Source organism: Vipera berus (assembly GCF_964194415.1).
Source record: "Vipera berus genome assembly, chromosome: 3".
In the NCBI taxonomy this organism is placed as follows: Eukaryota; Metazoa; Chordata; class Lepidosauria; order Squamata; family Viperidae; genus Vipera; species Vipera berus.
Window position 1 is genome coordinate 87808721 of NC_138204.1, and position 64338 is coordinate 87873058.

Genomic DNA, 64338 nt, shown 5'->3' on the forward strand with positions numbered 1-64338 from the left:
CTGCACTGCTTTCTCCTCATTGGAAAACAAATACTGTCATTTCTATCCCACTTCCTACAAAAGCAGTAAATGGCTCCTTCCTTCCGTTTAACCACCATTAGCACAATGGCACTGGTTGGAGCATGTCATTTCCTTCATCAATTCGATTTGTTCTAGTGGATTTAAGCAGCTGACTCCAGCTATTCTTAATTGGCTTGGTTCTACTCCTATTTTGCTAAATGTCTTAGCAGTAGATGGAGGATTACAGCCAGATTTACCTCAGCATTTTGCCTATAACCTGAAGATTGCATATTGGGAAAGATGATTCATTTGGGGGCAGATTCTCAGGCACATGGTAGGTCCATTTATTTATTTGCTGTTTATTATTTTATATCCCACTTTTCTGTTATTCCAAATGGCCAGCACCAATTTAAAATACAAATTATGAAAAAAAAACCAGGGGCATCATTTCAACTTCTTTGTCTCTCATTCATTACTGAACGTAAGGAACCGTCAAGGTTGCCAATTACCTTCCTTGGTAGTAGATGGTGGGATCAACTCTGATGATGATGAAACTTGGTGATTTGATGTAGATAATAGCACAGGCAACAATATGCAGGTCCATTTCTATCAAGAGAAGCTACTTTTTTTAATAGGAAACAATAGGGATTGAACCTGGAATTCTCTGAATACAAAGCATCTATCTATCTATCTATCTATCTATCTATCTATCTATCTATCTATCTATCTATCTATCTATCTATCTAATTTATATCCCAACTTTATTATTTTTATAAATAAGGCAGCAAACATATCCAATACACCTTCCTCCTCATGTTTTCCCCACAACAACCACCCTGTGAAGTGGGTTGGCCTGAGAGGGTGTGACTGGCCCAGTCACCCAGCTGGTTTTCATGCCTAAGGCTGGGCTAGAAGTCCCAGTCTAGTGGTTTTTAGCCTGGTTTCTTACCACTAGAGTCAGAGGTAAGCAACCTTGGCTCTTTTATGACTCAAGGACTTCAACTCCCAGAATTCCTGAGCCAGCCATGCTGAGGAGAAAGGAGAGGTTTCCATGCTGAGCCATGCTGGCTCAGGAATTCTGGGAGTTGAAGTCCTTGAGTCATAAAAGAGCCAAGGTTGCCTACCCCTGCAGTAGACCAAACTAGCTATATATGTTTGCAATCCTAAAAAGTGGGAGGAGGGAGGATCACAGAAGAAATCACCTTTGAATCTAACAGGACTTCACGCTAGTTTGCTTAAGATTTCATTCACAACTTCTTTAATTAAGATTTTAAAAATCATTACCACTCAGCTTAGAAATCAATTTTCAGGGTAATTTGGGGGGGGGGGAACAACACTAAATGCAACAAAGAGAATGGAGGTGTGTCCCAACTATTTACATGACTCCACTCGATAGAAATAGGAACTGCACATCGTTTCTTCAGACTAGTAAAAAGGAAAACTAATTCAAATTTTGATCAGTTTGCTACGCTCTCACCCACTCCCAGTCCAGACACACCAACTCTCATGAATATTAATAGTTGGTCTATTCTTAAAGTTCCAATCATTAAGGTAATGATTTTTATACTAATCAGTACAGGAGGCAAGAAAATTTAAATTTGGACAAAAAAAATCCAGAGTAATATTTTTATCTTGGTGTTTGATAGGAATGGAATGGATGGAACAACTGCTATTATTGTAAGAGCCGTGGTGGCACAGGGGTTAGTCATGGTGGCGTAGTGTAAGAGCTGTGGTGACGCTGTAGCTACTTCTGCTGACTGACGACTGCCAGCAGTTTGATTCTCTAATATCCCATGTGAACCAATGTTTGCATTCAATTATGCTCAAGAACTACAAATAAGACAAAGGCAAAAATGAAAGCTTTATTCTTTTCTTATTATCTTAAGGTTAAGCTTAATGAATATATAACTTCCACACACAAAAGAATATTATTCTTACATTATTCAAAGAATATCATAATTTAATATCCAATACTGCTTTTTAAAAAGAAATAATTTCTTTCTCTTTATTTTTTTCTCTTTCTTCAAAAAGGAGTAATATGAACTGAAATAAAAGTCCTTTATTAGAAGCTATGACCATGAACAAGGCTAGACAAGCAACATATTGATTCAAAAGCGCATAACTCACAAAAGAACAATAACTTTAAAATGTAATTACCATATTTTTATTTAAAGTTCAATTTATGTCTGTAAATCCTGTAATTAAATTAAATAATAGGTATTTCTTGCAGAAGATAACATAGAATTAAGCATAAACTCCAAGAAGGCAAGAATGCTATTCACACAAAACATTAAAAAGACATAAAATCCATTGTAATTCTATCAAATATATGAGATTATTCCAATCATTACAGTTTATTGTCATGAAATCAATTACTGGTCTAAATTCACAAACAGTCTTCCAATCAATCTTGGAAACAAAATCTTTGTACTATTTTAACTTTGAAAGCAATATTAATCTCATTTCAGATTAAGTAGTATGGCTGTATTTTGAGCCAGATTTTGGTTTGTTTGGGGGGTTTCTTTGGTTTTTGCACTTTCTACAATTTTTTTTTTCTGTAAACCTGCATATGCATAGCTTCCAAATGTGACTTCTCAAGGATTAGAGAACCCAAGGAATATTTGCCTAATAATAATAATAGTAACAGTAATAGTAATAATATTAATAATAATGATGATGATCATCATGGTAGTGGTGGAAGGGATTGTTGTTGTTGTTGTTATGATTATTATTATTATGCAAGAATTCCTTGGGTTTTCTAATCCTTTGAGAAGTCACATTTGGAAGCTATGCATATGCAGGTTTGGGGGGGGGGGAGGGAATTGAAGAAGAAAGTACAAAGACCAAACAAAAAAAAATCTGACCCCAAATACAGCCATACTACTTAATCTGGAATGAGATTAATGTTGCTTTCAAAATTAAAATAGTACAAAGATGTGGTCAGATTTAATTTAAAATTTAAAATCTAAATTTAAAATCAACTTTAAAATTTTTCAGATTTTAATATAGAAAATAATCTCAGAGCAATCGTTTGCTTTGACTATTTTCTTCTACTAAAAATATTTGGGTTGAAATGGCCCACTAAACAATGGAGAAGACTATATAGATTCTTATATAGTCAATTAAAAACAAAAACAAACTAGCTTTTACAGGCAGTCCTAAACTTATGACCACAATTGAGCCCAAAATTTCTGTTGCTAAGTGAAACATGTGTTAAGTGAGTTTTGCCCCATGTTACCACCTTTCTTGCTACAGTTGTTAAGTGAATCACTGCAGTTGTTAAGATAGTAATACGGTTGTTAAATGAATGTGACTTCATCAACTTTGCTTGTCAGAAGGTCGCAAAAGGTGATCACATGACTCCGGGATCCTGCAACTGTCGTAAATATGAGTCAGTTGCCAAGCCTCCGAAATTTGATCACGTGACCATGGGGATGCTGCAAAAGTCGTGTGAAAAACTTTTGTTCAGTACCGTTGTAACTTTGAATGGTCACTAAATGAACCATTGTAAGACGAGGACTACCTGTATTGTGCTTTTGAATCTATTATTATGCTTTGGGGGTTTAAGAAATCTGTCATATTTTTCTTTGCACTTTTCTACGTAAAATGGCTTTTCTTTTGCATGCTTGGTAGGGTGTAATTGTTCCGTTGTATCTCTTACACAAGACAGCCGTAACTTTTCCTCCATATAGTGGTCATTTTCTCATACATTTTTGCTCAAAAATGCCATCCCTTTCTTCTTTGCCAAGGCCAGATGCCTTGCTTCAAGGGCCAGACAGTGAGCTGGTACTGACAACTATTAGGCAAGAAGTATAAATTATACATGTAAATAATTAGAAGAAAGAGTAATTTCAACAAAATACAAGGTTTCAGAAACTTATCTGAAGTGTCCATAATCTACATTGGTAGCTACAAGACAGTGCAATTTCGTCATGTACTTGCACTCTTCTATTTAAAATTGCCATGTCTTTTATTGTCTTGTCTAAGGATACCTCCCATCTAGATTATGTTTTGCATAAATTATTTAACTATTATTTTGCTTAATAGACCCTTTCACCTTTTATCTATGTGCTAATTGCTTTCAAATCCACCAAACCTCTGCCCACATTTTAATGTAGCAAATCAGTTTCTGCTGCATTTTTTTAAAAGTTCTGGTAAAATCCTTCTATGTTGGTGATACTATCACTACAGGTCCACATTTTAGCACTAAATCTGCATGGAATCATGTTTGACTCTTGATGGCTTCATTCTTGAGTTCCCAGACATCATCATCATCATCATAAGTAGTAGTAGTAGTAGTAGTAGTAGTAGTAGTAGTAGTAGTAGTAGTTTGAAGGGACCTTGGAGGTCATCTAGTCCAGGGCTTTTCAACCTTTTCACCCATTGTACCACTTTTAGGATATGGCAATATCCAAGTACCACCAATCGCCTAGCAAGGTGTCAAAAACCTGATGACCAAAAAAAAGGAAAAAAGTGATGTACAAGTAGTCCTCGACTTACAACAGTTCGCTTAGTGACTGTTTGAAGTTACAATGGCACTGAAAAAAGTGCCCCCCAAGCCACAGCCAAGCAAGACACCTGCCTGACTGCCTGGCGGCGCTCTTCCTCCTAGCCGAGGTTTTCATTGTTATGAGCATTTCTGTTGAGGATTGGCAGCGGGGGGGGGGGGGTGTTTGGTTTTTATTCCCCCCCTCCTCTGCTGGGTGGTTGCAGCAGGTTTTGGTCACTTCACATGACCCTGGGACACTGTGACCATCATAAATATGAATCAGTTGCCAAGCATCTGAATGTAAATCACAAAAATCTGGAGATGCTGCAACATTCCAGCTGATTGGCGCTTCTTCTGGGCTCAGAAGTGCCAGGATCAGTGCCGAGCTCCAGCTGGAGCCTGGCACTGATCCTAGTGCTTCCACTGAGCCCTGACAGCCCTGCAGCTCCAGCCATCTGTCGCTCAGGCTTGTGCGGTGCTGCCACCGGTTCAGCTCATTCCCCTCCCTCGCTACTTTTCTAGGATGGTCACGTACCGCCTGCCAGGTGCCAATGTACCACAGGTGGTACCCGTACCACTGGTTGAAAAGCCCTGATCTAGTCCAACCCTCTGCTCAGGCAGGAAACCCTATACCACGGGTCGGCAACCCGCAGCTCCGGAGCCGCATGTAGCTCTTTCAGCCGTCTCCTGTGGCTCCCAGTCCTCTGCCATGTGCAGTCCAAAAAAAAAAGTGGGACTAAAAAAGCTCAACCAATCAATTAAAACTTCTCATGGGAAAAAAAACTGCCCACAAACCTCTTTTCTTCCTCGGACTGCACATGGTGGCAGCGGAGGAAGAGACAGAAAGACTGCTGGAAAGGTGAGTGGGTCGGTCAGATGGGGCGTGCCGGGGAGGGGGAGTTCTGTGTGTGTGTGTGCGTGCGTGCATGCACGCGCGCCTCCAAATACGTTCATTGCCAAGGTTTCTTCCCAGTGAGGAGGGTCCGCTAGAAAGAGGGGATTTAGCAGCTTAGTTGGTCAGCCCACAAGCTTTCTCTTACCAGTTTTACTGGATGAGGAAAGACGCCATCCCCCTTCCCAGTCTGTAACCTCCCTAATACCCATTGGGCACCACTCTGTCCGTTAGAAGGAAAGAAACCAAAAGCCACCCCTTTCAAGTTCCTCCTTCCAAGCAGGAAACCTTTTGGGGGAGGAAAGGGTGAAGCAAACGCGCCCCTCCCCCAACCATTCCTTGCAGAAGAAACTAAGACTGATCAGCTGCATTTATTAGGAAGCGGCCCCTCTATTCTGGAGAGCCAGCAGGGCCCCTGCTTCGTTTTTCCTACATCAGCAGGGCAGGCACTCACTTAGGCTGGAAAAAGAAGAGTAAAAAACTCAAAAAGATTGTGCTTGCTAGCGGCAGGGAGCTGTGAAGGTTGGTGACTCGGGAGAAACGGCCGGGGGGAAGGTGGTGTCAGAAGAAAGGGATAAAAGGAAAGCTTTTATCTCACTCTCATTCACTCACATGTTCCTCGCAAAAACTTCTCTTGCTCTCATTCACTAACATTTTGCTCTAAAAAGCCTCTTTCACACTCTCATTCACTCACACTTTGCTCGAAAATGCTTCTCTCTCGCTCTCACTCACTCACCAACTCGAAAGGCCAGCCGTGGCGCCTCCACTGACTTCCATGGGGACGCTTGGCAATAAAGGGGCTTCCACTAGGGCTGCTACTGCTAACTTTTTCACTTGCTGCTTGGTTCCGATGAAACCGGAGAATCCCTGGATGCCACTGCTGGGGGTGGAGGAGGCTGCCCGGGTTCGGCCATAGCAGAAGCCAACGACAGTAGTGGTGGAGGCAGAGGCGAGAAAGACGCTGGAGGTCTGCCACATCTCCGTCAGCCTCCACCTCCCCTGCAGAAACAAATCCCTGTGCCAGCCCCCATGGCAGCAGCGAGCCCCAAGGACCGGGCAATCGCTCCGGCGGCGGTGGCTGCTGTTGGGGTGGCCTAGTGTGCTCGCCGAGATGCTGGAGAATCTTTGGCGGCAGGAGTAGCAACGCCTGCCTTCCGGGCAGAAAAAACAGGAAGGTTGGCAGTGGCAGCGGCGGCTGCTGTTGAGACAACTTAGTGCCCTTGCAGAGATCCTGGAGTTGCTCCAGGCCCGGCAGAGCCCATGCCCGCTTGCCGAGTACAGCCTGCCAGGCACCCCACCGCCACCACCTTCCTGTTTCTTCTGCCCAGCAGGCAGGCGTTGCTACCACTCCACCAAACCCGCGCTGGGTTGTCTTCAGTAAGGAACACACGAGACAGCTGGCTCAAGTAACAACCTTTAATGATGGCATGGAACCAGGCGCTGACAGACTGCCTGCGCTGATATTTATACTCCAGCTGGCACGCTGGTGACCAATCAGGAACTTGCCGGTTTCCCGCGGTCAGTGGGGGCCAATCCGCGGCGGCTGGCTTTGACAGCCGGAGCTGTTACATTCTGCCGCGTCTGCGCTGTCTCCGCAGCTTGACAGCTGAGAGCTGTCAAGCCAATGCGGCTGCACATAAGCCTTCGGCAGCTTTTGACAGCTGTCAAAAGCTGCCATGTGTTCCGGCCGGTTTACCTCATACCCCCTTTCGTATAATACATAATCATAACACAAAATTAATACATAACACCCCTTACCCTTACCCTGAACTGGTGGGTTACCCTTTCCCCCTCGTAATTTATCTTGTGCCCCATTCGTAGTCTCTTAAGTTGGCCGGGGGTTTCTTGGCTCTCTCGGAACGGCGGAGGGGTGTTGCTGCGTTCGGTTCCTCTACCCTTGGTTCTGGATGCGCGGTTACTTGTGTGGGGTCTGGTTCTGGGTTTCTGTTGTTGGTCGTGCTTGGGGGTGTTGCGCTGGGGGTGTTATTTATTCCGGGGGTGGTGCTAGGTCTTGAAAATGACCTGCTGTCCCTTCCCCCTATGTTTTGCGCACAGCGTTGCCGCAATTGGTCGATGTGGCGACGCCAGTGGTAATTATTGCCAGTGTCAATAGTGTATGACAAGGGTCCAGTTTGTTCTATTATAACCCCCAGAATCCATTTGTTCCCTTCCCCATAGTTTCTTGCCCAAACGAGTTGTCCCTTTTGTAAGGTTCTTTGTGGAAGGGGTTGTTCAGGTTCTGTCGACGCCCTGTCGGGGTGCAGTCTGTCGAGTCTCGTTACCAGGCATCTCCCCCAACGCAGTTCTGCTGGTGACTTCCCTGTAGTCGTGCAGGGGGTGGTGTGCTGGGCTAGTAGGAATTGAGCCAATCTGCGGTGCCAGTTCCCTGAGATGATTTTCCATAGCGCATCTTTCGTAGATTTTACCATAACCTCAGCCAAGCCATTCGTCGAGGGTTGGAACGGGGCTGAAGTGACATGTCTAATAGAGTTCTCCATTGTGGAAATCTGGAATTCACGAGAAGTAAATTGGGGTCCATTATCCGAAACCACTACATCCGGAAGGCCATGAGTGGCAAAAAGCCCCCTAAGTACCTGTACTGTGGCAGCCGTGGTTGTGCTGCTGACAGGCACGACCTCCAGCCACTTGGAATAGCTCTCCACTGCTATTAGAAATACCTGTCCCTGGAAAGGTCCCGCGAAATCTAAGTGCACCCGGGACCAAGGATTTTTGGTTGCCTCCCACTTATGAACTGGGGCGTGCGGCTGTGCTGGTCTGATCAATTGGCAGGGGTAGCATCCTGCCACATGTGCCTCGATATCCTTGTCAATGCCTGGCCACCAGACGTAGCTTCTGGCTAATGCCTTCATTTTCACTGTCCCTGGATGTCCCTCGTGCAGAGTGCGCAGAACCTTGGGTCTGTGTTTGTCACGGACAACGACCCTATTTCCCCATAGTACGCACCCCATATGGGAGGACAGTTCCTGTCTCCTAGAGAAATATGTCTGGAATTCTGGACCAGGGGATTTAGTTTGCCATCCGGAGGTGACCCAGTTCAGTATTCTGCTAATGGTCTTGGCCGTGGCAGTGGCAATCTCTTTTGTGGATAATGGACATTCAGGCAATTCTAGAATTGCTAGGATGTTGCCCGCTGGGGCAGGGGCAGGATCATTTTTAGGAAGGGGAAGTCTACTTAGCCCATCGGCATGCCCCATCTCTTTCCCTGGCTTGTGGATCAATTTGAAAGAATAAGCAGATAAAAAGGTAGACCACCTTAATATTCAGGGAGACAGAATTTGGGGTGTCAGCTTGTCCGATGTAAAAATACCTAATAGAGGTTTGTGGTCCGTGAAGATTGTAAATTGCCGTCTATACAGGTAGTCGTGAAACTTTTTCACGCCGGCAACGATTGCTAAAGCCTCCCTATCTATTTGCGCGTAATTGCGCTCAGGTTTAGACAGTGTTCTAGAGTAAAATGCAATTGGCTTTTGAGTTCCATTCTCAGTCAAATGACTTAGAACTGCCCTGAGTCCATATGGGGAAGCATCGCATGCGATGCACAGGGGAAGGTCTTCCCTGAATAGAGTTACCGTGGCATTGTTTGTGAGTAGGTTTTTTAGGTGCAGGAAACTGGTGTCATGCTGGGGGGACCAGGAACAGGGGTTTCCCTTGTCCATCAGCCTACAAAGGGGTTCTGCTATAGTTGCCTTTTGGGGCAAAAATGTATGATAAAAGTTTAGCAACCCCCAAAAGGCTTTTAATTCCTGTTTGTTTTGGGGGGTGGGGGCGGATTTAATGGCTTTGATTTTGGTATCTGTGGGGTGAATTCCCTGGGAGTCTATCTTATATCCCAGGAATTCTGTAGAGGGTACTCCTATAGAGCATTTATCTTTTTTCAGTTTGAGCCCGGCTGCTCTGAATCTACTTAGGACTTCCCGCAGTCTGTCTGCTAGATCTGCTTCTGATTCGCCTGCTATTAATATGTCGTTGAAGTAAGGGCAGACCCCGGGAATTCCTTTGAGGGTTTTTTCCATAATTTCTTGGAAGATTCCCGGGGCTGCAGAAATACCGAACTGCAGGCGCTTCACTTTGAATGCCCCGCGGTGGGTAACTATAGTCTGCGCATCTGCGGTTTCCTGGGTGACGGGTAGTTGCAAATACGCTTGCGCCAAGTCCAGCTTGGCAAAGATGGCGCCGGATCGTATAGCCGTGAGGACGTCTTTTACTGCTGGGACCGGGTAAGCGTGTGGATTCAACGCTCGGTTTAGGGTGGCCTTATAGTCAGCACAAATTCTTATTTGGCCATTGGGTTTAATTGGGGTTACGATAGGGGTTTCCCAAGTGCCGCCCTCCACCGGTTCTAGGACCCCGAGTCTAACAAAACAGTCCAGTTTGCTCTCAATTTTACTTTTGAGCGCGAACGGGACTCTTCTAGCCTTTATTCTTACCGGTAATATTTCGGGATTTAGTTTTAGGGATACTGGGGGCCCTGTATACTTTCCGAGCAAGCTGTCGAAGATGTCTGCAAATTGATTGCAGACGGCCTCAAGGCTTGTGGCCTGGGTTGCGTTAACTCCTGTTAAGGCTATTCCTAAGGCCTCGAACCAGTCGAGGCCTATTAGGTTAGTACGGTTTCCGTGGGTTACTAGAACTGTTAAAAATCCCTTGAATTGCTTGCACTCCACCCGAATTTTGGCCCTCCCCTTAAGTGAGATGGGTGCTTTTTGGAAATCGGCTAGGTGTATTTGGGTGGGAAGTAAGGAAATTTGCTGCTTGCTACAGCAGCAAATTTCTCGGAAGGTTTTTAACGAAAAGAGGGAAACCGAAGACCCCGAGTCGACCTCCATTTCGCAAGGGACCCCCTGAAGCTGTACTATAAATTCTGATTTTAGATTTAAGTATTTGATGGACCGCCCGTGACTCCTTATTTCTGACTAAGGTGTGTACTAGCGACCCAGGGGGCTTTTTTCTATTGGCCGTCTTGGGTCTCATACCTGCAGACGTCACTTCTAGCTCGTGCAGATTCTCCCGATTCTGGCTTCGGCATACGGCTTTGAGGTGCCCGGTTTTGCCACAGCCATGGCATTTGGCACTACGGAAATGGCAGGTGGCCCTGGGGTGGCTTCCCCCGCAGCTGGAGCAGCTGGGCAGGGTTCCTTGGGGATTGCCCCGTGGGTAGTTGGTGTTTCTGCTGGAAGTTTTGTTGCTTGGCAGGCCCCCGCGGCTGTCGCAGCGGGTCTGGAGTTTTTCGAACTTTCGTTGGATGGCATCCACATCCGTCGTATTCCCTGCAGTCGCTGGGGGCTAAATCTTCCTGGTGTACGGACCCAAATGGTCCGTTCCTCGGTTGTCCGGTTGTTTCACGGTGGCTCTCTTCATAAGCCATGATTTCCCTGGGGGCCTTGGCCAGACTCAAGGTGGGCTTCGCGACTAGCTTCCTTTGAAGTCATTCGTCCTTCAGCCCGATGATGATCTGGTCGCGGATGCGGTCCTCCAGGTCTGGAAACCGGCATCTCGTTGGCAACGCCGCGCAAAGTTTACGCACCAGAAAATTTCGGATTTAGTGGGCATGAAATGCTTACTGAGTCCTTCCATGAGTTCCGCGTAGGATACTGAGGCGATGGGTTCAGGGCTGAAGAGCCCGACGGCCACGTCATACATGGCTGGTCCGCTTAGGCAGAGGAGTGCCACCGCCTTGGACCGATCGTCCGTGATTTTGTTGACCAGTAGGAACCCTTCGACCTGGCCCCAATGCGACTCCCAACATTCTGGGTGACGGATATCAAACTCGCGGATATGCCCTAGGTTAGCCATGCTGTCTCGGTTCAGGGTACTGCTACGCAAGCATTTTTTAGGAAGTTGAACTTCCCGCTCAGTGATTCCAGCTGTGACTAGCTCTGAGCCGCAGAAGAGATTCTCTTTCCGCGGCTAGTGACTTCAGCTTAGCGTAGCAGAGTATCCCACCTTCGTCGCCAGTGGGTTGTCTTCAGTAAGGAACACACGAGACAGCTGGCTCAAGTAACAACCTTTAATGATGGCATGGAACCGGGCGCTGACAGACTGCCTGCGCCGATATTTATACTCCAGCTGGCACGCTGGTGACCAATCAGGAACTTGCCGGTTTCCCGCGGTCAGTGGGGGCCAATCCGCGGCGGCTGGCTTTGACAGCCGGAGCTGTTACATTCCGCCGCGTCTGCGCTGTCTCTGCGGCTTGACAGCTGAGAGCTGTCAAGCCGATGCGGCTGCGCATAAGCCTTCGGCAGTTTTTGACAGCTGTCAAAAGCTGCCATGTGTTCCGGCCAGTTTACCTCATACCCCCTTTCGTATAATACATAATCATAACACAACATTAATACATAACACGAGCAGTGCAGCGGCTCCACCGGGCCTGGAGCACCTCCAGGATCTCTGCAAGGGCACTAAGCTGCCTCAACAGCAGCTGCCGTTGCCACCGCCAACCTTCCTGTTTCTTCCGCCCGGCAGGCAGGCGTTGCTACCCCTGCCACCAAAGACGCTCCAGTGTCTCGGCAAGCACACTAGGCTGCCCTAATAGCAGCCGCCGCCGGTGGAGCAATTGCCCGGTCCTTGGGGCTCACTGCTGCCATGGGGGTTGGCACGGGGATTTGTGTCTGCGGGGGAAGCGGAGGCTGATGGAGATGCGGCAGGCCTCCAGCGTCTCTCTTGCAGCCGCCTCCACCGCTACTGTCATTGGCTTCTGCTACAGCCGAACCCGGGCAGCCTCCTCCACCCCCAGCAGTGGCATCCAGGGATTCTCTGGTTTCATCAGGAGCAAGCAGCAAGTGAAAAAGTTAGCAGTAGCAGCAGTAGCAGGAGCAATTTTAATCAGCCCCTTCATTGCCAAGTGTCCCCATGGAAGTCAATGGAGGCGCTGCGGCTGGCCTTTCGAGTTGGTGAGTGAGTGAGAGTGAGAGAGAAGCATTTTCGAGCAAAGTGTGAGTGAATGAGAGTGTGAAAGGGGCTTTTTAGATCAAAATGTGAGTGAATGAGAGCGAGAGAGAAGCTTTTCCAAGCAAAGGCGAGTGAATGAGAGTGGAAGGGGCAGGGTGGCTGCATGTCTCGCCTTAGGCTCCACTTTTCTGTCAAGTCTCTTGTTCTGCGCATGCGCGCACATGCACACCCATTGTTTGCAACTCCCAGTTTTTACTTTTGTGAGGGAACCAGTTCCGAGTGGCTCTTTCACTGTTTCAGGTTGCCAACCCCTGCCCTATACCATTTACCATTTCAGACAAATTGTTGTCCAGTCTCTTCTTAAAAACTTCCAGTGTTGGAGCATTCACAACTTTGGGAGGCAGGTTGTTCCACCAATTAATTGTTCTGACTGTCAGGAAATTTCTCCTTAGTTCTAGGTTGCTTCTCTCTTTGATTAGTTTCCATCCATTGCTTCTTGTCCTGCCTTTAGGTGCTTTTAATAATCCAAATACTAAGCAGCCCCAAGCTTGGATATAATTGGCCGCTACTGCTATTTGCTGTTAGTTTTTACTTGGCCTGTATAAAAACTTAAATTGCCCAACTTATCTCCTAGGTCTTACTGGACCATTCAGAAAAAAAGAGAGAGATTAACATTCAGATGCTTATTTGCTTAGAAGGGATGGCTTTCTTTTTATCTTTCACTTTTTGTATGAATTTTTAGTGATATATCTTCAAAAAGTATTGCTTTTTTAATAAAATCATAGATTCCCTAAATCAGGGGTCCCCAACCGCAGGTCCGTGGACTGGCACCAGTCCACAGCATGCCAGCAACCGGTCCACACAAACAAGCAAAGCCCCATGTGTGGGATGTAGGCAGAATGCAAAACCAAGCTTCTTCCACTCTGTGGAAAAATCTTTCTCCATGGAACCAATCCCTGGTGCCCAAAAGGTTGGGGGCCTCTCTGCCCTAAATCCAACATTTAATCTGCATAAATCAAATGGTAAGAAATGCTGTCCCTACTAAGTAGCCTCCATAATCAAATAGATCAGTAGAATAAGAGCCCAAGAAACATAACTGAGAAATGACAGTTGCATTAAAACATCACGTATTCAGATTTGGCCATCCTGGCTACAAAACAGAAAAGGATGTTACCTCTAAGAGTTACTATGGCTTGTGTAAAAAACAGGCATTTACTTTCTTTTTAATGTTGACAGATGATAAATGGAAAGCAAGAACATTTGCTAGGATAAAACTGGGTTGACCTCTACTTTGATGTTTCCCTACAGATGTCTCAGCAACATCATGTACCCTTAAAGTATTTCAAATTAAGCAGAAAAACTCAAGTCAATTCTTATGCTGAATGGTTATGTCGATTTAGGCTATTTAAGAATAGTGAGTAACAAATTAAGCAGGTGATAGATCAATGGACAAAGCATTATTATCATCTTTGGGCTTGACAGATAATCAGACTTCTTGCCTAGTGAGTAGAAAGATGTTTTATGGTGGTTGCAACAAGTCCCAGCCTTTTTGCATCGTGGTTCATTTATAAATGCCGCATCCCATATACTAATAATCTTTCATTGGTTTTCTGGCTTCAGCCAGGAGACAAGGGCAAGTTGACCTGAATGCCGTCAACATCGGCTACTGCTATTTATACAGCAGGATGTGAACAGGAATGAGATTTCAAAGTGATCTGTGTGACTCACATAAGATTAGTTTTCCAAATGATGGTTGTATTTAAATTTGCAGCCTTAATTCAAAGCTGTCATGACTTGACCTCAGTTACCTTTTCAGAGAAGAGTAGACTCTTCTGAGGATCACATCGAACAGTTAGGGTAGGATACAGAGTTATTTCCTGTCTAGCATTGTTATTCTGAACAGTAGTCACCAGTGCTTTTTTTGTAAAAGAAAAAGGTGCCGGAACTCACACGTCATACAACCCGCCTTGCCTACCCTACAAGATTCCATCCAAAAAAGGTGCCGGAACTCCGTTCTGAGCGTTCTATGAGGAAAAAAAGCCCTGGTAGTCACCATGAACTCTTTCTTCTTGTGATACAATCTCAGTTGAGACTGGAGGAAGGTGTTAAGAGACAGCCAAACTTAGAGTCCTTCCACTGCAGAAAGTGACACAGGCCTGACTGCCCCCAGAATCCCTGAAGCCTTATCTGACGATTCCCAATGCAGTCAGTCTGGGAATGCAATCAGGGTGCGATTCTTGTAACATAGGTGACTAACAATAAAGCTTATGTTTGAGAGTATTTGTGAGTGGTTCTGGTTGCTTTGCACCTGACATTCTTGATGTGTACAGAGATAATTTGTAGTGCAGATGGTTCTGAAATGGAAAAGTGCAGCATGTACATGCACATGTCCTCCAATATCAATGTATGTCAAGAAGCTTTTCGCCAGTTAAGTCCTAAGAGATTGTATTTAAGATGCATATTTTGGTTTTCCAAAACAATTCCCTGCCTGAGCAGGGGTTTGGACTAGATGACCTACAAGGTCCTTTCCAACTTTTATTATTATTATTATTATTATTGTTATTATTATTATTATTATTATTATTATTATTATTATTATTATTATTATCATCATCATCATCATCATCATCATCATCATCATCATCATCATCATCACAATGGGACACCTGCCACTCAAGACAACAGTACCATTCTGGGAAAAGCAAAGGCATCAATCAGAAGTTGGGGAAAATGTATGAATCGCCCTTATATTTCTTTAAACTGGTTGGCATGTGAATAATTGTGCATGACAAAATGAACAGAGAGGTAGTGAGAAACCTTAGGGCACACCTGAGCTCATATGGATAGGTACAAAGTTCTGACACTTCGCATCAACAAGTCTACTCACAGGAACTGAGGATATGTATCTGTCCTCAGTCAAAATTCACAGGTGCTCTTAAGTTTGAGAACAAAATTAGAGAGACCTCCAAGTGGGTGATTTTAACTATCCATACATAGAATTAAGAAGTAGTTATTTTAGTCACAATGAAAAGCACAAAATGGAATAACATACCTAGTAACATTTATTATGGAACCAATCAGAAGAGAGATGACTTCGTTCTTAATTCTGAATGATGATCAAGATCTACTGCAAAATCTATTGGAGGTTTTAATATATTTAAAGGGCATTCTCTGTGGGCGCGCCAGACCTGTGGAACCGCTTGCCGGTTGAGCTCCGGATAGCCCCCGACCTTCGCTCCTTCCGGCGCGATCTAAAAACGTATTTATTTGAGCAATCTGACCTGGTCTGATGGGTTAGGGTTGGGGTTTTAATATGTTTTTAATTATTGTTTTAAATTTTAAATTTGGGCATTATATTTAATGGTTTTTTAACTTTTGTATTCTGTTTTTTATATTTATTGCCCTGTACACCGCCCTGAGTCCTTCGGGAGAAAGGCGGTATAAAAATATAATAAATAATAAATAATAATAATAATATTTGTACGTTAAATTTTCCTGACATGAGCCAACCACGTCACATTTATCTTTTAACAAAAAACAAATTTTCAAAGGACAATACTGTATGAAAAACAAACTGATCTTAACCATCTCTTAATTGTACCATGCCCTAAAGGTCAACATGTATCGGAAGATTGGAAAATGGATAATGTACAGGCCAATTGGAAAAAAAAAGAATCCAGGGGAATTCAGGATATTATAGTCTAGTTGATTTAGCAGCTCTTCCACCCAAATTGGTGGAAAATGTTTATTAAAGATTAATTGATAAGCACATATAGGATGACAAGCGTTGCTGAAGAGCCAGCAATATTCCTTTAAAGATAAGACTTCTTTTTAAGCGTTCTTGAGTATTAACAAGGTTGTGGACAGGGGTTTGTTTAGATTTTTTTAAGCAGCTTTGATGACATCTCTCTGGAAACAAATTTAGCAGAATGAGATAAAAGGTGAGGCGCTCTTATATTTTTAATAACTAAAGATCAGAATCCTATTCTCACAATGTAGAAACACTGTAATAGATCTACACCACTTCTTTATAAATGAGTTCTGAAGCACCAACAGTTAGCAGAAATTTAGCTAGGTGGCTGGCAAACTAAATTATTTTGTGTGTGTATATATACTGTATATACAAGGACAAAAAGAACTGCTCTTAAGAGACATTCTAGGAAGAATGTCAAGCAAGCACATAACAACAGGGCAGGAATCTTAATCTCATATGCACACTGTTGGGATCTGAATTGACAATAGCTAAGCAAGAAAGGAGTCTTGAGGTTAGTGGTAAGTTGCTCAGTAAAAAAAAAGGATGTATGTATGTATGCCAACCTAGCAGTTCGAAAGCATGTAAAAATGCAAGTAGAAAAATAGGGAACACTACAGTGGGAAGGTAACAGCGTTCCATGCGTCTTTGGCGTCTAGTCATGCCAGCCACATGACCACGGAGTCGTCCTCGGACAAGCGCTGGCTCTTCGGCTTTGAAACGGAGATGAGCACCGGCCCCTAGAGTTGGAAACGACTAGCACGCATGTGCGGGGGAACCTTTACCTTTTATGTATGTATGCATTGCTGTTAAAAAAAGAAATTCCATGTTGGACATCAGTAGAACAAGGGTTTCTCAAAAAATAAAAAAGAGAAGTAATTTTTTTTGTACACAAATCCATGGAGAAGTGGTCATATTTGGAAGACCGTCCACACTCCTGAAAAAAATAAAATAAAATTTGGCGGCATTTAAAAATGGTTCACATTTGGTCATCCTTATCTTTAAAAAGGCAAATGGAAAACTTTCACCGAGATATATAAAGCTATGCATGAGGAGCTAAGCCTTTTTCACAAAGCCAAAATCTGGGTATTCCAATAAAACTAAGCGGTGGTGAACTAAGACAGACAAAATCTAGGTAACTAAGGTGGATAGTTAATCATGATCGCACAGGCACCTACAGTATTGCTGAGTGACAGTAAAAATTCGGTAATGCTCAGGAACTGTTTGAAAACTTCCCTGAAGCATCCAATTAAGCATTTAACAAGCACTTGGTATATTAATATAAGATTCTCTTGATGTTCTTATATCCTTTTTTCTGAAGACTCTACCATATATTCACGTATTGGATTGACACTGAGCTGTCAATGTTGTGTACAAGCTGACCACTAGTTGCTACTCCCAGTAGGTATTAAGAGACAGTAACAATAACTGGATAAATCATACTGATCATATTAATTTATAAAACTTTATGCTGTCATCTCCCCTATAATGCAACTCTGGGCAGATGATAAAAGATGAGTGGGAAAATAATTAAAATGTTAAAACTAATAAATTAGTTAATTATTATTAATAAGGATTCATATCAACACCTATTATCAGAGATTACAGGATTTAGGGATATGTTTCCACAAAGAGTATATCATGAAAAGCATAATGTTTTCCATGATAATTTTTTCTTGTTTTGCTTAAGGGTGTCCATCCACAATGCACACAGGGACCCAAAATCCTTATCTAGCAAGCTTGAAGCGAAGCAGTTGCCTGAAGATATAATCTCACATACCACAGGGCACTGTCCATGCTCTTCCCGTAGTATTTTTGTACACAATGGAGACACAGTGCTGTTTTCAGCCATGGCGCTATTGGATATGTTCATCTTATACAGGGTTTTGACAATGTGCTCTAGATTAGGTAACAACGATGACATTCTGGGATATCTTCTGAAGTCTAATATGACCATGTCAATTATTTGAAGTGACATAATTTGCCCCTTATGGCAAATGTTTTGAAGAAACTATCACACCTTGATTTGACTGATATATCCTCATTTACAATAACAAGCATGAACTCTTCTCTTAACAGATTTTTTTTTGCAACTGTTTCTTCTTAGATGACATAAAGGCAGATGTTGCCTTCAAAACTATACAAGATACAAATTGGATGCAGAAAGTAGTTTTTTTTTATATATATATATATATATATATATATATATATATATATATATATATATATATATATATATATATATATATATATATATATATATATATATATATATATATGCATATATACATATCATACACTTCAGTTGACAAAATGCCAAAGCGCACAAAGTTTACTGTCACCTCATTGTATTACCAAGTGTGTATCGAAACGACAGCTATGGTATGTTTTTAATGGGAAAGTATAAAAAAGAGCCCATTAAAACTGGATGTACTCCCCATAAGTTTAATTATGCTTTGCACTACAGGAGAGAATGGGTCCTCTAATTTGGGAATGGCCACTGACAAAATGAAAGACTTCCATGCACAAACTGGTGCTCAGGACTGTATCCCAGGGATCGTCTCTCCTGCCTGTCCTACTAAGTCAGATTGGGGGAGTGTCCTTCAGGTTGCTACCTGATGGGACCTCAAGAGGCCTGTTTTCCTGGAGACCAATCCAGTCCTTTTGAACAACCTTCCACCTGACATCTGAGGGATCCCTACCCTTTTAGCCTTTCAGAGGGTCATGAAGATCTGGCTCTTCGCCCAAGGATGGCTAGGATGGGAGTTGAGCTGCAAGGATGATTGATCTGAAACCTGGAGAGAAGGATTCCTTTGTTTTTAACCATATTTTTAGGGATTGTTGTGAGCCACCTAGAGTCATTATATGGGACCATGTAAGTTCAGTAAGTAGGGAAATATATAGGCAGGTAGATAAGCAGGCAGGCATAAGGGATATGACAGGCACCTGTAACCCATTAAGCCCATGGGGGTCCTTGTTAAAGCAGAGGTCATGCAAGTAACTGTGACCCAAAATTTACCCCCTCTAGTAAGGAAGCCCAGAAAGGATATTCCAAGGATAGACAAAAATCTTAACAACAGAGTACACTGCCTTTCCTAGCTGTGATGCACTTACGTACCTAAAAAATGGTAGCATGAGACTTCTAGAAGAAATTTTTCAAATCAACTTATTCTATCAAAGTTTGGTAAATAAAAGTAATAATATTAGTTCAGAAAAGAGCCAGGCCTAAAGATGGAGCCCAGAATAAAGCCAACTCCTGAACAGTGGAGTTTGGTATCTGTTTTTGCTAATTATAATTAAAGTAGAAAATTCTATATTAAAGCAATCAGTTCTTCATTTCCTTTGTCAACAAGCTGAAAATATAAAACAAGGATGCAGAGTTTTTTCAAATCTTGCTGAAGGACAAATCCCAGTAGCCTCACCCAGTATGTTGTAAGTTGTTATTCAGTAACACCTGGAGAAGTACAAGTTACTCATCCCAATCTTTAGGAGAATGGGTATTCTTCTCAATTTCCACAGTATTGAGAAAGTTACTACCACCCTGATTAATAGGAACTGGAAAAAATAAGATTCCTAAAAAAAGGTATAACATCTTTTTCAGACAACTCTACATGATTTCATATACAAAACTCAACAAACAGCTAAAAACAAATAATTTTTGATGAAAGGCGGGCTTTTATTCAGCTTAAGAAACTTGCAATAAGCCAGTAACCAGATATTATACTGAATGGTCAAAAGTTATAGTAAAAAAAACCAGAAGTGATTGTATGACATTCACATTTTTAAAAAAAAAAATAATTTTTTTTATTATCATGTTGTTTTATATATACTAATCAGTTTTTAACTGGGCATTTTTGTGTGTATTTCAGTAGCCACTCAAACTACCTTCTGAAGTAAGGTGAATTTTAAATCCAATTTCTAAACAGAAGGTGAAACTCTACTTTTATGAAAGAGCAAAACTGATCTCTGGGAAATAATGCCAGTTATTTTACTTCACTTTCCTTAAAATTAAAAAAAAAGAACAAACCAAGTTTAAAATTATGTCTCATCCCTTATATTCTTCAATTAATAAATTAAAAGACAAGCTCTTTAGAGCATAATATTGTCATGTACTTAAGCATTACTTTTTGAAAATATGATGCAAAAAAAATTTGAATACCCATGCAGAATAGACCGAATATATATATATATATATATATATATATATATATATATATATATATATATATATATATATATATATATATATATATATATATATATATATATATATATATATATATATATATATTCTTCAAAGTTAGGTTTCCAAATCCCAAGGACAACAGCAATTCCTTCACACCTGACCTACAATTCTTAAATATCAACTGTTGGAATTTTCAACAGTTAGTAGCAAAATGCTGTCAGGGCACACAGCAAAGTAACATCTGTTCTACTGTGAGAAGTGCCTTGTGCTTTGTGCAAGGAGATGGCTTTTTTGTGACAGTTTGCTTCAGAAAACCTTTAGGACATGTTCATCACCAAACCTTCCGTGTTATCATCCTTTTTCATTTGATATATTCAGTGACAGTTTAAGTCACAATCTTTTGGGCTTGCTTCAAAATTATTTTAACTGAGCCGACACAAACTCACTGAACAGTTTTGCGAGTCCTGCGGCCTCAAATTCCTGTTGTAGCTCATCCAACGTTGAATATTCTTTGACTTCAAATGCCTGAAACCTACATTGTACCAAAAAGACTTCATGAATATGCCAACTTCTTTGTCAGAATATAATTATCAATTCAAAGCTGGTTTTCTAGCTGAACGCAACTAAAACACACCTTCTGTGTTCAGCCTGTATTTTTGTTTCAAAGAGTACGCGCATCATTTTCTCTTTACACTTCTTTCCGCTCGAATCCACATCCACTTTGCTAGTTTTTTGGAGCATAAGGTATTCCTAAATCAGAAAAAAAAACTAATAATTCAACAACATTACTATACATTATCCATAATAGCCCAAGGACAAATATTACTGACAGAAAAAAAGTATTTCTTGAAAGGATTTCTAAATACATCTTGGCTGAACCCCGTAAGTCGACATTTAGCCTTTTTATTAATGGCAGGATTATTGCTGCTAGTAAATAACCTTACCAGTGCAAAGTATGACAATGTTGCACTTGCATTTTCATGCGACATGTGAAAGGCATACGCTGAGTTGTACAGGTTTATGAACAACTGCACCAAGATTTCCAAAGCAGCTTTCCTGAGCATCTTTAGCACTCTTACAAAAAGTAGGATTACACCTGATGTGGTTCCTCTCCAATTTATCCTACTTCATATGTAAACTTGTATGAAAAATAAACAGATTTATATAACTAATTTCTGAGTTACACTTCCCACAGTCTGCTGCAATGAATATTTAAAATGTTTCTTCACTCGGCCACAGATGTATTTCTTATATCATCTCCCAGAGCAAGGATAGGCAACTTGTGTAAACACATACACACAGGGGAAAAAAATTTCCCCTACTACACCTGAGTGGGTGTAGTAGTGATGTCAGCTTAGTTTTTTTCTGCTTCAAGTGTTTGTTTTCTTCTTACATGAATTAAACCTACTTGAGTATTAACACACTGGGGTTTTTTCTTGTGTTTTGCTAAAAATTAGCTCTAGGGCCTAGAGAAAAGATTAAGCGGGGTTTTTTTTGCCGTGACATGAAAGCTCTTCCAAACTCATCCTCTCTAACAACACAAGGACCTTCTATTTAATACTTGGTACAAACCACGTTGCACAGTTTGGCCACGTGATTTCCATCTTTTTCACAAACAAGAATAACAAAAAGGCAAGCACTTATGGCAAGTCCTTCAGCTCAGAGCTATTACATTCAATTCTGAAATGGTGAAGTGCCCCAGAATGACTTTAGTTTATCATCAAACAACGAAGTGCTTCCAAATTTATGCACACATTCAAATCTTGCCAAAGTTTTTATGACGGAGGGCCGTTTGTTTGGTGTTGGTTTCGCAGCCTCAAAACAGAAATAGGTCACAATAACAGGTCACAATAACAACAAAAAAACTACAAATAAAATAAATTTCCACCACTATTAGTACATAAAAATTTAAAATCAACCCTGTTTATATGTAGTCATCGACTTACAATCAGTCGCTTAATGATCATTTGAAGTTCCACTGGACCCTCCTCAAAAGGCATTTACCACCCAGTACCAAACCTTCAACAACTGGGCCCTCAAACCCCACACACACACACTCTATGTTCCCATGACTGCATTTTGTCTGCTCAGCAACCAGCCTGCATTTAATGGCCATTTGCAGCATCCTGCAGTCACATATTTTTTTACTGAAAACCAGGGTTTACTTTGTTTTGGCAAAAACACCCCATAGCGAATAGTGGATTTGCTTAACAACCAGGGCATTTGTTTAATGAGTATGAAGAAGGAAGGAAGGAAGGAAGGAAGGAAGGAAGGAAGGAAGGAAGGAAGGAAGGAAGGAAGGAAGGAAGGAAGGAAGGAAGGAAGGAAGGAAGGAAGGGCTTCTTTGAAGTCAAGCTCAGCTCCTGGTGACTTAATGGATACAGCCACGCATTAAATTGTGGCAAACAAAGATGAAAAGTATAATCTGCTCTCTTTCGAGTCAAGTTCAGCTCTTGGTGATTCTATAGATATTTCCATGCAATTTTCTTGGAAATACCGTAATTTGGGACAGGCTTATCACTGGCTGGTTTTTTTATTTGACTTTCCCATCTACAATAGAGTACTCCAGAATTCTCTGAAAATCTGCTAAAATTACAGATAAAGACTACATAAGCTGTACCAACTTCTTTATGCTTAGTTCGGAGGCAGGTCCAGGAGGTTTAATAGCCTTACTTCATTTTAAGTAAAACAGGATTGCAACCTTAGGTCATTTCCTGACAGTGAGAACAATCAACCAGTGGAACAGCTTGCCTTCGGAAACTGTGGGTGCTCCATCACTGGAGGCTTTTAAGAAGAGACTGGACCAGCCACCTGTCTGAAATTATATAAGGCCTCCAGCTTGAGCAGGGGGTTGGACTAGAAGACCTCCATGGTCCCTTCCAACTGTGATATTCTATTCTACTCATGTATTATGTAGTGATCAGATTAATAAGACTTGAGCGGGGCAAATTTATGCCCTGCTCAAAAAGCCTAAAAAAGAACAATGCCATCCATTCTCATTAAGATCTGCCATGAGTTCTGCGTATACTTACAGAGTTGACTGGAGAACAAAATAGTGAAACCAAAACTGTGGTAACTGAAGGCTTTTGCGAATGGAAATTGCTCACAAAATGGCATTAAACTAAAAAACAGAAAGTTCCACTTTGACATTTAGGAATAATTCACATTTAGGAGTTGTTCAATTTTCCCATCTGTCAGTTTGCATATATATTTCCATATAAAATTCCAACCGACTCACAGGACTGTAATTATTATCCAGATCTAAATAATATAATCCATTTCTGAACACAAATTTCTACCAGTTACATTTCATTGGCCATGAAGGCATGACAGAATACTAAATTTGTCATGATTCATCCATAATTCCATACATCACAACGGAAGATACGTGTTGGCCTACGTATAATCATCCATTCTTGGGTTACAGGAATAGCATCCATTAGTTTGAGTGAAGCAGCTGCCTATGGTAGCACAAATGGGGTCTCATGAAAGGGCAGCAACTTTTTCATGATTAATTAATGCATTAGTATTTAGTTTACTGCTAGAAAGTGTGAAGGGCACTTGGTTGGTGAGGCTACCGTATTTAACTGGGGGAAAAAGCCCATTTACCACTGTATCTCAAAAAGCCATTGTCTCGACCCAATGTTTCTCAACCTTGGCAGCTTGAAGATGGGTGGTCTTCCACATATCTAGACCATCTAAATGTATTTCTTGACCTTAGCAGCTTGAAGGTGTGTGGACTTCAACTCTTGAGAAATCCCCAGCCAGCATGCTAGCTGGGGAGTTCTGGGAATCAAAGTCCACGCATCTTTGAGCTGCCAAGATTGAGAAACACTAACCTAGACTCCCCAAAGAATGGACAACCGCAGAGGTCACCCCAAATTTCTCCTATCGTGTATCTGCTCACCCTGGTGTGAGGCTAATGTAAGCAAGTGGGAAAAATTCTACCCAATCTGCTGTCATTGCTCATTTTGGAGTTCTTCACCTGAGTAGAAAGGACAGTGGTGAAGTTGTGATGGCTGACCCTTTCCCAGTGCAAACTGTGGCTAGCCTTGCAAATCCAATACTAAACATTGCTGTGGATGTAACTTTTATGGAGCGGGAACCCAGAGGACAGAGGGGAAAAACAACAAGAGGAAGGTTGATTTTTGTGTGAAAAGCAGCAACCAACTGGGATATCTCTGATGGTTAATGCTACTAGCAAAATTCTCAAATATTCATTCTCATTCAATGGTCTATCAGCCACAAAGAGCAAAGCCTGCACCTTAATGTCCCGCTTGTCTCCTTGAAGAAGTATGAGAATCATCTTGCCCATAAACATCAATCTTCCCGCCAGGCCAAGATCTCTACACCATTTTTCGACTGTTTTGATGTATTTTCCTTTGGCTCTCATATGGTCTAAATGCAAAAGGGCAGTCCAGACATCATTATCCTCGGCTGTTTTCACTGACAGAGTACTTTGCCCACTGCAGTCTGGAATTTCAGCTTCTTCAACCGCAGACTGAAAATTCTGCTTTATCCAGAGGATCAACTCATGTACCATGGGCTGAGACAAATGACTTGCTGCTTCTTCAAGCAATCTTGCTCTCACAGCCAGACACTGTGTCCTTGTGAGCTGTTCAGAATGAAGAGAGATGTTTGGCAAGCTTGATGGGTAACTGAGTGGTAAATGAAACAACAACTTTAATAATATGTCTGTGTCCGAAGGTCCTTTCACACTGGTCTGGATCCTGAATGAGATTCCCTTTATTTCTGAAAAGAATTCAAAATAATAATAACCAACAGAGGATCAAATGAAATATTCTCAACAATGTATTAGTTATTTGCTGTTAGAAAAGCTCAAACAGTAATCAATACTTTATGCAACTATGGATTCTTTTGTGCAGGGCCATATGGTTTTATTTCAGACTGGGGGTGGTGGTGGTGTCAGGAGATAATGATACATGCAAATTAATGCATCATAGCTAAAAGATGTATTATAATAGTTAAAGCTTATGTAGAAATACAGGTAGTCCTCAACTTACAAACAACTGCTTTGCAAGTATTCAAAATTCCGATGGACCCACCTAGGGGTTACTTACAACCCGGTATTGAAGTTCTGATGGTCAGGCCACTCCCCATGGTCATGTGACTGAACTTCAGGCACTTGCCAACCGGGCCACATTTATGGCCGTTTGCAGTGTCCCATGGCTACGTGATTGCATTTTACCACTTTCTGTCAAAACCCAGCATTTAATTCGTTGTTGGCAAAACCAACCCATAGCAAATCATGGAGTCTCTTAATGACCACAGGAGTCACTTAATGACACTGGCAGAAACTGTGGCGTTTACTTAACAACCACCACAAAAAAAACCCCTGTAAAATCAGCTCAGTCACTTGGTTGACCTGCTTCATGATAGTCATGAGTTACAATCATGATGGGCAGGCTCCATTACGGCCATAACCTGAGGACTATCTGGAAGCCCTCTGAATTCAGTGAGATTTGTTTCTGACTAAACGTAAGTGGATACCATGAAATTTTTGGCCTATGTTTGGCAAGTACCAAACCGGGCAATAACACTGATAGTCCAGTTCATTTAGTTTAGTTTAGTTTAGTTTTATTAAATTTTTATACCGCCCTTCTCCCGAAGGACTCAGGGCGGTGAACAGGGCATATAATAAAAATACAAAAGTACAAAAGTTAAAAAAGAATTAAATTAATGCCCAAAATAAAACAATAAGAATATACAAATAATTAAAACCCTAAATTGACTCCCCATCAGGCCAGGCCAGCTTGTTCGAATAAGTGGGTCTTTAACCCGCGCCGGAAGGAGCGGAGATCCAGTGCCATCCGGAGCTCAACCGGCAGTTGATTCCACAGAGCCGGGGCGCCCACAGAGAAGGCCCTCCCCCTGGGGGCCACCAGCCGACATTCTCTGACCAGAGGCACCCTGAGGAGGCCCTCTCTGTGGGAACGCACAGGGCGGAGGGGAGTTGACGCCGGCAGCAGGTGGTCCCCGAGGTATTCCAGACCCATGCCATGTAAGGACTTAAAAACCATCACCAAGACCTTGAACCTCACCCAGAAGACAACTGGTAACCAATGCAGCTCGCAGAGCAAAGGTGTAACATGGGAGTACCGGGAAACTCCCAAGACAACTCTCGCGGCCGCATTCTGTACCAGTTGGAGCCTCCGAGTGGTCTTCAAGGGAAGCCCCATGTAGAGAGCATTGCAATAGTCAAGACGAGAGGTCACAAGCGCATGAGTGACCGTACACAGGGCATCCCGGTCTGGATAGGGCCGCAACTGCCGCACCAGGCGAACCTGAGCGAAAGCCCCCCTAGTCACGGCTACTATATGATCTTCTAAGGTAAGCCGTGAATCTAGGAGGACTCCCAAGTTGCGCGCCCTATCCACGGGGGGTAAAGACTCACCCCCCATAAAAAGCGATGGAACATTTTGAATGTCCCGGGATGCCGGAATGTACAGCCACTCAGTCTTGTCAGGGTTGAGTTGAAGTCTGTTCCTCCCCATCCAGACCCGAACCGCCTCCAGGCAACGGGACATCACAGCGAGGGCATCACTGGGGTGGTTTGGTGGTTTGGTTTAGTGACCGTTTGAAGTTACAACGGCACTGGAAAAAAGAGAATTGTGATCATTTTCCACACTTATGGCCATTGCAGCACCCCCATGGTCACATGATCAAAATTCAGACACTTGGCAACTGACTCATATTTATGACGGTTGCCATGTCTCCCAGGATCATGTGAACTCCTTTAGTGAACTTCTGACAAGCAAAGTCAATGGGGAAGACAGGTTCATTTAACAATCGTGTTACTAACTTAACAACTGCAGTGATTCACTTAACAACTGTGGCAAGAAAGGTCATAAAATGGGGTGAAACTCACCTAACAAATGTCTCACTTAGCAACACAAAGTTGGAGTTCAATTGTGGTCTTAAATTGAGGAAATAAAGTATCCAAGTATTTATTGGGAAAGCAGTTGGGTTAGGATGTTGAACTTGTCGATCAGAAGGTCGGCAGTTTGGCGGGTCGAATCCCGAGTGCCACGTAACAGAGTGAGCGCCTGTTACTCGTCCCAGCTTCTGCCAACCTAGCAGTTCGAAAGCACGTAAAAATGCAAGTAGAAAAATAGGGACCACTGCAGTGGGAAGGTAACAGCGTTCCGTGCACCTTTGGCATCTAGTCATGCCGGCCACATGACCACGGAGACGTCCTTGGACAAACGCTGGCTCTTCGGCTTTGAAACGGAGATGAGCACCGGCCCCTAGAGTCGGAAATGACTAGCACGCATGTGCAGGGGAACCTTTACCTTTTTAAACTGGTTTCTGGACACAACGTAGCCAGCCTTTTTGGTCTTAACTGTGACATTTTAATTATTTTAAAACTTGGTTTCAGACAACTTGTTTGTCTTAATGTGAACTTATTCAAGAGACAGAAACAACGGTGTGAACTTGTATCAAATGGGCTATCTTCCATCAAGAGTTGCAATTAGTTGACACACTTTCCACCATTAAAAAAATCAAAAATTTCTTCTTCCAAGTTTTATGAGTTGGATTAATATTTCTTTACATGATTTTAATTGTTTCATTCTTTTTAAAAACAATTTAGGTGCCCCAAATACCATATTGCCCACTCTGGGTAGAAAAGTAGGATGTTAGTTGAACTAATAAAGCAATATAAATATAGGAAACCGCACGTTGCATTGCATCTACTAATGATTAATTTAAATCTTCGTATTTTCCAATATCTATTTAAAGTAACAATTAAAGAGCCAACTACTGTATGTGTTAAAAATAATAAAGAGTGTGAGATTAAATAAGGCTCACTTGAACAACTCTTGGTGTCTTATTATACTTAGATGTACTCATGTTTTTATCAACTGTTCTTTTAGTAGTCAGACCTCAACGAATGGCCAGGCCCACTTTGTATTTTTATTTTAAAGATAGTAAGGAATTAGGGAAATAAAAGAATAAGAGTGGATTACTAAATATCTAAAGTAATACAGAAGCCTTATAGTTGCACGGGGACCAATAGTCGGAATATGCAGGGTTGGGTGGCTGTAAAGAAGCTATTAGCTTTGTTCATATTGTGAAAATGATTGGACAGAAAAATGTTCATAAGTATTCAAAGTATGAATCAAGAGTTATCCCACTCAAAATGTTAGAATCTGACATCTTCCAGTGAAACTGATTGACAGATTCCTGACAGATAAAGGAAACGTTCCTTCACACAACACATACATGCAAATGCTGTCACCAAACAGAATGAAGGTTTGAAAGGAGAATCAAGACAACCTCATGGAGATCAATCTAGCGATGATTAATAGTCATATGTCAGTGTCAAAAGTAAGAAAAGGGATGGGAACTTTCCAGGTGCGTGTGCATGCACACAAGCACACACATTGTTCTCCTCCAAATTGCAATGTTCTTGAAGTAAATGCAGGACTTTTGAAGTAAATACTTTCCTTTGTCTTAGATATAGTGGCTTTAGCTTATCCACCCACTTGCTATCTACGCAGAGACATTTCTAAATGGAGCATTTTATGGTTTCCTAACCACCTGGATCTCCCTCTGCAGATTTTCCTTATCAGAACTTTGATCAGAGCTTCCTTGATTCATGCATATATATGTATTCCATTAGACAGCTTCAGAACTTTAACTTCTTGACTTGCTTTCAGTCTAGAGAGGAAGAAGGGAAGAAGTGGGGGAAAAGAAATCACTCTTTCTCAAACCTTTGTGAAGTCCTCCACCTTTGTCAAGCTGTCCTTTCTGATGCCTGGTCTGCTCTTTCCAAATCAGCTGTTTCTTCCACCTGCTAGTTAATGTCACATCTCTCTCTCTCTCTCTCATCCTGCCTGCTCCTGCTGGGTGCTCAGCTCCTCCTCCGACCACGTCTGGATTTATTTATTTATTTATTTATTATTTTAATCCCATTTATATTCCGCCCTTCTCCGAAGACTCAGGGCGGCTTACAATCTAAGCACAAATCAAATGTGCTTAGCAATACCCTTCATTCTATGTATATGCCTGCTTATTAGGGCTTTCGCCCCCCCCCAGCGGCATTATTACAAAGTCAGCTTAATTGCCCCCAACAATCTGGGTCCTCATTTTACCTACCTCGGAAGGATGGAAGGCTGAGTCAACCTTGAGCCTGGTGGGATGCGAACCTGCACTAATTGCAGGCAGCTAGTGTTACTTAAGGAGGCATTAGCCTACTGCTCCACCAAGGCTCTTTATACAGCATTTATACAGCAACTCCAGTCTATACACAGCAGAAATACGATATCCACAGTCTTCAGCAGCTTCCTCCACTGCCTAACCAATCCACTTTTTATACAGTTCCACCAATAGGCAGAAGCACCTACTCTCCAGGGTCTTAATGAGGCAAGAAGTTTATTGCCTATATCAGGGTCCCCAACCCCCGGGCCGTGGACCAGTAACGGGCCACAGCACACCAGCAACCAGGCTGCACAAACAAGCAAAGCCCCACCCGCGGGATGCAGGCAGCACGTAAAGCCATGCCCCCTTCAGTCCGCGGAAAAATTTCTCTCCACGTAACCGGTCCCTGGTGCCCAAAAGGTTGGGGAGCCCTAGTCTACATGCCACTTAAAACAGGCCAATTTTATACTCCGCCAAAGTCAGGTTATCTCAGCCAGCCACAGTCAATTAAATGGAAATTCCGTATTTACGGATAGGAATAATCCTGAATATTTGTACAGATATACTAGAGGGAAGAGCTGGTGTTTGTCCTGTTGCATGAAGAATGGTCTCAGATGGGGCAATAGATAATAAAATAGAAAAATGGGTTTTTACGCTGCCTGGAGTAGAGATATTACTATATATGGTTTTTTGCTACAAACATAAATAGCTAGTCAAAATAACACCCGTGAGTCTAATACAAGACTTATTTCTTATTATTAGTTTGCCAGGCTTATTCCACTTTTTCTCCAGGAATTTAAAGTGAGAATCTCCAAACATTTTTATCCTCACATCAGCAGTCTTATGAGTTAGGTAAGCTGAGAGAAAATATAGGCCACAAAACTAAGCAGAACCTTCCATGCTAGGAGTGTATTTGAACCCCTGAATTATATCATATATTAACTTTAGTAAAATAGGTTTCCCGGATCACACTTCCATGAGAGTATGCTGAACCTAAAAAAACTAAGTACAGATAGTCCTCAACTTATCAGCCCCAAATTTATGTTGCTAAGCAGGACAGTTGTTAAGTGAATTTTGCTCCATGTTACCATTTTTCTTGCCACAGTTAAATGGATCACTGCAGGTGTTACATTGTAACATGGTTGCAGCTTGTAACACAGTCGTTAAATGAACCTGGCTTCCCCATTGATTTTAGTTTAGTTTTAGTTTAGTTTTATTAAATTTTTATACCGCCCTTCTCCCGAGGGACTCAGGGCGGTGAACAGGGCATATGATAAAAATACAAAACTACAAAAGTTAAAATAGAATTAAATTAATGCCCAAGATAAAACAATAAAATATACAAATATTTAAAACCCAAATTAACTCCCCATCAGGCCAGGCCAGCTTGTTCAAACAGGTGGGTCTTTAACCCGCGCCGGAAGGAGCGGAGATCCGGTGCCATCCGGAGCTCAACCGGCAGTTGTTTCCATAAAGCCGGAGCGCCCACAGAGAAGGCCCTCCCCCTGGGGGCCACCAGCCGGCATTCTCTGACTGGAGGCACCCTGAGGAGGCCCTCTCTGTGGGAACGCACAGGGCGGAGGGGAGTTGACGCCGGCAGCAGGTGGTCCCCGAGGTATTCCGGACCCATGCCATGTAGGGACTTAAAAACCATCACTAAGACCTTGAACCTTACCCGGAAGACAACTGGTAACCAATGTAGCTCGCGGAGCAAAGGTGTAACATGGGAGTACCGGGAAACTCCCAAGACAACTCTCGCGGCCGCATTCTGTACCAGTTGGAGCCTCCGAGTGGTCTTCAAGGGAAGCCCCATGTAGAGAGCATTACAGTAGTCAAGGCGAGAGGTCACGAGCGCATGAGTGACCGTACACAGGGCATCCCGGTCCAGATAGGGCCGCAACTGGCGCACCAGGCGAACCTGGGCGAAAGCCCCCCTAGTCACAGCTGCTACATGATCTTCCAAGGTAAGTCGTGAATCTAGGAGGACTCCCAAGTTGCGAGCCCTATCCACGGGGGGTAACAGCTCACCCCCCATAGAAAGGGATGGAACATTTTGAATGTCCCGGGATGCCGGAATGTACAGCCACTCAGTCTTGTCCGGGTTGAGTTGAAGTCTGTTCCTCCCCATCCAGACCCGAACCGCCTCCAGGCAACAGGACATCACAGCGAGGGCATCACTGGGGTGGTTTGGGGTAGAAATAAAAAGTTGGGTATCATCAGCATATTGATGATACCCAACTCCAAAACCACGAATGATCTCACCCAGCGGTTTCATGTAGATGTTGAACAGGAGAGGCGAGAGAACCGACCCCTGAGGAACTCCACAAACGAGAGACCTAGGGGCCGATCTCTGCCCCCCTGCCAACACCGACTGCGAACGTCCCAGGAGATAGGAGGAGAACCACCGAAGAACTGTGCCTCCCACTCCCAATCCCCTTGTCAGAAGGGCGCAAAAGGTAATCACATGACCTTGGGACATAGCAACGGTCATAAATATGAACCAGTTGCCAAGCATCTGAATTTCGATCACGTGACCATGGGGATGCTGCAACAGTTGTAAGTGTGAAAAACAGTCATGTCACTTTTTCCAGTGCCGTTATAACTTTGAATGGTCACTAAATGAACTGTTGTTAATTGAGGACTACCTGTAACAATATGTGCAACTTGCTTGAAAACATAAATCATTTCTAACCAATAACCCACCCAGTACCAAGAAGCATGCTTAAGAAGGTCCTACACAACGCTGCTTCCTTACATCTATCATAAATAAAGGAGAATCTAAATATATGATACTAATAATACAACAGAGCCACTCCTATCCCAGAGTTCAGTGGCTCTATTGTATTTTAATATATGATACTATATGACTGAACTTATGAGCCAGGAATCCTCTAGCTGAATTCTCACCTCCATTGCAAACTTCATCAGTGCTCAAAAGTTTGAGAACCCTTTTGAATTTTCAATATTGTTGTATAAATGACCTAAAACATGATCTGTTCTCTACACATTTCTCTATGCACTCTAAAATTATATAAAGAGAACCCAGTTAAACCAATGAATCAGAAAGACACTACACTTATTCATTTATTCATTGAGGAAATATAACTACACCTTGGTAGATCACATCCTCTGCCATATTAATAAGGAGGAACCTGCCCCACTTTACATCGGAGAGAACTGTGTAGAGAGAGTTTCCTCCTTTAAATTTCTGGGAGTCTACCTCTGTGAAGATCTGACCTGGAAAGTTAACACAACTCAGGTGGCTAGAAAGGCCCAGCAGAGGCTTCACTTTCTTAGGGTCTTGCGGAAGAACAGGGTAGAACAACAGCTAATGACCCTCTTTTACCGGTCTACTATAGAGAGCGTCCTCTCGTATGGTATTGTGGTTTGGTATGCTGGTCTGACAGCCGCGGATAGGAAAGTATTACAGAGGGTAGTGAGCACAGCACAAGACATTGTGGGCTGTCCCCTGACACCCCTGGATGACATCGCCAGGGCTCGCTGCCTTGGAAGAGTGAGGAAGATTCTCAGGGATGACTCACACCCTGGACGGTATCTCTTTACTCTCCTACCATCCGGTAGGAGATATAGGAGTATAGCCAGCCGTACCAACAGGCTGAAAAATAGCTTTTATCCGTGGGCTGTTAGGCTTTTGAATGGGACATAATCTTATGCAGAATTGACTTGGGAGGCCGGTGTGTGGTGTAGTTGGTTCACATAGTGTGGTGGGATGGAGGGTTTGTTGTCACGGTGTGTTGGGGGGAGAGAGCACGGGGGGAGGCTCAGCTAATCTCAATGTACACATGTTGTACTTTGACAATAAAGGTTTATTATTATTATATTAGCAAATTACAAATTCACTTTACAGGTCCCCAAACTTTTCAGCTTATCATTCCCTTCACTTTGTTCGTCAACCCCACCCAAAAAAAATGTATTAGCAGGCAAAGCAGATAACAAGAAGACCTGGTAATGGCTAAGAACAAGAAAATTGACAAAAGGGACCAAGGGGCTAATACTGGCTGCATGCAAAGCCAGAACCGAGAAGACTGCAACAGAACGCAAACGTTGCCTCTCCAATAATCTAAAGAACCAGTTGGACCACCCAGTTACCTGCTACAAGAGGATTGCCCAGACTGACTTCAAACAATGGCTGGAAAGTAGCAACAATGGTGCACTGGTATATCTGCAAGAAATACCATTGGATAGCAAGCAAGAACTGGTAGAACCACAGAATAAACACAGCAATAAAAAATGAAAAAGCTAAAGTGCTGGATAGTGGATGTTGCAGTACTTGGGAGAGAGCAGAAGAAAAAGAATTGGAAAAAACGCGAAGACCTGCAAATGCAAGTAGAATGACTATGGCAAAAGAAAGCAAAGATAATACCAAGAGTAACAAGTGCCTTGGGCGCAACTCACGTTTTACCTGGAACAGGAAGGACTAAATAGATGAATAAAATGTCAAATCCAGTCTAAACATCTGGTTGACTGCGCAAACAAACAATAATGGTTATAATGTAAAATGCGTTGATATATGCAATGAACCAAGGATAGTCCCATTGACCCTTGGGGTCCATGTTGACTACATTAGAGAAACCTGCAGGGATATTGAAAAATGACTTCAAAAGCAGGCAACAATCAGATAAATCCACATAAGCAAGAGGCAACTTTTTCAAGCAGATCACAGTACCTGATTTGTAATGTGCTGTTTCCTGAGAGGGACACAGGTAACACAAAACAATATCGTTAACAGTTCTTTTGTGAAATTAAAATAGGACAAAGGACCTCATCTGTTTCTGACTAAAAGAGAAAAATAATTAGGGAGTAAGATGAAAGATGCTCTTTTTTCAGATCCTTGCTGTTTATCGCTCTTTGATGTGTTTCAGCTACTTCACCCCATTTCTTCAAAAAGTTGCTAAAATGTCAAGCTGATTCATTCTTCAGGGAGAAGACAGATTTGAAAGATTCAGCGGAGCTGTCCCAAGCTTCAGATGAGTTCTTTTGAAGTGGCTTGTCTCTGCCCTACCTCCCAAGCTTTATCCTTTTTCCACTGATCTCAGCCACCCGTCCCCCACCCAACATGACTGCAACAGCTTCACAACCTTCGGTGCCCTCTATAAAACAACAGACAAAGCTATTTAATGAGTGACACAAACTGAAATGATTTAGGCAGCTCTGAGAATGACTAATGGGAGGCAAGGCAAAATTTTCAAAGAGCCTTCACAGTCATACCTTTATATATTATAGAGGAGTGCGATACCACCATCCCACTAATATATAAACCAGTCTTTCCTAGCTTGGTACCCTCCAAAGATCTTTGAACAACCAGTCCCCAAATCTCCACCCAGACTGTGGAAGTCTGCTTCAAGTACTACAAGCACGTTCATCTCAAGATACTTGGTTTGTCAAAAGGGATTGGGTCCACTAACTTTCAACTACCGTATTTCTCTGAAAATAATACCAGGGCTTATATTAATTTTTGCTCCAAAAGACGCATTAGGGCTTATTTTAAGGTGATGTCTTTTTTTTTTTCATATACAACAATCTACATTTATTCAAACAAATAATGTAAATAATATTTATTTATATTTAATTATATATTAATATTAATATTTTATAATTCAATACATCCAACATACTAAATGTGTTCATCTGGGGCTTATTTTGGGGGTAGGGCTTATATTATGAGCATCCTGAAAAATCATGTGAGGGCTTATTTTCAGGGAAATATGGTATTTTTCAATGCCCCATAAAAACAGGATCTAATTCACCAGGAGATCCATTTACCAGGAAGAGGAGGTAGTAGGATGCTCTGACTGCATCTACCCAGTGATGTAGCCATAGACTTGATCTTTGGTAAGGCAAGATGGGGTTTACAATCATCGACCTGGAAGGAAGCTGTTCTCTGTCCATATTCCCTCTTTCTGATTATATACAGGTTTAGTAATATAGAGAACTGGAAATAACTTTACTGATTAACTTCTCAGAAATGGTATCAGGATTGCCTTTTTCATAGCAGCAAGGTTGTCCAACTATATACAGTTTATCACACAATGTAGTATTAAAGACATATGGATGCAATTTTTTTCAGAGACAGGAGCTCACCCTATCTCATGGAGCTGGACTCAAACCACCAGAGTCCTGGCAATTGCTCACCACATCCAGCATCATTAAGCTTCTGTGCCACTGCGTCCCCAAGAAACCAAATAACCCTTTGGTCTTAAGAAATCAAGGTGACCAGCTGTGCCTGTGAGGGTTGTGGGGCTTTTTTTTTTTACTGTACCGATGATGATGGATAAAAGAAAGCAAACCACAACCCCATTACTGTATGCAGCAAAGAAATTAAGTGAAGCTCCGAAGTCATTACAGTTAATTTATAGCGGTTAAGGCATCAGACTAGAAACCTGGAGACTGTGAGATCTAGTCCCACCTTAGACGCGAAGCCATCTGAGTAACCTGAGGCCCGCCCATTTCTGTCAGCCCTAGGAAGGAAGCAATGATAAACTACTTCTGAAAAACCTTGCCAATAAAAAAAAACTGCAGGAAAGAGAGAGAGAGAGAGAGAGAGAGAGAGAGAGAGAGAGAGAGAGAGAGAGAGAGAGAGAGAATTAGAAAACACTACAGCAGCAATACCTACCGAAATGATGGCAGCCCAAGATGGAAAAAATAATAATAATAATAATAATAATAATAATAATAATAATAATAATAATAATAATAATAATAATAATAATAATAATAATAATAAAATAATAAAATGCCATTGCAATTTAAGAACTAAAAAGGCATAACATTTGTTAAGTGCAATGGATGACATAATCTCTAATCTATATTAGCATATTATTTGGGCATCTTACCGATATAGAAGCAGAGTCTGAATAAAGAAATAATACCAAAGCATTGTGCTTGTTTTCCTTATTTCACAAACAAAGTCATTCAACACATGCTGTTATTATTATTGTGATGATCTATTAAAACACCTTGGCTCCTGCTGATGGAAAATAGCGTGATAAACCTGTTGTTCCTATAAATGCTGCTAGCTGGTTATGCCACTTTTAGCTCTGATAACTGCTACTGACGCTGTGAGTCTGTAATTTCTGCAAGTTGTCACATTGCTATATAAGAATTAGGCCCATTCCTCCATTAGGACCAGCTTAACACAGAGACATTTCAAGGCCTGCCACAATACTTCAATGGGACAAGATCTAGACTTTGATCTAGCCCAGGGGTAGGCAACCTCGGCTCTTTTATGACTCATGGACTTCAACTCCCAGAATTCCTGAGCCAGCTGAGTTGAAGTTGAAGTCCATGAGTCATAAAAGAGCCGAGGTTGCCTACCCCTGATCTAGCCATTCCAAGTCAATTGGACAGCTCAATTTATTATTCTTAGTTCTCTTTGTCCCAGAAGTGCTTTTTCAAAAGGCAACTGGACTTTTTGTTTTTTCCTTGAAGACTGAGGTGAAGCAGCTGAGGTGAAGCAGCTTCTTGGATGAGAAGTGAAACGTCTTCAAGGGGGAAAAAAAAACACGAAGTCCAGTTGCCTTTTGAAAAAAGCACTTTGGGGACAATCATGATCTGGATGACTGAGAATCTCCAGAGACATCTGAGTTCTCTTTGTCGTGCAAGTGGTGGAAATTCTCAGGATCGGACAAACACGATCTCGGGCACAAGAATTAGCAAGAAATTGGAATGAGGGAAGGCTGGGTGGAGTGTTTTAGAGATTTATATGGGGATGATGATGATGATGATGATGATGATGATGATGTGCCAAAGAAGGGGGTTGAAACACATGCTCTAAGTGTTTCCAGCAAAGGCAAAAATGGTGAAAAGGAAGTCATAAATGCTATCAAAATGTGTTTTTTTTCAAATGGTAAAGCTGTAGATGTAGTAGATCAGACATGTCAAACACAAGGCCCGGGTGCCGGATCTGGCCCGCGAAGTGGTTTCATGTGGCCCGCGAAGCCATCCTGGAAACAGTGAGGGAACGGCCCCCACTGCCTTGGCCCTGGCCCAGAGATCCTCCTTCCGCCAGAGACCCTCAGATCTGTCCCACTCCTGCCCAGGCCCCCATAGGCACCCTTGATGTGAACGATGTAGAGCTGGCCACGCCCACCCAGTAGGCCATACACACTCTAGCCACGCCCACCCAGTAGGCCACGCCCACCCAGACCACACCCACCCGGCCCCCTGAGGACAACCGCAATGCTGATGCAGCCCTCAATGAAATTGAGTTTGACACCCCTGTAGTAGATGGATGTTGATGAAGTAATGTTAAAAAATGGAGTGTCTGTTCCCCTCATAAAAAGGAAAAGAGCAAGAGAGAATACATGTGAGAGGAAGAGGGTGAAGAAGACAGGCCCTCCCTAATAGTTCACGAGACTATATTGTAGATGTAGAAACCTCAGTCTGGCAAGTGAAAACAATAAAGAACCAGCTTGGAAGAATAGCCACGTGTCATTCTTGATTCTGGGCCTGAGAGAAATATATTTCACTTTAATAACACATTATATTGGAAGCGCTATCCGAGATAGAGAGCAGTATATTATCGTACTGTTGACATTGACTGTGCTAATAAGCTGAATTCTTGCACACACTTTCACACTGCTTGTAAACACATGCTTATCCCAGCGAATAGTGCTGGCCCGCTTAAAATGGTTTTCCCGTGTTTGGTGTCAGCTTCTGATTTCACATCTGCAAACTTTCTATGGCATGTATTCATTCTGCCTTGCTCAGAGTAATCCACAGCAATCCAAGTTTTGATGAACATTTACATATACGACAAGCTGGAGGAGCAAAACCCTAGCAGAGAAGAGAACAGATTAATAAGTAAATTATGTCATTCTATCTGCAACATTAATCTTGGGGACTAGGCAAATAAAGAAAAATAAGTCTTTGTTAATTAGCTTATTTAAATTCATACACACATCGTTTTCAATCAATCTTCTTCTGAATGTTAACCGTGTAATTTTAAGCTTTGAGAAATTCATGTTTTTATATACCATGAGTGGAAGGGGAAAAGCCCATCATATCCTCTCCCGAGTCAACAGTCCTCAAAACATCTGTCCCCTGGTCTTCTAAGGTCTCTTTATTTAACTCAGTCATCTCGCAGAAAAGTATCTCCCAATCTTTTAAAATCAAGATTTTCAAGATGCCAGTTTCTGAGTGGTTGGTGATATGGGGAGCTCAAGAGATTAGAACAGAGAGCCCTTGGTAGTTAAGGGAAGTCAATTTCCATTTTTCATTTTGCACATATGAACATTTTAATCTACTCAGCTGGTCACAAAAGCACCCTTTTTTTACCAGCAGGAAAATAAAAGAAGCCGCTCTCTGCCGTCCCTTTTAGATTATGGGATGTTCTCTATCGTTTTGGAGGGGGGAGGGGCAGTTCTGAGCTAGTGGACACAGCACCAAGCCACGCCACCAGCATTTTATTTTCTAACAATGTCTGATCCCACGGCGTTATTAAAACCTGAATGCGTGGAAAGGTGGGCTAGGCTAAGACCGCTCTTTGGCAGCACGCCAGCCTCCCGCTCATTCATGTTTTAATTTAATGCTTTAATTACACACGTCTTTAACAATCTAGTGGGGGCAGGAAACCTGGAGTTCTGCAAGAAAAATATCAGCAGGTGCACAGGCACCTAAATAGCCAAAGTGCAAGCTATGTGGGAGACCCTCCCATTACTCTTCTACCATCTCCCTCCCTCTCTATATAGCCCAACAAATTGACAAATTGGTTCAGACAGTACTGGAGGCAGAGGTTCTTCTGATATCAGCTCCATTTCTTACTTAGACGTGAAGTCCCTGGCGCTCTCTGAGCTCAGTTATTTTCTCGCAGATGTCATTACCCTACTAGCTAACATCATCAGTGCTAGAAGGGTATTCACATTGTTGGGTAATAAAATGTCTGCAAGAAAACAACCAAGCTCAGGAAGCATCAAGGACCACAGTTCAACCCTGAACTATAAATATTCTGTTCTATCTCCCTTTTTTCACGACTCTTTAATCCCTTAATTCGGGGTAGAGTTGGGGCAACTGGATGGAGGTGAGCGTTTACTGACCAGATGCCCTTCGTGACGCCACGCCACGTCTCTCCCTCTCTCTCTCTCTCTCTCTCTCTCTCTTTCTCTCTCTCTCTCTCTCTCTCTCTCTCTCTCCCCCTAATTCTATACCTATATCTATCTATATACATGCACATATGCATACATACACAAGCATGCCCAGATTAGTCAACTATTCCTTATTTGGAGGAATGAGTTATATTTTCCCCTTGAAGTAGAAGAACAGTGTTGAACAGCCTGAGGGAGATGACTAAATATGCTGTACTGCTGCTTTTAAGATTAACAGCTCCTTTCACTTGTACACCAATTAAAAACACAAATCTAAGAAACCAGTCAAGTTGCCCATACAGTATCCAATTGACAATCATCAGGCCCAAAATGCATATTCAGTTCTTGCACCCAAATTAAATTGGTTGGAATGTGCTTCATGTTTCTAGATCTCATGACTGGACTTTATAGCAGCAAGATTTTAACTGTTCAAGCAGTGATTCTTAAACTGGAAACAATTAGTCACAAGAGAATAATATAGGCATACCGTGGACATAATATTGAGAAAGGGGACAAATGCAACAGATTTTAGGTTTCTAAGTGTACAGGTATTTGTGATTTTTTTCCCAATCCTAAACGTGGATGACCACAGTTCCAAATAAGCTGCATTTTAAGAGAAAGCCGTTTCATAAATTATTCACATCTAATTAAGATGCCACAAAGATGCTTCTGGGATCTACAGCTACAAAATTATTGTTTTGCAAAACTGAAATATATATATAATTGCGTATTTGCAATATTTGAATCTGCTTCCAAAATTTATTTATGCACTGAAATGTACCTCATAACTGGATCTGTAACACTTGGGGGCACACAGGTGGATATTCAACATCCTGATAGCGAAGGACACAGGTAAATAACTTTTTGGGTGATTGGGCATTTTGGGAGCACATCATTAAGTGCTTTCAGAACATGATTGCCATGGTGAGCATATACTATTCATAAAAACCCTTCGAACAAGCTTTTGATGTCATACACTCATTTTGCACAGTTATCCAGAGAATACTGATGAACATTTACAGGTAGTTCTCAGCTGATGACCACAACTGAGCCCCAAATTTTTGTGGCTAAGCAATGGCTGTTAAGTGAATTTTGCCCTGTTTTTACTACCTTTCTCGCCAAAGTTGCTAAGTGAATCACTTCAGTTGTTCAGTTAGCAACATGGTTGTGAAGTGAAACTGGCTTCCCCGCTGACTTTGCTTTTCGGAAGGTCGCATAAAGCGATTGCATGATCCCTGCAACTGTCATAAATACGAGTCACTTGCCAAGTGTCTGAATTTTGATCACGTGATCAGGGGGATGCTGCAAACACCGTAAAGTGTGGAAAATAGTTATGAGTCACTTTTTTCCAGCACTGTCATTACGTTTGAACGGTCAGCAAATGAACTGTTGTAAGTCAAGGACTACCTGTATATGTGAGGTTGTTTATGTATGTATGTTCTCCGCACTTGGCATCTGAGTCCAGGTCTGAGAATTCCCAACTAACATGAGCAATGGCTAACTTGAAATCTTGGGAGATGCAGTTTAACAAACATAGAGATTTGGGGAAGGGTGAAATAGTACACAATGAAGTCACTTCCAGAAGCTAAGCAGTTGTAATTTTGTACTGCGGCTGTTTAGGGAACTCATCCAGCAGAACAGAAATGTTCTAAATATATGAAGAAAACAGAAGGGGAGTCTTCACAAACACATACATTGGCTTTCTAGGGGGTTGCGTAGACAACGCTTCCAAAAAGTTGCTATTTTTAGCAGGGGGGGGGGAGCAGAGGAAAGAAAAATAACCAGTTATAATACACACTAAGATTATTTTTACCAGACTTATGGTGGGCTGATATGTAGCTGAGAAAAAAACAGAACCCTAATGGGTATCATCACAGGCTTTTGACTACCAATAAGAGGGACTTGCAAGCTTTTCTGCTATCCAACCGTCTGCTGGCTGTTCGTACACACCAAATCATAGCTTAGCAACCCACATTTTAGCCTAACACACTAGGTGAGCCCACACAATGTGGCTAGTTCACTATGTTGCTCAGGCTAAGAAAACTGGGTCAATCAAGTTAAATCATGGTCAAGTTAATCATGGACAGGCATGACAATCCAAACATAATCTTAATGGGAGAAAGTGCTGAATAATCTTCTGAATTACCCCACATGTGAAAGATGCCAGGTTAGGGAAAACTGAGTTACATCAACAAAAAAAACCTGTGCATATTACAGGCAGATTTTGCCAAAAAAAGAAATGAAGTTACAACCTTAGCAAACTATTAGAGCAGGGGTCCCCACCCCCCGGTCTGTGGACCAGTACCGGGCCGCGGCATGCCAGCAACCAGTCCACACAAACAAGCAAAGCCCCATCTGTGTGGTGCAGGCAGCACACAAAACCACACACCTTCTGGTCTGCGGAAAAACCTCTCTCCACGGAACCGGTCCCTGGTCCCCGAAAGGTTGGGGACCTCTGTATTAGAGGGACTAACATCTGTTAGCATGTTTTATGATCTTCATACCATTACCTTCCCCCAAGTATCATATGCAGTAAAATCCCAACATTCTTAGCTTACTTTCTACAGGGCAAATGGAAAGACATTCTCCAGTTTCTTATTTGGCTTAATTCAACCATGAGACTTATCTGGAGCCACAGCCATGCTGATCGAAGGATTTTGAGTTTATTTCTCTTCTATGCTATTGCAATCATAGCTGACTATAGCTTCTTGACCTACAAGTAGTAGTTAAGTTGACCGCTATACAAGAATCTCCATGACAATAAATCCCCAATACCCAAAAATATGACTCACAGAAGCTAAAGGCCTGCTGAAAAAAGCAGATAGAATAGAATAACAGAGTTGGAACGGATCTTGGAGGTCATCTAGTCCAACCCCCTGCTCAGGCAGGAAACCCTATACCATTTCAGACAAGTGGCTGTCCAGTCTCTTCTTTAAAATTCCACTGTTGGAGCATTCACAGCTTCTGGAGGTTGGTTGTTCCACTGATTGTTTTCACTGTCAGGAAATTTCTCCTTAGTTCTAGGTTGCTTCTCTCCTTGACTAGTTTCCATCCGTTGCTTCTTGTCCTGCCTTCAGGTGCTTTGGAGAATAGCTTGACTCCCTCTTCTTTGTGGCAATCCCTGAGATATTGGAACACTGCTATCGTGTTCCCCCTAGTCCGTCTTTTCATTAAACTAGACATACCCAATTCCAGCAACCGTTCTTTTTATGTTTTAGCCTCCAGATCTTAAGGTCTTTTGCTGAAAGAGAGTCAGAGCCTGTCTGATTTCAGGGTAAATGCTATTCCAGAGAAGAAGAGAGGTAATGGAGAAGGTTCACTCAAAGAAATCTACAAATGAAATACCCTAAAGGATGGAAACCAGAGACAGTTGTTTTTTTCCAGATCACTAAGGGACAAGTAAATGCTGCTCGAGCAAATGATCCTCAACCATCACTAGTCTAAAGAAAATCAGTGTTTTGTGTCTTGAATTGGATCCTGAACTATAATGGTAACCGGTGCAGTTCTCAAAGTAGAGGTGCTACATAGGTAAACCAACTGACTTTCATAACTACTTAAGCTAGTTCATTCTGGACCTGATCAAGTTTCTAAGTGGTCTTCAAGAGCATGTCCGATGCAATGCAACAATCCAAATGAGGATGATGAGCAACAATAGTAGGCCTTCTAGCAGGTCAATGGGGGAAACGAGACTCGCTGTTATTAACTCACTTAATAACCATGATAAAAAGATCATAATATGGGGCATGATTCACTTAACTGCCTTACTTAGCAACATTAATTTTGGGCTCAATTGTGGTTGTAAGTCAAGGACTACCTGTAAACAGGATATAAATGAACAATCACATCATGTAAGTGCCAAATCAAGAGATGCTGGGTTGGGAGAATCACTGACATTGCAGCACTTATAATTATCATCCTAGTAAAAATTAGATGCCAGTTTAATGTGTTGGCTTGGAAGGAAAAAGGTAACTATAGTATTCAATTAAATAATTAAATATGTATTTCTTGATTGCTCGCCATATGATTAGTATCACATAAAGCTAGACTCTAGCAACTCAAAGGACTATTTACAAAATGTGTTTTAATCAGCTAAGGAATATGAGACATGATCAATATAAAGTACATTAAAGCCTCACTTTAATAATCAAATAGTCAGGGTAAGAAATGAACACTGTATTATTACTTTTTCCTTCTCTTTTCAATCTTTAGAACGTATACTTGGAAGAGAGAAAAAAATACTATTGCAGATTTCCAGTTCCCTTTTAGCAAGCCAGTCCTGACTAGCATCATTCAGTCACCCATCAAAGTCCCCCATCTTCAGTTGAAGATTTTTAAAAAATGGTGACAGAAATATGACACCCATTAGAATCTGCTATGTCAAAAGCTACCAGTGGTAGAGATGCAAGACTTTCTAAAACTGTCAGGAAAAAGATGCTGAATGGAATTTGCCCCTGCTAATACAAATGCAAACAGAATAAAATTAAGATACTCAGAATAACTGGTGAGGAGTATGTGAGTGCGTGCAATACAGAGGCACACCTAGATAAACTGTCACAATATGTCGCACATCAGTGGTTTTCAAACTGTCTATTTTCAAGGATAGTTTTCCTAGACATATGAAATTCATTCTCTACACCACTGCACCAAGTAACCATTCTGTTGAGCCCTTTCAGCAATAAAAGATTTATTTTAAATAAACCTCAAGAGAGAGGCATCAGAACTGTTTAGAACTTTCCATCCTTAATTTGTTAGGCTCTTTGATAAATTCACTCATATGTGCTGATAGTGGCATCAACATTAAGAGCGGCTTCTACTGAAGCATCCAAAAACTCTTTCTGATCCAGTTGCAGGAGATCATCTTTCATAAATAAACCTTGAGGAGTTAAGACAGGATACTTAAGGGCTGTTGTTCTACTCCAGCACGCTTGGAAGAAACCAATTTTTCTGAGTCCATTGCAATATAAAGTTGGCACCAAAGTCCTTGGTTGATCTGATTAGATGGCTTCTCTCAGAAAAGAGTTGTCTGAGTACAGCTGGTGATGTTTAGGCCTCCTCTGAAGAGCTGACACTATCAATTCTCTATTTTAGTAACTAAAGAGAGCACCTGAAGAGGTTTACATTCCTATCTGCAGGATCATTTTCAACTGATAGCACTGGGGGATTTCAGGCCAAGTATAAATGCCTGGAGATAAAGATCTTTTTCCCAGGGAGAACTTTCACTTCCAGCAAAGCACCAAACCTAGTTTCTGCTAGAGCAGGGGTCTTCAAACTTGGCCCTTTTATGACTTGTGGACTTCAACTCCCAGAATTCCTCAGCCAGCGTGCCTGGCTGAGGAATTCTGGGAGTTGAAGTCCACAAGTCATGAAAGGGCCAAGTTTGAAGACCCCTGTGCTAGAGTCTCAAATAGAGAAAACACCCTCAAGAAAATAAAATGTCCTTCAAGCCAAGCTTGACTTCTAGAGGTTTTATGAATGAATCCATACACAGTCTTCTTGGCATCGGAATGGAGGTGGTTTGCAGCCACAGGACCTGGTTGCCTCCTACCCAAAGTCTAACTAAGCTGCTTAGCTTCAAAATCCAGACAATGTCAACCAGCTGCTGAGGTCAGTGGAGCAATGATTATTTTTTCTGAGCTTCCTCCCCCCCATAGAAATTAAGCTATTTGTATGATCTTGTTGTTACTTAAATAAGTTTATTTATCTAGATTCTAGTCCAGACATGTCAAACACAAGGCCCGGGGGCCAGATCCGGCCCACGAAGTGGTTTCATGTGGCCCGTGAAGCCATCCTGGAAACAGTGAGGGAACGGCCCCCACTGCCTTGGCCCTGGCCCAGAGACCCTCCTTCTGCCAGAGACCCTCAGATCTGTCCCACTCCTGCCCAGGCCCGCATAGGCACTCTTGATAAGTATGATGTAGAGCTGGCCATGCCCACCCAGTAGGCCATATGCACTTTAGCCACGCCCACCCAGTAGGCCACGCCCACCCTGGCCATACCCACCCGGCCCCCTGAGGGCAACCGCAATGCTGATGCGGCCCTCAATGAAATTGAGTTTGACACCCCTGTTCTAGACTGTTTCGCTATAACCTATAAGAGGCCTTGGAGCAACCCACAAATCTATTTAAAAATCTCTGTACCATGCAAACAAAATTCTGACAGAAATTACAACAATAGCATTCCAGACTAGAGAAGCTAAGGTGGCTGGGTTTGTTTTTTGTTTTTTGCAATATATCAGAATGCATATTTAATGGGCATTAGTGGTATTTAGCAGTCTGGTGGTAAACTCTTTGGGGCTTTCAGTGGCTACTAGCAGCAAAGGAGACTGTTTGGTTCAGCTTACCAGCAGGTGTTGACAGATAGGCAGGGTGGAAGGGCAATGCTTACAAGAGGAAAGGGAACAAGATAGGAACATTTTACATGTTTACAGACGCTTGAGCTGAGAGCAGGGGAAATAAAGTTTACATCGAGTAATTTATCCCCATGCTAAGGAGACAGAGGAAAAAAACGGTGAGAAAACATATCTCAGAGGAAACTGGTATTACTTCTTACTTAACATAAAAGATGCAAGCTACAGGATAGCCCTGTTAAAATGCCAGGTTTTTGAGATGTAAAAGAAAAATCAGGCCAAGATGAATCACTTCAGAATTTTTTCCTCCTTTTATATAACATATAAGACGTACAATTCATTGGAAAAACTGAAATCATTTAGGATGGAAAAAAACAAAAAATTAGAATAATGTTACATCTCAAAACCTGGCATTTTACAGTAACAGGGGTGTGTAGATTTTTTAAAGGGAAAACAAAAAAAAGATGAAGGAGCTGAGGGTGTTTCCAAAATATTTTTCACAACTTAGCCTCCTGATCAAAAACTGAGCTGGTCTGAAACAGCCAAATGAGGTTTGACAATGCCAGTCATGGCTCGATCCTTAAGATTCCCCTTATTTCATTTGATCTGCTGTTACCATCTTTCTTTATTCTATTTTCTTTGTATTGTTGTACGGCTGCTATATTTTAATTTTTTGTACTGGGATGTTTAGGTTGTATTTTTACCTATGTAAGCCACAGAGAGTAGTCTCAATTTTGGCAGCATCAAAATATGCTTAATAAATAATGAAACCAATAAACGCAGGGCACCTGCTAGGATAGTTTAGAAAACTGTGCAGAAACACACATAAAGTGGGGAGGGTCCCCCTAACAGGCATGCATTTTATTGACAATGACAGCATCAACTGAGGTGGCTTCTGGCAAGCTTTGAACAAACAATTCTTCATAAAATATAATACTGTACAGGTTATGTATCTCTTACATCAGGGGTCTTCAAACTCGGCCCTTTTATGATTTGTGGACTTCAACTCCCAGAATTCCTCAGCCAGGCACACTGGCTGAGGAATTCTGGGAGTTGAAGTCCACAAGTCATAAAAGAGCTGAGTTTGAAGACCCCTGTCTTACATTCTAACTCTAACAGCACCACCACCAAAAATATTTTATAAACAGAATTCAAGTAGTCCTCGTTTATTGATCACCTTGTCTAGCAACTGTTTGCAGTTACGACCGTGATGAAAAAGTAACTCTGCGACCAGTCCTCACAAGTCTGTATAGAAAGCAGAAGTAAGATCATAACTATAGTCACGGTTTTAGTTAGAGACTGCTTTGCTTGACGGTTGCTGATCCCAACTGTAGTCACTAAATAAGGACTATCATAGTTGATCACACACACTGTCTTTCCAAGGGGGTGTCCTATGCTCGACGACACTGCAAATCCATCAGTGTCAAACTGTAGCACCAACAATTCCAATTTTAAAAAGCCATTGACTAGAAGGAGGGTGTAAAAGCAAAGCAACAGCTTTACTACTTTTAGAAATCTTATTCCTTCTACCCCAGAAGGCAATCCTGCTATCCACAGGGAGATTGTGACCCTCTTTTATATAAATCAATTCAATTTTTACAGCCCTAATGACAAGTACAAACAAAATATTGAATAAAACTAGTATGATATCTTTCTAGGTATGTTTATGCGTAAGAGAAAAACAGAGTATAACAGAGTCTAAAAATAATTAAGAGCATAGCTACTCAAATAAATCCAAATAACATACTATTATAAGAAGTTCCAGTCCTAAGTAATGGTACCGATGAGAATTGGGAGACTTGAAGGTTATTTTCTTGTCCTTGTCTGACAACAGCACCATTAAATAGCACCATTAAGTAGCCTCATTAAATGGAAATCACACTCTCTATCTGGGAATTTCTTCAAACCAGAGTATGTAAGGGTCTGTCTAGACTAGAGTCCTCATATTAGGAGCAATGTAACAGCATATGTCCTAGAGCAGGGTTAGGCAACCTCGGCTCTTTTATGACTCATGGACTTCAACTCCCAGAATTCCCGAGTCAGCATAGCTGACTCAGGAATTCTGGGAGTTGAAGTCCATGAGTCATAAAAGAGCCGAGGTTGCCTACCCCTGTCCTAGAGTTTCTACTGAACCTATATAATTTAAACTACTCTTTCCTTTCGAAATGGGCGAGAGTCAGGTTCATCAGCTTCATCAGCTTCAAATCATTGGTTCTTCAGGGGGATTCAAATAACCTACCATATAAAGAATTACATGCCAATGATAGGGAGAAACGGGGAGCAAGTTTGGGAATAAAAACAAACAAACTATATTTGAAAGTGCAAAGCTTGGATGCCGCTACTGATAGGGCTCTTGTGGGGAGGATGGGGCAGGAATATCACCAGCCACAATATCTGGGAGCCCCTGATGGGGAGCCTTGTTTTAGGGGAGCCCCTGTTCTTTTTCCGCGAGACAAAAGCAGAGGTTTGCCATGCCACGATTAGGATCCTGGTAAAGGGCGGCGACGAAATAGCCAGAGGCCGCCATGGCAAAGCAATCACCTGACACTTCTAGCACTTCGCATTCCTCTCGCCCACAGTAAATAGCAGCAATGGCAGACAGCTCCTCCAAAGCTAACGCCGACATGGCCAGCAAGCGCCTTCTCCGAGCCACAAGGGAGAGCAGCGCTTCCACTTCCGCCCGCAGAAAACCCAGAGTGGAGGGACAATAAAGCATATCTCCCACCAGGGGGCGATGCGCTACCTCAGTGCTCGGCAGCCGGAACGGGAGAGGCTTTTTCAAATGTCTGCGGGGGGAGGATCGAGTCCCGCGTTGCAAAACAACCGCAGATTGCAAATGGAGCACGTTAATCCCCACTGCTAATGTCCACACGGAAGAGATGAGACGAATGTGGATTATATGTTTTACAGAAGTCTCAAGTTTTGTCTAGCAGCTGGAACCGGAATAGAGAGTGGGAGACTAATTTCAACTTCTGCCTTAGCCATGAAAGTGGGCTGCGTGATCTTTAGCCTGTCACTTGCTTCATCACTAGAGGTTTTTTAAGAAGAGACTGAACAGTCACTTGTCTGAAATGGTATATAGGAACTTCTGTTTGAGCAGGGGGCTGGACTAGAAGACCTCCAAGGTCCCTTCCAGCTCTTTGAGCAGGGGGCTGGACTAGAAGACCTCCAAGGTCCCTTCCAGCTCTTTTCTGATTCTAATTTTAACCCAACCCAGCTCACAGAGTTGTTGTACAGAAAATAGGAGGAGAAAGGAGCATTATGTGTGTTTTCCATTTTGAGTTACTTGTCTATAAACGAATAAGTAAAAAAATTGCAAAGTTTGAGAAACACTGCTTTAGTGCATCAGTAACAGTACAGGGAGTCCTCAACTTAACAACAGTTCATTAATTGACTATTCAAAATTACAACGGTACTGAAAAAGTGACTCATGACTGTTTGTCACACTTAGGACCATTGCAGCATCCTCATTCTCACTTAACAACAAAAATGTTGGGCTCAATTGTCATAAGTTGAGGACTATCTGTATTATTTATTTCAGCAACTCCTAATGAGGTCCATGAGAGGTGTTGGACAACATTCCATAACATTCATCATTTCCAATGTCCAATGCAGCTGGATTATGGACATTGTAATCCTACCTATCTTTGGGGGAGGGGAGGCTGGAACAGTACTTAGAATAATAGGATAGGAACATGAGATATGTTCAGGTTTCAGCTATGCAAAGTAGGTGATCTTTCTTTAAAACCTGGCTTTCCCTGTTCCAGACCTACCTCACAGGGCTGTTGCAGAAAACTAGCCTCATTCTGTTGGATGAAGAGGAGAAGAAGCAGGCTGAACCTAGAGCTACCAGTTTTGGGGAGGAGAAGGGAAATTAAAAGGATAATGTTCATGAAGTGTTTTATTTTATTTATTTATTTTAATTCCATTTATATCCCGCCCTTCTCCGAAGACTCAGGGCGGCTTTACAAACTTAGCAGTAGTAATGCATCAACTAAATAATTCCCTGCATAAAGTCTCTCTCTCTCTCTCTCTCTCTCTCTCCCTCCCTCCCTCCCTCCCTCCCTCCCTCTCTCTCTCTCTCTCTCTCCCCAATCCAACTCGCAGGGCTGTTGTGGGAAAAAGTAGGAGGAAGAAGGAGGATTAGGTATGTTTTTCACCTTGAGTTATTTGTAAAAATAATAAAGGCAAGATAAAAATAAATAGTCATACGTGGTATCTTGAAATATGCTAGAACAGTACAATATTAACACTCTGAGTCACAGGTCTGCAACCCGCGGCTCTGGAGCCACATGCGGCTCTTTCAGCTGTCTCCTGCGGCTCCCAGTCCTCTGCCATGTGCAGTCCAAAAAAAAGTGGGACTAAAAAAGTTCAACCAATCAATTCAAATATGCAGGGTAGGTGCATATCTCGCCTTGTCTCCACTCTTCAGTCAAACCCTGTTCTGCACATGTGCGCATGTACGCGCATGCACACACATTTTTTGCAGCTCCCAGTTTTTCCTTTTGTGAGGGAACCGGTTCCGAGTGGCTCTTTCATTGTTTCAGGTTGCTGACCCCTGCTCTGAGTGAAACAAGTTGATACATTAACAATCACTGCCTTTTTTTACATTTAAAACTGTATAAGAATCCTTGAACAATTTGTTATGTTGTTGTTAAATTACCAGTTATTGGAAATGATCATAAAGATGTTCTCATCTTTCGCATCCTTCATCTTGAATAATTCAGGCAGGACTGTTACAAAGATTGGGCTTGAAAGATATTTTCACAAATGTAGAACTCATCAACGAGGTTGCCCAGAGACCACAAAAGCCAAATTAGAAGTGCGGAATCCCATTGCAACACCACGGAAGCCAGATCACCAGAACAAAAACATTAATGCAAAGTCTTCGAGAGAAACGGATACCCACGAACCTTCATCCGGAGATCCCTACACACAAACAGTATGAACACCCAAAGCAACACAAAAACTACAACAGGAACAACAACGACCAGACGAATCACAATTCCCTACGTACAGAATGTTTCAGAGATGACAGCAAGACTATGACGCCAACATGATCTCGTAGTAACCCACAAACCAGCCTCAACTCTCAGACGGACCCTGTTAAAAACTAAAGAAGCAGACAGAAACAAACCAAAGATCAGGTGCCTTACACTGAATCCAGTGCAGCAATTGTGAAAAGAACTATGTGGGCCAAATAGGGAGAAAGCTATCTACCAGACTGCACAAACACTCCTTGGCTATCAAAAGACACAAACCACTGTCCCTCATGTCCATCCACAAAGACTCAGATGGACACAATTTTGATCTATCTGGTACCACAGTTGCAACTCAAGCAAAATCAAGGAGAGAAAGAGAATTCCTTGAAGGCTGGTTCTCCACCAGTAAATCAATAGACAGACACATTGACATCAACCCAATCTACCAACCACTGAGCGAAGAACTACTTCAACCACGATCTCGAAGGAAGCATTTAAAACGAACAAACAGGCACCCTACCACACAGCAAAAATCACAAGCCCCCACAAGAAACCAGGCCACGTCCCGACAACAACAGCCAACCAGAGAAACAACCCGAAACCAGACCATGACTCAGAGGTAACCAAACGAACAAACGCCATTTGCATCACACAGACAATACTTAAAACACTAAGGACTATGGCCCAGCAGCAACAACCAGCCAATCAAACAGCCCAAAACCAGACCATGACTCAGAAACATCCGGACAAATCACACCCACACCAGTTTAAAGGCCAGTGCTCTGACAGACGAGCACAATTCAAGGCACACTGAAGATGTCCCTCCGAATGGAGACGAAATGTTTGTGGCCAAATTGCCAAGCTCGGATATCAAACCAACAGCCAACTACCAACCGGAGCTACTAATATTCAAACACATCTCAAACCAAATTATTCCTTTTCTTTCATTCTGAAAGAAATGTATGAAGAGGTAGTCCTCAATTTACAACCATTCAGCTAGTGACCCTTTAAAATTACAATGGCACTGAAAAAATGTGACTTACAGTCCTTGCACATGTGACTTTCCCAGCATCGCCATGGTCACACGATCAAAATTCAGGCAACTGGTATGTATTTACAACAGTTGCAGCATCCCCACAAATGCGCCACTGAAACTTGGTGAAATGAGAGTCACAATTGGCACATAACACTGTAAAATTACAATTACTCAAATGGAACAGGATGGCGGTGTTGCATAGATATATAAATAAAAATATGCAGGAACTGGAGCACTGAAATCCTGTTTAAGGTGTGATTCATCAGAGTAAGAGTGATACATCAATATGGACTACAGTACTTGGACAGGGAGAAGGTAAAGATAACAAAAGTTCTTTCTGTGTCAGACGAACAATCCAGAAGTAAGTAGAGTTATGTTTGTAAACCAACAGAAAACACAAGCAGTAAAAGTCTTCTGTATAAAAAAGAATTGAAGCTTTCACGACAAACTTTTCTACTGTTGCATTCCTGCTTTTCCTTTCTGCCCTTTGGGTTTTTGTTTTTCTTTTAAAAATATATTTCAATATTTTTTATACCCAGTCAATGTAAATGTCTTTTAAACTGACACTATCTAAAAATACTGAGGTCCCTGTGCGTAAGTTCCTGCACTATGACATTTGGAAGTCATCAAATGAGGCAGCATAATGTCAGTTTGATATTTGTCACCCTATGCAAATATCAGTTTCATGTCAAAGATTAAATCCCATCTAAATGTAATGCATTTTCTTGTAGTCGCCAGCTTGTGAAAATGTTGAATATTTAAATTTGAGATGAATATCTATTCTTGATCTTCATACTGAATTATTAGTAAGTCAAAATCCCTTTCCATTGAAATAATAATAATAATAATAATAATAATAATAATAATAATAATAATAATAATAGTTCTTAGCAGTTCAATTTGCTGGCCTGTTAGAATGCTATGTGCCTGGCTCACAAAATGCTATAATGCAAGGGTTGTTTTCCCCCGCCATAATATACAGAAAGAGATATTTTCCTTTCAACCATTTTCACAGAAAAATGAGGGTCGTGTCACCCCCAAATATTCACTCTCCATATGTTTTTTTCAGAAAACATGAAATGGGGACATTCCTGTGGACTATTAAAACCATTGCATGGGATTTTGATGTCATCACACGATATTATCCAGAAGAAAATGGCATATTCTATCCATATTTCCAGAATTTTGTTTATTACGGGTATGCCATTGCTTAACGACCAAAAGGGACATGACCCTTTTTTGAAGTTCTGACACCAAATCCCCCAGTCATGTGATCGCATTTTATTTATTTATTTATTTATTTATTTATTTATTTATTTATTATTTATTAGTTGAATTTATATACTGCCCTATTCCCGAAGGACTCAGGGCAGTTAAAACAGTACAAAAAGAGAATAAAATGGAATTAAATTAGTACAAGCCCACAATTCATAATAACAATAAAATTAAATTTTTAAAATTAATTTAATATAATTTAATATAATTTAATTAAAATACTTTAAAATTTAAAATCCCTCAGTCCAGGCCAGACAGTTCGAACAACCAGGTTTTTAAGTCCCGGCAAAATGAGCGAAGGTCGGGGGCAGTCCGAAGCTCCATTGGCAGTTCGTTCCAAAGGGCGGGCGCACTCACAGAGAACGCCCTCCCCCTGGGAATCACCCGCCGGCAATCTCTGACCGGCAGAACCCTAAGGAGGCCCTCCCTGTGGGCACGCACAGGACAATGGGAAGCTGATGCTGGTAGCAGGTGCTCCCTAAGGTAATCCGGACCCATGCCATTTAGGGCTTTATAGGTCATCACTAGCACCTTGAATCTCACCCGGAGGGCAACTGGAAGCCAATGCAGCTCGCGGAGAAGAGGTGTTACATGAGAGTATTGGGACACTCCCATTACTACTCGCGCGGCTGCATTCTGCATCAGCTGAAGCCTCCGAGTGGTCCTCAAGGGCAGCCCCATGTAGAGAGCATTGCAGTAGTCTAACCGGGAGGTCACGAGCGCATGAGTGACTGTACGTAGGGCATCCCGGTCCAGATAGGGCCGCAACTGGCGCACCAGGCAAACCTGGGCAAAAGCCCCCCTGGTCACGGCTCCTATATGATCTTCCAAACTGAGCCGTGAATCCAGGAGGATGCCCAGCAACCTTCCAGTATTTACAGTTGTTTGTAAACACGGTCTTGTGACCATAATTTATGACATTTTTGCGAGAACTAGCATTTACTTCCAATTTCTGGTAAAAAACATCCCATAGCAAACAATGGGTTCACTTAGCAACCGCTGTGGTTTGTTTAATGATTACCACAAAAAAGACTGTAAAAAATGGTTTGTGTCATGTAATGACCCGCTTTATGACCATCACAACATGACTATAATTGCCTGGCTCAATTACAGTTTTAAGGTGTCAACTACCTGTATTGCTTAATTGGATGTTGTAATCTTAGAATAAAAGCTAAACAGAGTATAATGGGATGTGTTTAATACTTAAATGTGAATTCACGAGGAATTAGGTGATTTAGAATTAAATGGGACTAGAGCATATAAGGGCAAACCATTTTTGTATTGTTACCAAGAAAACTACATAAACATGCACATATAGTGATTATAAGTCAGGATCAATTCAAAGAATTTACTTTTTATCCACCTTAAATCCATATTTTTATTACTGAGCAAAACAGTCCAAAAAGACTTGCATTTTTTTTAATATATCAAAAGCCAGAAGAATGTCACTGAGGATAGTTCCCTTATTAAAAAAGCGTTGGTAAATATAATGTATTTTTAAAATACAGATATTAATCTTTTATATTTGGGTGTTTTACAGGAGAAAATGAAAAAGCACAATGATTTGTGAACAGTAAAATACAATTAGTATTTTTAAAACTAAAGGAATGTTGTTCCTACCATTAAGTTGTCATAAGTCATACCTCATATAGTATTAATAATTTATGTTTCTCTCTTATATATATTTATATTTGGGAATAAACCTTATTGCAATGTCTCCTGAGTAGCCTTGCATCAAATTTTACTATTAATACACAATGGGGTAATTTACTCATTATATTGCTGTTGTAAGTGCAATTCTGGACTTAAGAATTAAAATTCTACTAGAAAAGTTTTAGAATATTGTTTTAAAGAGCTACCCACAGGCATCCATTTTAATCAAATGAGTGCTTGTCACATTAACTTCCTGTTACTGCAAACTCTAAAAAATTAATCGAGACTTCTCATTTGCTGCTGAAGATAATTTTAGAGAACATATGGTAAGCTTATTCAGTGGTAACTTTATTTGCAATATGAATCTCATTACTTAATCATTCCCTTCAAAGAAAATATCTTTCAATCCTGCTATAATTAAGATTAGTACTGCTATTTCAGGGTAATCAGTTAAAATTTCCACAAGTGGATATTTTTAAAGTCTTTGATAGTAAACCTTACTAATACTTCAAAGAAACTTACATGTTGATTACAGGACCATTTTTACTTGTGTCAGTATTTGATGTGTCTGTAACAGGGAATTGGGCACAAAAGATTAACGGTGAAAAACAGTATTTCCAGTCTTGCCCAGAAAATGTCTGGGAATCACGTTTTTCCCTGTGGAAGTAATGCTGTTCCTTCCAGAGGTAGCTTATATTATTTTATTTTTTCCCCAGAAAGACACTGATTAAATATGTGATGCCGGATCAATAAAGGAGGTATTGAGCGATCCAAATGCAACTTCAATCATTCCCCTTTTATATACCTTTTATTTCTAAACATTAAAGCATAGAATATCAGGTGCAGGCAACCAGAGCCACTCATAAATAGCTAAAGCAAGCAACTTTATTGTCCTCCACTTAAATTATTAAGAATCTCCCCAGACTGCTCATCTTGCCCTGGGAACAACCAGATAAGGCTTCATGGATCCTGAGACCAGTCAAGCATATGCTTTTTGTGGCTGCACAAGGATTCCAAACTAGGCATTTGCTTGATTCCCCCACTTCCAAAGTAGTACCTATTTGTCTACTTGCATTTACATGTTTTTGAACTGTTAAGTGGACAGGAGCTGGGACAAGTAACGGGAACTCACTATGTTGCACAGTGCTTGAGTCTCAAACCCAGGCTCAGCTTCGTTAACCACTAACTAAGCCATCACACCTCCTTCCCAACATACAGAGACTTAACTTAGATCGCTGTTATAAAGATAGGTTGGTCATGCTTTATAGCTTCCATAAAGCTTTATCATAAGCACAATAATCATAATTATAAATCCTAGTTCCTTTTCCTTCACCCCTTCACCCATTCAGTACTTGCATCACTACACTTTTGGGTAGCTAATGCAAAGCAGGTATGAGGTCAGATGTACAGTACAAGATGAGCTTATGCACAAGTACACATGCATGGACTTTTTGCTCTGATGGTCTGATGAATTCTTAAGAGTTTATCTTCTGACTATATATAAATTTTCCTGTTGGCAGCCTGAGAAGGATCGTTTGTTATGAGAAGCTTTGTCTTTTGTTGTAAGAAATCTGCCTTTGCTATTGTCTGAGAGAAGCCTTTCATTATAACAAATTTCCCTTTTTGATGTGAGAGCAAACACTGTCTTTATTATTGTTTTTGTCATTCTCTTTTACAACATTCCAAAACGGTTCCTTCTTGTTGACATTCCTTGTTATCAGCTCCTTGCAATAATCTGAGACAGGTTTGTTGTTGACAATCTATTCTGTCACTTTCCTTGCATTGTTGACATCCTCTGCCCATGTACTGAGCCAGCCTTTTTCTTCTTATTCCGACTTTTGTTGTGTTTTCTGTAATCTGGCCAGCGTTGCTTCAGCCATGGTTCTAATCAACCAGCATAATATATCTATTTATAGGAAATTTTTAATCCAATCGTTTTTTCCTATACAACTAAAGGTGGTGAACATACCTAATACTCCTTCCTCCTCCTATTTTCCCCATAATAACCACCCTGTGAGGTGAGTTGGGCTGAGAGAGAAAGATTGGCCCAAAGTCACTCAGCTGACCTTCATGGCTAAGACAGACGAGAACTCACAGTCTCCTGGCTTCCAGTCTCGTGCCTTAAACACTAGGACAGTGGTGGTGAACCTATGGCATTGTTGTGACTCAGGGCCAGCCTGTGGGTCCGGCAGCCGGCTCAGATGTCTCGGATGACTCAGATGAGGGGGAGGAGGAGGGTGTGGAAGACGAACTGGCTGATGATGGCTTGGAGGCTTCGCAGAGCCCCCAGCCGGGGCCCTCTTCTCAGCTGCGTGAGCCCGATAGTGCGGAGGATGATGACCCACAGCTGGCCCTGTTCAAGGACGCCCGACGCAGGAGGCAGTCGAGCAGGAACAAACAGAGAAAGGCTGTGGGACTCCTCGGGAGGAGGCACAGGGAGGCCACGCCCTGAACTCTAAATAAAAGGAGTGTTTGGGGAAGGGCTGGTTGCTGAAAGCAACCCTTCCGTTTGAGGATTCAAGTTCCAGTGTTTGTGTTTCTTGTTCTGTTGTTTGAGTAATAAATCTTGGCAGACGCTTTTCAGCCTCAGACGCTCTCCAGTCTCTACTGTTTGAACAGGGGTTTGCCTTATTGCAAGGCCGGTAGCAGGCTGGTTCAGAACAGGCATGCGTGCCAGAGGTGACACTCAGAGCCCTCTTTGTGGGTACGTGTGCCATCACCCCAGTCCTGTCTCCCCCCCGCAGCCCCTGCTCACCAGCAGCCCCCTCCAGAGAAGAGTCACTCCCGGGTGCGGCCTGCACCAAGCAGCGCAGCCAATCACATGGCAGCCGGGCAGTAGGGACAAAACTCCACCCTCGTGTCCCATCGCACACAGATGATGCTGCGGGGCACGGGAGGAGGGTATGGCCACCATGGCACCGCAGGGCCGCCTGGGTGACCTGCTGTGGTGGGCCGTGGAGGTAGTGGGTGGCCCTGTGGGTGGGCTGTGGTGGAGTGGGGGTGGGGGGCAGAATAGGGGCTGTGTGGGGGGGAGTATTTGTGCACTTGGTCTCTAAAAGGTTCGCCATCACTGCACTAGGGCAAACTGGTATGACATGATGTAGCATATAATATAATGTAACGTATAATGTAATGTGGGGGTCCCCAATTCCTGACCCACAAAATATTACCGGTCTGTGGCCTGTTAGGAACTGGGCCACACAGCTCAAAGTGCGCAGCGGGCAAGCAAAACTATTCATGTGTGGGATCTAGGTTATGTGCTCTTCCTCTCCCCCTCCCGCACAGTGCATGGAAAAATTATCTTCCATGAAACCGCTCTTTGGAGCCAAAAGAATTGAGGACCCCTGATATAGTATGAGACCTATTGGCTATATACATGGAATATTTCATCAGCTTTTCTGCCTTCCAAGCCATCTGATTTCACTTTAAAATACTTCTGAGAGAGACTGACTGGCCCAAAGTCACCCAGGTGGCTTTCATGGCAAAGGTGGGGCTTGAATTCACAGCCTCCCACTTTCTAGCCTTTCTAGAACCAAACTGGTTCTAACAAGCTTTAGTTCTTTCATCCAGGCTCTCCCTTCACACACATTTTGGGTGTTCGGCTATCGGTCCACATTTACAGCCATTGGCAGCATCGTGTGGGTATATTACTGCAATTTATTATGTTTTGGCTGTAAACCAGCATCTATTTCCAGTTTTCAGATAAAAACGCCTCACAGAGAACAATGGATTAGCTTAACAACCACAGTGCTTACTTTATGACTGCAGTATTCACTTCATGACCACTTTCAAAAAGGTCATAAAATCAGGCACGGTCATATATGGTGGCCCTCTTTATGACCATCACTACTTACAATCAAAATTGTGGGTTCCATTATGGTCATAAGTCAAAGACTACCTGCAATGTACAATCTCACCACACACCCCAAATTACTTTTTTTATTCTTAAGGCAATCAAGATATTCAGGAACTGTTAGTAGCTTAGCTGTTAGCTAAACTCTATTCCTTATCTTCATCCAAATTGTGCAATTACAATACTTTCAGAGCCGTAAGAGTTGAAGACAATGCAAATAGTGTCAAAGGAAAAGCAGAGCCAGGACAAAAGAATTTATTTCTGTAAAGAAATGACTGGAATAAAGAATTAAGAGCTCCTATATTGCCTAGACAATGGAAATGTGTTTTAACTTCTATCCCTAGAGAGTCAATGAACCTTAAACTACAACTTATACAGCCACAAATAATATTTAGAATGTATTGGATTCCATTATATTTGTATAAAAAGCATTTTGTTGGATACGCAATAACAATGCTTCTTTAAAACACATGGTTTTTCAGTGCCCTATTGTTTGGGAGAAAGCAGTGGATTACATAAATTGACTGCACAACAAAAAGCTAAATTTTTCAGAGAATAATATTATCTTGAATTACATACCCTGGAACATGCAATTTGACAACTGGACAATATAAATAGATTCTCAGTGACCTTATTATAGCCAAAAGACTGATACTGCAACATGGGAAAGATAAATGTAGGGTCTCATTTATTCAGTGGATTGAAGATCTGATTACACTTTCTACCCTTGAGCAATTGCCTATAGATGTAAGACTCTGTATGGATAAATATAAAGAAACATGGGACTTGCGTATAAAAAGTACAGCAGGTTAAAAAAGCACAATAGACATAAACTTTGTATTGTAACTTGTTTATTGTTGTTACAACATATTATACCCCATATCTGTATTGTTCTATTGTATTTTTTTTTCAATTATTTTATGTCCTTGTGTACTTTTTTGATAATGTATGCATCTTTGCATTTACTTCCATTTTTTTTCTTTTTCTGATTTAGTTAAAATCAATAAAAATTTGCACAAGAATGCATTTGGTTAATTAAATTAATAACTGATTGAAATTAATTGGCTGTAAAATAAGATATTCCATTTATTTATTTATTTGATATTTATCCCACCTTTGTTACTTTTATAGGTAAATCAAGGTAGTAGATAGATAGATAGATAGATAGATAGATAGATAGATAGATAGATAGATAGATAGATAGATAGATAGATAGATACAGTAGATAGATAGATAGATAGATAGATAGATATAGATATAGATATAGATATAGATATAGATATAGATATAGATATAGATATAGATATAGATATAGATAGATATAGATATAGATATAGATATATAATTGTTTTCTGAGGTTTTCGCGGGTGTTTGTATGTAGATCTTTGGTCATTCGGGTTTTTTCCCACATAGAATTGAAGGTATAAGAGCAACGTTTCGACAAAATCTCATCCGTCATCCTCAGGCTGGTGGCTTCAGCTTCGTTCATCTGGGAGAAGTGTGTGGTAGTGGCTGTTTGTTCCTCTTTTTTAAACTGCCAGAGATGGTGTGTTCTGTGGGTGGAGGTGTGCTCTGATTGGGTGGGGGGTTAGCTGTGTTCTGATTGGGTGGGGGTGTGTTTTGAATGGGGGCTGTGTTCTGATTGGGTGGGGGTGTGTTTTGAGTGGATGGGCTGGTCTCAGCTGCCAGCCTTAGACCTGAACTGGTGAGTTGTGCTGCTTTTGTTCGGCTCCATGTTTGTGGTGGTGCCATGTTTTTATAGTGGGTGTCAGTTTGCTTATTGTGTGGTTTGGAGGGGTTTAAAGTGGCTGATGTTGCAGCTAGATCTGACCAACCACTGCCTATCAAACACATACTTCATCTACAATGGACAAAGATACAAACAAATGGAAGGAGCACCCATGGGATCACCCCTTTCACCTGTCATCGCAAACCTCTACATGGAACACTTTGAAACCCTCGCTCTAGAAAAATCCAACCACAAACCCAAACTCTGGCTCAGATACGTAGACGACACCTTCGTAATCTGGCCACACGGCAAAGAAAAACTGCATGACTTCCTCACACACCTCAATAGCCTACACCCCAAAATACAATTCACCATGGAAACAGAAGCTAACAATCAACTTCCCTTCCTTGATGTCTTAGTCTACAAGAAATCCAACGGCTCCCTAGGACACACTATTTACCATAAAAAAACACACACAAACCACTATCTGAACGCACTCTCACACCACCACCCAGCACAGATCAACTCCGTAGCCAAGACACTCATCTCCAGAACAAAACACCTAGCTGACGAACAACACCTAAAACCCGAACTACACACTCTCACTAATGTACTAACAGCCAATGGATTCCAAAGAAACATGATTACCAATTTAATCCGAAGAGAGACAGCCACAAAAAACCCAAGACAGAGAACGAGAAAATGGCAAAGCCCTCCTCCCATACTTAAAAGGGACCACAGACAGAATCAGCAAGATCCTCCAAAAACACAACATCAAAACAGCATTCTACACAGACAGAAAAATATCCACCATCCTAAGAAACCCCCAAAACATAATTGGGTTAAAAAACCAAGGAGTATACGAAATCCCATGCACCACCTGCACCACCACATACATTGGACAGACCAACAGAAGAATAAGTGCACGCATTGAAGAGCACAGGAACTCACTCAGAAAGGGAGAACAAACTTCATCCCTGTTCCAACACTTTAAAGCCACGGGACATGAAATTGATTTTAAAAGACCCAAAACTATCGCCAAAATTGAACATTTTAACAACAGAATAATCAGAGAAGCCATTGAGATAGAAAAACGCCCCCACAGCATGAACAAACGAGATGACACCTCTCGCCTACCAGCCATTTGGAAACCCGCCTTGATTGACAGATGAGTCCCAACCACCAAGAATGATACCAGACCCAAACTCATGATAACATCACATGACATCACCACCACACAACCATTCAAAAAGCAAATCCGAACCCACAACGATAACGACACACAACCACAAAACAGAAACCTAACTACAGCTGCAACATCAGCCACTTTAAACCCCTCCAAACTACACAATAAGCAAACTGACACCCACTATAAAAACATGGCACCACCACAAACATGGAGCCGAACAAAAGCAGCACAACTCACCAGTTCAGGTCTAAGGCTGGCAGCTGAGACCAGCCCATCCACTCAAAACACACCCCCACCCAATCAGAACACAGCTAACCCCCCACCCAATCAGAGCACACCTCCACCCACAGAACACACCCCCTCTGGCAGTTTAAAAAAGAGGAACAAACAGCCACTATCACACACTTCTCCCAGAAGAACGAAGCTGAAGCCACCAGCCTGAGGATGATGGATGAGAGTTCATATATATATGAACTCATATATGTCATATGTTAACTCTTAGATTACCTTGCTAGGCCCCAAACATGGGGCAAATCTTTATTTTGAAACAGGAAATAAAGATTTGCCCCATGTTTGGGGCCTAGCAAGGTAATCTAAGAGTTAACATATGACACACATTTCTCCCCTTGCAAAAAAGGCTAACAAAGCGAGAGAGAACCTGTGGCTCAAGAAGTAAAAACACTGCCTAACGTGCAAGCAGCCCAGGTTCGAATCTCAGAAGGGTATGACTGACTGATGAGGACTAATGAGTCCGAAATGCATTTCAGCCTCCCTAAATTCTTTGTTAGTAATTTACACAAATATATGAACTGTCCAGTGTGACTACAGCCTGTTCGATGGACTTTGAGATAAGGCTGAAAACAGGAAATAAAGATTTGCCCCATGTTTGGGGCCTAGCAAGGTAATCTAAGAGTTAACATATGACACACATTTCTCCCCTTGCAAAAAAGGCTAACAAAGCGAGAGAGAACCTGTGGCTCAAGAAGTAAAAACACTGCCTAACGTGCAAGCAGCCCAGGTTCGAATCTCAGAAGGGTATGACTGACTGATGAGGACTAATGAGTCCGAAATGCATTTCAGCCTCCCTAAATTCTTTGTTAGTAATTTACACAAATATATGAACTGTCCAGTGTGACTACAGCCTGTTCGATGGCCTTTGAGATAAGGCTGAAAACAGGAAATAAAGATTTGCCCCATGTTTGGGGCCTAGCAAGGTAATCTAAGAGTTAACATATGACACACTATATATATATATATATATATATATATATATATATATATATATATATATATATATATATATATATATATATATATATATATATATATATATATATATATATATATATATATATATATATATATATATATGTATGTATGTATGTGTGTATTATACTCCTTCCCCCTCCTATTTTCCCCACAACAACCCTGTGAAGTGGGTAAGGCTGAGAGAGAATGTCTGGCCCAAAGTCACCAGTTTTCATGCCTTAGGCAGGACTGGAATTCACAGCCTCTTGGTTTCTAAGCCAGCACCTTTCATATGATACCAAACTGGTTCTCTTTTAAAATTTAAATTAAAGATGAACTATAATATTTAAAAGGGACGCGGTAGTTCAGTGGGTTAGAACGCTGAGCTTGTCGATCAGAAAGTCAGCAGTTTGGCGGGTCAAATCCCGAGTGCCGCGTAGCAGAGTGAGTGCCTGTTACTCGTCCCAGCTTCTGTCAACCTAGCAGTTCGAAACCACGTAAAAATGCAAGTAGAAAAATAGGGACCACTACAGTGGGAAGGTAACAGCATTCCGTGCGCCTTTGGCGTCTAGTCATGCTGGCCACATGACCATGGAGACGTCCTCGGACAAGCGCTGGCTCTTTGGCTTTGAAATGGAGATGAGCACCAGCCCCTAGAGTCGGAAATGACTAGCACAGATGTGCGGGGGAACCTTTATCTTTTTTACCTATAATATTTAAATGTATTCTCAGAAGGAATATGTGTAAAACAAATCAATTCAGAGTTCTCACTTTGGGCACAAATGACCAGGCTCAAATTATCCTACATTAAACACATTTTGTGAAGACCCAGCTCTCTGGAGAAGTCTCTTAATACTGGGAAAAGTGGAAGGAAGAGAAGAGGAAGAGCAGCAAGGTGGGTGGACTTGGTTACAGAAGCAATGGATGCCCTGTTAGAAAGATCAGGTTAAGGATAGATCATTATGGAGAAAATTGATCTGTGTGGTCACTGTGTGGTTGGACACCAATCAGTCAGTCAGTCAGTCAGTCAGTCACTTCAGTGTTCCAGGATTGCCATAATGCCATGGAAATGTATATATTGCTATTTTATGTATGTAAAAGGAAGCATGTGAATTCATAAATATCATATTTAGATGAACCTCAATGTCTGTTATATCAAGACACTTTTCGTGAGGATTTTTTTTTTAAAGATTGAATGCATTTTGAAACCACGTTACATAAACCATTACGGAGTAAAGTAGTTTTGCTTTATTATTTTTTTAAAAAAATACAATTATACAAGCAACGAGCATGTTTTATAGAGAGTAAATTACTCTACAGTATAAAGGTTAAAGCTGATTTAAAGGTTGTAAATATAGCTTTAATGTTTTTTGTGTGGCTTCTGAACTCTAAATATATGATGGCGGATTATGACATTTCTGGTAGTAATGTGATCACAATAGCATCTACCTGAGGAATTAATTCATGTCTCTAATTTAAGAAAGGTCAGGTTTAAGTTAAGACCATCTGCAGCTTCATGAACAGCAGGTTTCATT

General features: G+C 41.8%; 1 protein-coding gene across 3 annotated transcripts; it reads right to left on the bottom strand.

The window, feature by feature from the left end:
- Positions 1-16816: 16816 nt before the first annotated feature.
- RWDD3 (RWD domain containing 3) lies at positions 16817-48479 on the bottom strand. 3 transcript variants are annotated; one of them, XM_081323684.1, is made up of 5 exons: positions 48380-48479; positions 24492-24979; positions 20862-20977; positions 20674-20759; positions 16817-16978 (listed from the first exon to the last, which is right to left on the bottom strand). In XM_081323684.1, the coding sequence occupies exons 1-5, from the start codon at positions 48462-48464 to the stop codon at positions 16953-16955; spliced, it is 801 nt and encodes a 266-aa protein (XP_081179810.1). In that variant the 5' UTR covers positions 48465-48479; the 3' UTR covers positions 16817-16952. The 3 variants fall into 3 exon arrangements, with proteins under 3 accessions (XP_081179810.1, XP_081179809.1, XP_081179811.1); XM_081323683.1 differs by lacking the exon at positions 16817-16978 and having other exon boundaries at positions 20356-20759; XM_081323685.1 differs by lacking the exon at positions 16817-16978 and having other exon boundaries at positions 20356-20759; positions 48396-48470.
- Between the last annotated feature and the right edge of the window lie 15859 nt (positions 48480-64338).

Bases quoted from the DNA above. Each gene is read 5' to 3' on its own strand.
- RWDD3 (XM_081323683.1), bottom strand. From the start codon at position 48,464: ATGTCGGCGTTAGCTTTGGAGGAGCTGTCTGCCATTGCTGCTATTTAC. The intron at 20,978-24,491 runs GTGCAGGCTTTG...TTTCTGATTTAG, and splicing joins GAGACAAGCGGGACATTAAG to GAATACCTTATGCTCCAAAA. The intron at 20,760-20,861 runs GTGTGTTTTAGT...GGTACAATGTAG, and splicing joins ATACAGGCTGAACACAGAAG to GTTTCAGGCATTTGAAGTCA.